The sequence below is a fragment of the Anas platyrhynchos genome, chromosome 2, assembly GCF_047663525.1.
Source record: "Anas platyrhynchos isolate ZD024472 breed Pekin duck chromosome 2, IASCAAS_PekinDuck_T2T, whole genome shotgun sequence".
NCBI lineage: Eukaryota > Metazoa > Chordata > Aves > Anseriformes > Anatidae > Anas > Anas platyrhynchos.
Genome location: NC_092588.1, coordinates 145,621,621 through 145,678,544, shown reverse-complemented (window position 1 = coordinate 145,678,544; position 56,924 = coordinate 145,621,621). Strand labels below are relative to the sequence as shown.

Below are 56,924 nucleotides of genomic sequence, written 5' to 3'. Positions count from 1 at the left end.
TATAGGTTTAATGTTAATAATGTGACCCATTAAATTTTGTTCTTGAAGTCTTCCTGGTACGTCATCAAAAAATGTAGAAGATGTAGGTCACTGTTTTGCTTAGAAAAGGTTTTTACCTATTTGAGGTACAAAGAAGTGATAAATATTTTTTAACCCCAAAGTACTTTCTGCTTGCAAACATAATGATATAGGAAACACAGGTTAAAAAAATAAAATGAAGTCCTTTAAAATAAAGGTTTGGTGACAACTAGATGTTCTGACTCTAGGTTGTCTTCCAGATTCACTCTGAGAAATTTGTGTCATACAATACCTTCCCCACACTGCCACCTAATGTTTAATAGGAGTCCTACTAACAATTTAGGCATTAAAGTCAGGCATTATTATCAGGATGCTATATTGCCAAATTTATCTCAGGGTTGATTGTTGTATGGGATTTTTTTTAGAAGAAAGCTTTAAATGAACATTCCTATGTACAAATGTGAAAAGTGATTTGGCTGGTCGACTGAATCATACCCTAACCTCTGTTTACAATCATGCCTAAATTTATTTTGACTAGAATATTGACTAGCACAGCAGTGATGAACAGCTGAGGGATGTTAATTATCAACCCTCTGATTTTTTTTATTATTATTTGTTACTTATGTTGCAATCCCCAATTCAGTGGCAGCAAAAGACTTTCTTCCTCAAGGCAAGTTCTTCCCACTTGATTCTGACCCAACCAGGAAGGCGAAGTCTTCGCATTCCTCTAGAGGATGCGTTCACCCATCACGGCTCAGACTTCACTTAGATGTGTGGGTTCAGGTGGACTACTCCTGGGGCACATTCCCTCTTTGTTTAGGGTGTTGAGTCTTCTAGGATTAAAGCAGTCTTCTCTTTCTTGAAGGAAATTTTCCAGTGCTTGCCAAAAAATGTCCTTTCAGTCATGTCACAAGCTATCTGGAGCCCCTCCTATGCCTACCCCAACCATGATGCTGTCATCAGAGGCACCTGGAGGTTTCTGTGGTACCTGGCAGAGTGATCCTGCAGTGACCAGTCACAGGTCTTAACAAGACTTAACAAGAATTGTGTAAGTTATGGAGTTCCTGCTCAGTGTTACCTAACTGAAAACATTTCAAATGGATTTTTGTCAACTGAAGGCAGCCCTTTGGTGAACGGCACTCTTGTATCTTAGTGAGTAAGCAGCTTTTCTGACTCTGAGAGCAGCACATGGAGTAAACCACGATTTCTTTTGAAAGCAAAGGGCAAAATTCAGGCTATCTACTATATGTATTTAACTGCTGTGCATGAATTAGGATGTTAATCTCCTGCCAGCTACTGAAGAGGTAATATTCTAGGCAGTAAATTAGGGCACAAAGTCACAGTCCTGCTCTGAAGTGTGTGACAACTGGAGAATCCTAGGATAATATATAATAGCCAGATAATATATTATCTGGAGTATTATTGCCAGTTCTCTCACCAAACTGAAATTACTGCAGAAATAGAGAGTATCCCTCAATTAGGGAAAGGCTGATCATTGTTTTGGGTGAAACATTTCATACTGGAATATTTATATATACACTTAACCATTCACACTTTATTTTTTTTTTATCTCTCCAGGGATGGAACAAGTTAAGATCTATGCCTGGAGGCAGTCAGAAGCCCAGGCATTGTGCACGAGGGAAGATCACCCGCACAGCACAGAGCTGCAGTTTGGCAGAGGAGGAAAGCGGGAACAAAGCAAACTGTACCAGGGAAGCTTTTGTGGGGGAAGGCACAGGCAATTGGATTTAACCATCTGGGTGGAATTTGACTGGATTAGCTTTGGCACAGTTTCACATAGTCTTAATTCATCAGTGAATGGAGTAACTATATTGGAAAACTACTGGGGAAAAACAACATTGCCCCTGATGCTACTGTCATAAGCAGATACAGCACAATCCCATACAATGTCTCTCTCTGTTTTTCTCTCTTCATTGTCTCTCTAGCTAGTTGTTTGGGTTTTTTTGTTTTTTTGTTTTTTTTTTTTTCTTGTGCCAGTGTGTGTCTTCCCATATCAGGATTGGCTGCCTTTTCTTGGTCTGAGATCTTGGCATGTAAAGAGCTATAATTACCCAATAGTATGGCATGATGACTACTAGCAAGGGTGGGACTGCCTCCTCTTGAACAATAAAACCCCTTGTATAGCAAAGCCTAACTAAACAAAACAAAATAATGTGTAAAAACAGACAGTGCTGCCACAAAGGGCTTTGCCAACTGGAGAGTCTATATGGAGTATGAATAAGAAGCTACTGTGTTTTAGTCCTTTCTGCTTGTGAAAGATCCTGCTCTGTAAAGAGGTATCTGTTAATGCGTTCTGATTTCATACAGGTCTAGACAAGGGTAACTCCTTCAGTTTCAATGAAGCTGCTTGCAATTTATGCAAGGAATGAGAACCGAACTAGGAACAGAAACTTAGGTTAGCATCTTAAAAATATGTATTTTTGAAAGAATAAACTTTCACCCAACTCTCAACACACAGCACTTTTGAGTATCAGTCATGGCAGCTTGTAGTTGCAAACAGTTGCGTGTAACATGAGCTAATATGTTAATATGCAAGGAATTTAAGTATTTAGAAGTATAACTCACTGTACACAGATATGCTCAGGCTGAGCCCTTTATATGAAGGAAAGCGTTAGGGAAGCATCTTACTTTAGCTATCAGTTCCCTAGAAGACCAGCCTTTTTAACTAGAATAGTGCAAAGCTGTGTTTGAAGAACTGATTCAAAGAAAAATTAAAGGTTTCAGAGACAGGGAACCAAGCTGAATGCTGTGAACTGTACCGACTCATCTTAAGAATTGCCCCCATGAAACACATTCTCAAACTGATTAAATTTCTAGCATCATCCTATATAGAGGTGAAAATAGACTTTCCTCAGTTAATTTTCAGATTACGAGGTGAAACAAAAAAGTGAGGAAATTCTCAGTATGAAAATTAAAGCTCTTAAAGTGTTCAAGCTTTCAGCAGAGAAGTGTCCAGGCATAAGCCTTATTGATCTTTAGCAGAGTACTACAATTGTGAATACCTGTAGAAACACACTTGGAATTGTAGAATTGTAACATTACTCTCCTCAAGACAAATCCCCTGTTTCTGTGCATATGCCTGGAAAATACAGAAAATGGAAACAGAGGTAAAACAAACAAACAACAAAAAACACACACACAAAAATGAATTAATGCACTTAACAAAATAGCAGATATGTCAGCTTGAGTGTGTATTTCATAAATATTTTATTCAACCTTCTCAGATCCTGTGGAGATTAAGCAATACCCCATCCTTTGAAAAATAATGTAAAATTTAAAACTGTTCACCTAAATGGGGGATAAGCTTTCCTTTATTTTTCTATTTGAACAGTGAATTCTGTCCGCTATCAATGCACATTGGTCCCAGTGCCCTTTGAAAGAAAAGGCTGGACTACGGAAGTAATGCTAACCTCAGTGTATGATTTTCAAAGTCCTCTCCCTCTCAATGAAAAAAGTACCAAGCACATAATCAATCCTTCAGGGTTAAAATTAAGGCTCCCATATCATAGAATCATGGAATGGTTTGGGTTGGAAGAGACCTTAAAGATCACCCAGTTCCAACCCCCCTGCCATGGGCAGGGACACCTCCCACCAGCCCAGGTTTCCCAAAGCCCCATCCAGCCTGGCCTTGAGCACCTCCAGGGATGGGGCATTCACAGCTTCTCTGGGCAGCCTGTGCCAGGGCCTCACCACCCTCTGAGCAAATAATTTCCTCCTAACCTCTATTATAAATCTCCCCTTTTTTAATTTAAAACCATTCCCCTTTGTCCTGTCACTATCTGACTGATGAAAAAGTTGTTCTCCACCTTTTTTATAAGCCCCCTTTAAATATTGAAAAGCTTCAGTGATGTCTCCCTGGAGTCTTCTCTTCTTCAGGCTGAACAGCCCTAGCTCAGACTTTCTTCATAGCAGAGGTGCTCCAGCCCTCTGATCATCCTCGTGGCCCTCCTCAGGACCCGCTCTAACAGCCCCACACCCTTCTTGTGCTGGGGGCCCCAGACCTGGATGCCAGACTCTAAGTGGGGCCTCACAAGGGCAGAGCAGAGGGGCACAATCACCTCTGTCCCCTGCTGCCCACCTCTCTGTTGATGCAGCCCAGGGTGCAATTGGTTTTCTGGGCTGTAAGAGCACACTGTTGGTTCATGCCAAGCTTTTCATCCACCAGAACCCCCAAGTCCTTCTCTGCAGGGCTTCTCTCAATGAGTTCTTCTCCCAGTCTGCCCTCATGACTGGGATTGCCCTGACCCAGGTGCAGCACCTTGCACTTGGACTTGTGAACCTCAGCAGGTTCACATGAGCCCACTTCTCAAGCTCATCCAGGTCTCTTTGGGTGGTATCCCTCCCTTCTGTTATAACTGCACCACTCAGCTTGGTGTCATCTGCAAACTTGCTGAGGGTGCACTTGATCCCACTGTCTATGCTGTGGATAAAGCTATTATATTAAACAGCACTGGTCCCCTGAGGGACACCACTTGGGCCTGAGAGCCTCAACCTGGACGTAGAGCCATTGACCACCACTCCCTTGGTGTGGCCTTCAAGCCAACTCCTTATCCACCAAATGCTCTGCCCTTCAAATCCATCTCTCTCCAGTGTGGAGATCAGGATGTCATGTGGGACCGCATCGAAGGCCTTGCAGAAGTCCAGGTAGGTGACATGAGTCAGCCTTCCCTTGTCAGCTGATGCAGTCACTTCATCACAGAAGACCAGCAGACTGGTCAGGCTGGTGGCAGAGCTCTGCTGGCACTCTTGGATCACCTCCTTGTCCTGCATGTGCCTTGACATTGCTTCCAGGATCTTCCCAGGCACAGAGGTGAGGTTCACCAGTTCCCCCGAGTCCTCCTTTCTGCCTCTTTGGAAAATGGGAGTGATATCAATGTTCAAGATTTTTCCTCCCAAAAAGGAAGAGCCAGCATGATTTTAAAATCTCTTTCCATTTCTGTGAAGGAAAAAAAAAAAAAAAAAAAAAAGGCTGCCTCCTTTAGCCAGGTGAAGTTTATTTCCATTTCAGTTGCTATTAGCAAGCTGTCAGCCAGACACATCATGAGTGATCTGAAATACAGCTTAAGCTGTATTTTGCCACAAAACTTTCTGCTTATTTATTTTCTATATTTTAAACTATGTCACCACAGGGATAGTAGCACTGCCTGCTTTATTTTTGAGAATAACAACCCATTGATTTGCATGCAGTCAAGGAACCCAAATTCACTTTTCTGCTCCTCTGTAAACTGTGTGCAAGACATTCAAAAACCCTTCATCCATTTCTTAGATCCCTTTCACTGCATCAGGAGTAATATCTCACTATCTCAGACGATATTTGTAAGTCTAAAATCCTGAAAACAGCAAGTTGTTCATGTGTCATAGAAAAGGGGACCAAGTAAATAAAATGGCAGAATCCTGTTATCATAGATATTCTACCTTATCATGGTGCTTGAGGTGCACAGTAATGATGCCTGATGCAGACAGTGCCCGTACCTGTCATTCAACATGAAACAAGCTCTGGTATGTTGTAACACATTTTGCCACTTGCGTAGCATATTAACTTTGCTGTCATCATCACTCAACAAGCAGATACATCAGCTGACTGCAGAAATGCCAACATGAGAGTGTAAGTTCATAGGTTAAAAAAAAAAAAAAGGTCATCTTTTCTCTATAAATAGAGTCAGTCTAAATCACCAGAGTCTGCAATATGGGCCTGGGAAAATTAGTCACTGACCTACAAACACTTCCCACTGGATGTCTGTGAATCCATTTCACACAGTTAAAAGTGACAAGAGCCAGAGCAGATAAAGAAACAGAACCATATGGTAAAATAAAGAATAGACTGTCCTAGCAAACGTGTAAATAAAACCGAGAAGTAACAAAACCACATTAATACCATTGTGTATTTGTTCTAAATAGTCAAAAGGCAAAATGGCTTGTTTAAAGATACTTTTTAATAAAAATAAAAACCAGGGAATACTTTTCAAACTGTTTAAGAGGAGGTGATTATATATTTTCACCACTCTGCAGTCCTTGAAGCAGCTCTGGAATTGTAGCAGCTGGCAAGCCAGAAGGCTTTAAGATCTGCTGCTGCATCTAGGAATCTATGGTTGAACAGGGGACTCAGCACAGCAACTTCTGTAGAAAACTGCTGACTAATATTGGCAAGAACCTAGTCTGAATTATACTTTAAGTAACTGAGAATACAATTACTGAAGACAGTTTTATCTCAGATAAGGATCTACCTTGCTGTTTTTCCTTCTAAGTTAATGCTGCCCTTTTCTGCTGGAACTCTTCATTTAACAGTTTCCCAAAATGTCCCCTTTGATATACCTCTATCAGTCATAAAACACCTTCAGGGGGATGTGCTACAGGACATAAAGTGCATGCATTAGAAAGGCATTTTTTCTCTGGCCCAGTTCACTGCATCACCGGGTTTATTGCAGCATAATTTTGTTGCAGTTACAAAAGCGACGCTGTTAAAGATAACTTACCAATTCAGTGATGAGTCTGTCCCTTTATTTTAAAGCTACTTAACTGAAAAGGATTTAGAGGCACCATTTTTTACATTTCAGGAACTTGGAACTGTCTCACATTTTGACAATGTATTAAGTTCTAATGATGAAAATGAAAGCACATTACAACATATGACTGTGAATTATAGCTCTGCTAGATATACTTGGCTGAAAAAGCAGATGACAGACCTCACTTTTGTTTTCTAAAAACAGAAAAACATCTTGTATAATTCAGGGCAGAACATCTGTATACAAGCATATGCACAATTTCTTTACATTTTATTATAGAACTTCTAAAACAGCAGCAAGATCTCTTCAGTAAGTAGCAAAAGCACAATTAAAGAAGGCTGCTTTTGTTTCTGCAATGGGTGAATTGTGTGATTTGCAGAATTTGGTGCAAGATTACAATGCAAAATTCTTTGGAAGGCTTTGGCAGTTCAGATCAGGTTTCACAGTTACCCCTTGGAGCTTTAAAGCTGAAGAAATGCAGTCTTTGGACTTGATATATTCAAATTATACAAGTTTACATATACAAATTATACAATTCAAGCCCCTAACCTCAACCTTTGTTATCTTTGACCATAGGAGCATTACTAAAGGTCCATCTCACTGGCTAAACGTGGTGGTTTATCCATAATGGCACAGTATTTTCTTTAGCTGGTTTAATAATTTTCCCAGTTGTTTAGACTGAGACACGTTAAGAATTTGCGACTTGTATGGGATTCTCTACGTTGCTAAAGGACACCTATTTGTTGGTGGCTACTTTTTCTCATCAAATATGTGCTGGCATAGCGTTTTGGATAAATCATGCTGCTGGCCACAGTGTAGCCAACAAAAGAACATCTTATACATGACAGTAATGCAAAATACATCTTCTATCATTCATGTGGAGTGCTAGGGCTCACAGACTCTGAGTTTGATCTATACCACTCAGCACACGCACTCCCATTGACAACAGTGTATAAAATGAAATAAAATAAAATAAAATAAAAATAGAAAAAAATAAAAAGCCTTGCAGAACTAGGCTCCCCAGGAGCAACCACAGGATGAAAGAGAAGTACAAGCACTGAGTTAACTGTCTGCCTGCAAGTGCTCAATATCCTGCCTTTACACATGCTTGAATGCCACGTACAAATCTGCAGACACCAAGCAGTAAATGTATGCATTTATTCCTGTGGAATAACGAATGCATCGCTAAAAACTGAATCATAAGGTCAGTCAGTGAGGAGAATCCAAATAACTCTAAGGGCTTTGACCAGATGTAGCATGGGCAGAATTATGTTGAGCTATTCACTCCTTGCTCCTCACTCCACCAACCACTGCTCAGTTTTAGCATGTCTGTATTTCTTGAGAATATTCCTATGGTGGATTTTTGGTTAATTTTTTTCTCCTTTTTCAAGGATAACAAATGGATGGCAGGGGTAGAACACAAGCTATCAGACCATGGTGGTACAAAACCTGATCTGGCTGTAGAACAAGCGGGTTCAAACACTTGGTCTAAATAAACTCAAACCCCATCTCTCACTCAACCATAGTAAGGCCTGAAACAGAGAAGGACTGCACAACTTGAATCAACTTTTCACGTGGTATCCCTATAAAAGACACAAGGCTAACAGTACAACACTGTTCTCAGCCAAAGCTTCTGCACATAAAGATGTGCTGTCCTCACTGGCCATCGAACTCAGCACAACTTCCATGTGACTTACAGAATTATCTTGGTAAGGCAATCATCCCCAAAACATTACACAGGAAGTTTAGGCAGGATACAGACTTATCAGGACTTCACTGCTGGCACAGCATGTACAGGTTATTCACGTCCCATCCAAGAACTTGTTAGGTAGAGTAAGAAGAGGAATTAGGTTGAAGGATCATAGATGTAAGATTCTGAAATCAAGATGTAAGATTCTGAAATCACAGCAGTACATCACAATGGGAGGCATGGATGCCCTTAACTAAGCATTATCGAACATACCTTTACACAAACTCTTGCATCTTTTTTATTTTTTAAAGAAAAAGCATTAGTCTATTACAAACCAATTATTTTTAGCCAGTCACAGCAGGAGGCAGCTGCCTTTGTCACTAACCAGTTCCCCTTATAGAACAGCAAAAAGCACTGTGGAAGAAAGCATCGAGGTGCCGAAGGGTTGCAAGTAGAGATTAATTCTGTCTGTGGGATTTTCTGAGGGAGAAGGACTGTATGTACCTGTCTCTTTTGGGCAGCTAAGGAGCTCAGTTTCTTAACTTCTTATGTTACTGTTACTTCCACCAGTATCTCTGTGAGTATCCTGGAGCCCTATGTTTAATGCATATGTATTTTGGAACCCTATTAATGCCTGTAATTTAACTATATGGACCAAATATAAAACCAGTTTTCATGGAAAATTTCCACAGCAGTTTATTTCACTGAGCTAATTTGTGTTTCTGCACCCCTATGTACTGGGCATCACCAGTTAAATACTTTGATTTGCATTAGTAGGAACAACAGCAATTTAAATCCAATCTGCCAGATCATAAAAGTGAGGAGAATGACGAGATGCAGAGGGTAATGCCCAGAAAATGCAAGAGCACAAAACCACTGGACTCCAGACAGGGTTGCATGGGTCATAAGCACACGGAATGGCAGAAGCAGCACCTGTAACACAACTTTGTAAGTAAAAAATGGTGTGTTACTGGAAAGACTGCATGCATATGCCTAAATGCAGGATAACAAGAAGATTTCTGTCTGCACTGAGAAGTAATCACACGTGTCCTAAAGCTGGCAGCATCAGTGGCAAGTGGTGCTGCAAATGAAGACAAAAAAAAAACTTTGAACACTTTCAGATCTGTACTGATTATTAATTTATGTTATTCACGTGAAAAACACAACTTTTGAAGTTGTCATCTGGAACCCTAATAAACTAACAAACTATTTGGGTTAGACTTGAGATATAGGTTGGGAAACCTCATTGCAATTGCAATGTATGATTTGTACATTGTGCAATATTCAGTTTTAAACCTTCCTCCTTAAAAAAATAAAAATAAAGAAATCTGGTGAGGATTTAGAGCTTTTACTGTGAGACCTTTTCACAGGCAACAGCAAATTCAGTTACATACCATTGCTGACAGTGAATTTATTGACAAAAATCCAACATTTTAGCAAAATATTAACACCACCTTGGAATCTTATCATGAGATTGAATTCCAAATCAACATTTGACTCCTTCCCAAGAGTTGCAGAATCACATTAGATTAAACCCTGTCTATATTGTTATGCAATTGTCCCCAAATGGCTTTCTTCCTTTCTGTAAATATCCATAAAATATTTCTAGAATATATTCAAGAGGTTAAGAACTACTCAGATATACCTACATTTTTACTAAACCCATAACTGGGTTATGCTAAGAAAGGTAAAACATGCTAGTTGATAAGAAGGTGTAAAGAAAATTAAAATAAAATAATCATTATCTAGTATTTAATGGCCATGGATACCTTAGTACTTTAGTCTTGTGTATTTCTATGCAGGTTCACCAAAGTAGAAAAATGAATGAGAACACGGTCAGATATTTGACAAAACATAGTGCAACAAGGCCAGATCTAAAGAAAGGCTTCATGACATAAAATGGGATATGAATGAACTTGGATAACCTCACTTCTTAAAATTAAGAGCACCTGACATGACTACAGTTCTGCTCTTGTTAACAGCTACCATTTTTTCCAGTCCTCACAGGGCTGGTGAGGCTGTGTGACCAGCTCAGAGCCCAGACCACCGGCCTGATACCACCAGGGGTCTCAGTTAACCACAGAGTTGCAAAACCTGCCTTGAGCTTTCTGATCAAACTTGCCATGAAGCCCTTTAAAACGACATAATCCATGGCATGGTTATAGAGCATCTATGGCAGAATCAGGATTACCCTCCTGACATGTGGGACCTGCCTTTAGTTCCTCCTTTGTCCAAAAATATTTGACCTTACCTCTCCTAGGAAGTCTTTAACGACCACGCTACTCGGGGTCCATTATCTGTACAGCATTGCTCTCACACCCTGGGGGTGTTCAAGGAAAGGTTGATGTGGTGCTTAGGGACATGGTGGAGCGGGTAACATTGGTGGTAGGGGGATGGTTGGACCAGATGATTTTGGAGGGCTTCTCCAACCTTCATGATTCTGTGATTCCATGAAAAACTGATCTGTCTTGAGAAAGCTCAAGGTAACTCTGTTGTGGGATGCATCTCAACTAACTTTACCTATTGGAAGGCCTGTCCTCTTCTAGCTCCTCTCTGAACTGCTTGTACATTCAGTGGAAGGAAATGGACTCCGCCAAGGGTAAATAATTCCATCCTCAGAAAGCTACAGCCTGCAGTGCAGAAATGCTGCCTGTTATTGCACTGAGGGAATTAAAACTACATAAGAATACCTAGATTTTAGATAAGTATTTTCTAGATGAAACAAATAGGACTTCAAGCAATTACCAAACTCACCCAGGAATGTGTACAAAGCAGTCTTGGTCTTCCCATGCCTGCTCCTATGAATGTTTGTGGATTAATGTGAGTACTCACACACCGTGCTGGGAGCCTGAACACACTGAGATCCAGCCACCACATTCAGCACCAAATAGCTAGAATTTAAACGTGAAACAATTTACTGTTTGATCTGTCTGGGCATTAAGGTAATGCTGTCTCCAGCAGTGGGTCCAGAAATGTTGCTGTAGTTCTCTGCAACGCAGGCTGCACTTTAAGGTCTCTGTCAGTTTGGCTCCATCTAGTGCATCCACTAACCACTGAGTCTGAAGTAAACATGAAGTTCAAGTCCCAGCAGTGAAGCACGGTGTTCTTCAGTCAGTTCTGCTTCTCATACGATGACATTCAGCCTCAGGAACTGAATGAGAACCAGGCATAGCGCTCCCAACTCCCCATGGCATTTCATACCACTCCTACTGAATACTGGGCTAAGACAGCAGGTTTTACTTTTTTTCCCCCATCACATTTCTTGCAGTAAACTCCATCACTACTTACTTTGCTTTTGTTGTTCTTTTGCTGTTCTTTTGTTTGTGTTTTGGCTTAGGTAAGCAGCTTCAAATAAAAGAATTTAGAATAGCTTCTGTTGGTTCACACGGAAAACATACTGTCAGGTCCAACCATGCTTTCTGCTACATTACCAACTGAAATGAACAAAAAATCTGCTGATTCAAGCTAAAATCAAGTATTACCCGATCAGGTATTAGCTCTGCTCTCTTTATTTTAAAATACCCTTTATTTTGCATTATATTGCTAAAGATTCAGAGCCATTGTGCTTATGAAGAGATTTTATTAACGCGATGGGTTTATCACCCAATCAAGCGTGCATTTGAAAAGCAAGCTGCTGTTTTTACAACATTCCTCGGTATTGAAATAGGGTTAATTTTATATCAACAATTCCATTAATTGTTTTTCACTTCATTGGGCATCTGTCCAAGCTCCCAGAGAAATAACATCTAAAAAGTGACCTAGATACTTAACTGCTGTGCCAGTTTGCAAGGAGCACCCATTGACTGACATTTTCTGTTTTCATCTATACACAATTTTTCTTGTGCAGTTGCATAAATCATTATAAAGTAGTCAAGCATTTTTTTTTTTTGGTATGAAGATTTTTTCCAAGAGCCAGGTAAAAGTAGACCCATATCATACCCAAAAATAAAGTCTATATAGGTACTTTTAATCACGTTTTCCTCTGTCCTAAATATATTTAAGTCTACATGCAGTGCGTAGTAAATGCATATAACCCCTTGTTTTTATATTTCTTATAATTTCAGCAGAGGTAGGCATTTGAATGAGTATTTTTACATCATCTGTTGTAAACTGATTCTGTCAGACTCTAGATTGTGTAGCTGAAATCTCCTATTTTCAAAACCTTTGCAGGGGGTAGAGAGGTAGGGAAGGAAATGGTTTGGCCTGATTTAAAGTCTTCTATAAAACTTCAGAGCACAGCTTTGATATTTTTGTTATTGCCCTTCTTGTTGTGAGGAAGCTTTTCCTACCTTCTGATTTAATCATACACCTTTATTTTACACCAGTATGTTTGGAAAATCTCTTTGATGCCTCTGTAGCCCTTTCTCTGGCAGTGAAGCATGTATGATAAAGCATAACAAATTCCATTGCCAAAGGTAGATGTGAACCACCTTTCTCGAGAAAAACTTGCATGTGAACATTATTACCTAGAGCCAGCGAGGTCATTAAACTCTGCAACAACAGCCATCACCCCAAGAGAAGACTTTGAAAAATAAACTAAAAGAAATCGATAAAAATGATACCTGCAGAAATGAGAATAACTTGTACAAGTTTCCATGTATTTGGCTTTGGGTTAATATCCAGCAGGGGTTCTGCTGTCATCCATTTATTAAGGAGAACTGGTACAACTGTACCAGTAGTAGGGCTCTGACCTGAGGCCTGCAGATATTGCTGCCGTACATATTTGCACGAGCTGTTTCTCCTCTTCTGCAAAACATTTTCAAATAGGATGGTGAGACCTCTGCTGTAAAAGAAGAGGTCAGTTGTGTTGTAAGGGAAAATCCATTTCCAATCCTTAGGGCACTCATGGCAAACACAGCAGACCAAGCAGAAGGCTTGAGTGTATCTAGAGCTAAAATGTTTGCTGAAGAAACGGAGCATTATTTCTTTCAGCCAGGAGAGGGAGGGCTCTGGGAACAGAATGGCTTTCTGTGAAATGAACTGATCTACCCAAACAGCAAGAGCTAATGGCAAAAGTTGTTTGAGAACAGTGTTTCTACCCTCAAAAATGATTCAATCCAGGGAAAAGGCACACATCCAGATCTAGTGTTGGCTAAATTTGCTATGGTGAAAACAGCTGCAACAGCAAATTGACCGTATAAACTTTGCAGTCATACACTGCAGGGGGATGGAGAACTTTTAGAGAGGGTTCAGCACAGAGCCACGGAGATGAGGACTGGGGCATCTGTCCTATGAGGTAAGACCAAGGGAGCTGGCCCTGGATAGCCCAGAGGAGGAGATTGAGAGGGGATCTTACCAACCTCTACAAATACCTGAGGGACAACATAAAGAGGATGGAGCCAAACTCTTCTCAGTGGTGGCCAGTGACAGGAGAAGGGGAAGAACTTTGCTGTGAGGGTCACAGAGTACTGGCACAGGCTGCCCAGAGAGGCTCTGGAGTCTCCTTCTCTGGAGATATTCAAAACCTGCCTGATGTGATCCTGTGTAACGCGCTTGTGGTGACCCTGCTTGAGCAGGGGGGTTGGACTAGAGGATCTCTCTCTGGAGGGCCCTTCCAACCTCAACCATTCTGTGATACTGCAGTGAACGTGGATACCAACCCTCTTTAGATTGTCTCAACCACAACATAAACTTTAAAAACAGCTTTAAAGTACGAGTTAACATTACATTTATGATTGGTAATTACACAGTGTAACTGCTTTGTTAATTATTTAAATTTATCTCAATCAGTAACAACTGTTCTGAAACCGTGCATCAGTTTTTGGTTTCTCATAGTACATGCCCATTAACTTACCGTACCATTCAAAAATTCACTTGCTGAACCTGAGATCACAACTCATGTATTTGGCTAATTCTCTTTAATGAAGAAGAAGAATAAAAAATCTATTGAGGAGCTCAGTTCAGGCCTTATAAGAGCTTTGGGAAAACCACTATACAGCAGTTCTGTATAATCTGTACATACAGAGAGCTGTTCGCATACGTGACCATCGAATGGAATACTCTGTATTCACAGTAATGCATAGGTGAGAGGCTTATTGGAAAAGAGGAGCCTATCCAGCCTGAAGAATGGACTTTCTCCATAACTGCCTTTATCTTTTCCTGTTTTCTATATTCTGTCCTTCAATCCCTGGCCTCCTTTCCTATTGCCAATGATCTTTCATGTATTGAGCTGCATTAACATTGGATTAAAATTATTTCCTTTTACTGTCACACAATTCTGTTTCTAAATATGCTTATTTATTGTATTGCATTTTCATGACCCAGAACTAGCAAGTGCTGTGCTTAAACAGCAGTATTTGTAACATTTTTTTTATGTATTTAGGTAACATTCCGTGATTATTAGAATTAATATAATCAAGATTAAAGAATTGTCATTGTATCTTTCAATAAATGAAATTATCAGACTCTAGAAATTGAAATTTTGTCAATTCAGTATTCTTTCCTGTTAAAAGGCTATCAAACCTTAAATTACTTTTATTACTATGTGTTGACACAGGAACAGCACGAAAATTGAGTTTGTGTTCTCGACCACAGAACACCTTTTACTATAGTAAACATCTCCCCCCCGACTTGGATACAAGAAATTGTAAATTATTGCATCTGGATACAAAAAACTGCTCCTTCTGTAATACCTTTTGACTGCTTGGTAAGTCTTTGGAAATGAAGTGCAGACATTTATACTCCACAAGGTGTCACTCTAAAACAGCTGGAAAATTTGTGTCTTGTATTTCAAGCTCTGACCCAAGAGGTCAGAAATGACTGGCATTTGTAACCTCGCGGAGTGAACTACCAGACTTCCTCTACTTAAAGCTACGTTAATGCAACACTGTAAGGGCAATAGGTATTTTTTTCTTGTAAATAACACATTTCAAAGCCAGTATATATATATTTATTTATTTAACATTTGTGCCCAGCTGAAGCCTACAAAATTGTCAGTAACTGTTTAAATCCAGGACGGCATCCAGCAATATTTAATCAGGGTACATTCATTCCTTGCCTCTTAGCCAACTCCTGCTGGCTTATCAAAGATGCAGAGTACAGCTTCAGACTCAAATGCTTTGCAGACATAAACTGTAAATTTTTTAATAAAAATAAATATTTTGTCTATAAACACATTTTCCTTTTAAAGACATATGGTGTGTTCCACAGAATTCTGAATGTCTCTCCAAAATACAAATAGTTGTCAGCAATGAGACTATGAAACCTCCTTTTCTACAGTTCACCTGCAATCAGTGAATTAAGTCTCTGGAGTCTAACAGGCAGAAAGATTCCAATTAGATTTTATTGTATCTAACAAAGATTACGTTATAGCTTTTCCTTTATTGCCTCAGTGAACAGCATGGCCTTCTTTGGCATCGCCTATTTTCATGAAACTTTTGAGAGATTCTTAAGACATCTATTTAATTGAAATTGACCATCAGGTTCAAAACATACTAGAAGAAATCAGACACAAACATCAGCACCTGTCACTTTGTAGGAAACAAGATTAATCAAGAAAATAAAAAGGATTATCAAGAAAATGAAAAGCATTTTTGAGAAAGGACACAGAACACATGGAATAGATCTATTAGCATGAGAGAGCTATAGTTGACAAGCTACACGGTACTAGAGCAAAAACTGGAAGCAATTTTCAAATGTTAATGCTTTTCATCCTATGCTCAGTACAACAGAGCTCTAATGCTGGCATAGAGCATTTGGATTCGTATATAAAAACAGTGCAGAGCTAAGCAAAGGTCCAACATACAAAATTGACAATACCTGTCTGCTTGTGTTATTCTAACACTACAGCTTTCAACGACTTTTCAGTCATCCTTTTTTTCCCCCTCTTTCTTTCTGGCCATATTTCATGTCAAGGCAAATTCTGGTAAATGCATTTCAAAAAAAAAAAAAAAAAAAAAGTTAATTAGGTCAAGGCTCGGATTAGGAAAACAGGAGAGAATATCTACTTCAAAAAGTTCTCAACAAATTTTGGTTGTGTACTTGCATCAAGAGGGCTGCAGTTCCAAGCCCATGCCCTGATCTTCGAAGCAACTGACAGCCTCACTAGTGAAGAGGCACACATGTAAGAACCGAGTATTTTCTTCTTTGCATGGCAGCTGAGAAAATTCAGGAAGTTTTTATTACATACAGCTAGGATCTCTCAGAATCTAGTTCTTCAGAACCAAACCATGTCAGCGTGCATTGACCTCAGAAAGTGTTTGCACTTCTCTCACTCCTGTAAGACTTCAGGAAAGTTAGAAACTTCATAAATACCTTGCTGAGACAATAATAATTTAAAAAAATCTTACAAGAATTACTTTAGTAGAAGCAGCCCCCTGTACATTATAGAATAATGTGTCTTAGTTTTCTATTACTTTTATTAGACCCTGCCTTGCTCCATATGAGATTTACGCCATCATAGACTCAGATGAAGCAGAGGCTTCTTCCTACCTCTCATGTTCGTTTCCAGACTAATCTTGTTAAATGGCTCTGGTGCAGCTTACCATGTGGTATAAGCACAATCACATTCAGGGAAAAAAATCATGAAAACAAGACCAACAAAAGCTTCATTCAAGACCATTTGGAAGTTATAAATTTGAAACCACAAAATAAAAACAATAACTTGGCTAGGTAGCAAGACTTCTGAGCTGGGACATTTTTATAGTTATTCTATTCACAAGACGTATTAATCACACCTGACTCCACTGATATGGCTATTAAAGGAGAGGAAAAACCTCAGCACTTATCATAACAAAGACATTTCCTCTGCTGTTTTTCCATTCAAGTCACACATAACACAATGAAGTTATTTTTCCCCTCAGTCTACACACAGCATCCAACTCTTGCATTACCCTCTCTGAGGCTTTGTGTACATACACACCTTCTGCTTCGTAACGTGGCAAACAAACACACTGCAATAAGGAAGCTGCATCTCAGAAGTGGGGAAAAAGCAGAAACCTGAGAAAATAAACTAGAAAAGATTCATTACAGATGGAATAAAATGATTTTTGCTGCTAGCCATTGTCAGTCTGCATGAGATACTATCAAAATCAGCCTGAAATTCACTAACTCACTTTCCTAAGCTTTTAAATCAAGCAAATACTCAAACTAGTGCAACGTTGGCTGGAATAAAGAAAACATTGGTATCTCTCATCCAGAAGAGCTTGATAGTGCCATAAAAATCTTCAACCAAATGAAACCCACTGCCCCCATAAGACCACATTTTATACAGGAATGCTAGCAACCAAGAATCAGCAGCTTAACAGCTCAGCATCAGCATTCAACACATTCTTGTCACATACAGACCCAAGCACAAAATCTGAAGTGAGATAAAACAGAAAAGAACTGTGGGCAAAACGAGGCAATCCAAAACAGTTAAGGAATCAACAGCAGTTGAGCTGCTGTTCTATTTGAAGGGACACTTCATTCAGAAAAAGTTCACACTGGATTTAGCTATTACTCTGATATCTGTAGATAACTGGACAGATCAGGAATTATGTTTGAAAATGGAAGGAAAGCCCTGGAGAACCAAGTGAGAGGTGATAGAGCCCACAGTCCTTAGGTCTGCATCTGTGCAGGCCAAAAAACTGCAGTTATTCTTGCAAACAGATCTTGTAAAATCCATAGGAACTAACGATCTCCCCCAAAAATAAATAAACCAACCAACCACCCAACCAAGTCACCAAGCCCACACCTACTCACACAATACACTGTTTTTAATCCCAATTTTCCCAGCTCACATCAGCTGAGGTTTAGACATTCAAGATCTAACAGCTTAGAGATTTTCTCTTTTTAACTCTGCTCCCCCCCTTCTGTTTAGATGGGGAAGAAAACAGCTGTGACTCAAAGCTGTACCTTAAGAGGAAGCTGACTATTACATTCCTCATCACCCACAACTCTGGGAGGCTGAAGGCATTCTTGAAGAGACCATTTCCCCTGAGCTACATGAAGTTAATGTTTGAAAATAAAAAAACATCCATGCAGTCTTGTGTGCATACTCCTGTAAAGTAAAAGCAGATCATCCAGCTATCTCAAAGAAATTTGCAAACAGTTGCGTGGATTCAGCAAAGGAAAGTAGTTTTGTGCAATAGGGATATGATTTTCTTGCCAAAAGAGAAATCACAATTATTTCAGCTTTTCTAACTGGTACAGGAGAAAAAAATCCTGGCTCTGATAAATCACAGGTTGGCCAATGCTCAAGTTCTCCTCTAATAAACATAGGTTCACTTAATGTTTCTATACTAAGAACAACACTGTGTCCAAAAGGCCCTTCTGTACCACACCAAGCACTTGAGTTCACAAATCTGAATTAGAATCAGATTCCTATGGGAATTATATTGGTATCTAGAGCTCAGAGCTAGGTTTTCACTGTGGAAGTAGGTTCTTCCCAAACTTGTCAATGCGATGGTGACACAGCCATTAAATAAGATAATTAAGACTAAACACATCTCCAGTTGTTATTTGTACATTCTCAGTAACCTCTTTTTCTGAAAGTAATAACAGCATCAAGATGTGGGAAAAGGCTTTAAAACCAATTATACACATGCTAGAAGACAGAATGTGGGTTTTGATATTGTGGTCAACAAGTTGTTTGAAAAGTCTCCTTTATTAACAGTCATCAAACCTCTGTGGTTATGGATTCTGAGATAAAGAGGGAACTAAATCATCTTCAGTACAGAGGAGGACAGTAGACGCTTCTAATACAGTTTGGTAGAGCTTCACAGTTACCTACCATGCTTTTCACAATACCAAAATGGACTGTCACACTCAAAAAAAAAAAAAGATTAAATTATGAATTAATCCCATAAATTTGGTGTGGAAAGGATAGTATACAATGAACGACTATTGGGTTATCATACAAACATGATCAATTCACTTAAGACCTAGAGCACAGGAAATCTGAAATATTAATTCCATGCAGCTCAACACATGAGTAGTTCCCTCTTCAACAACTGGATTAGGACAAATTTTTGTGAGAGTCTTCATAGAAAAGCTTCATAATTAAAAGGCCAAGCATTAACCATGCAGAAGGAACCAAGGCAGGCATCAAGGGTCCTGTATGCCTTCTCAGAAAAGTTTTTTTGTTTTGTTAAAAAATAAATAAATAAGCAAGGATTAACAAGCAACCTACCTTCTTTTCAGCCCTTTCACTTTGTACTGTATGTGATACTGTGCTTTAAACATTTAAATCCCAAATATTTGAAAAATTCAAATTGTGAATAATTCTACAGTCACCAACAATGCGTACAAAAATATTATAAGGTATAATGAAAGCTCCACATTTCAATGCTATTGCAGAGTCCAAAATTAAATTTCAGGGGAAGATTAAACCTAAAATTTTGACTTTGCTTTTCCTAAATAGACTTCTCTGTACAAAACTTACCTGGCAACTGTTGCCCTGACTGTAAGGTTAAGGATAAAACATAGACAATGAAAGCCACCTGAAGCCACACTCAGTCCAGCCCATTGAGAAAAGTGCTTCAGAATAAACTATCATTCTTTTGCAGTTGTTGTTTTTGGAGACATCCTATGTGATCCAGACAAACATCAATAACATAATTCACGATGTACAAAAATGAAAATGTTCCAAGCCCACTGGACTTGTGCGTGCTTCCCCACGTGCAAAGACAAAGCTCTAGACAGATGTAATCTTCCTTCTGTTTTCTTTCTTCCCCTCAGCTAAAGGCTGGTTCAAGAGAACTGAAGATCTAAAACTGGGAGAGAGAGCAAGTCCTGGTACTCACATGAACCTCAACAGCAAAGGATATCTGAACTAATTCACATATCCTAGGATATATCTTATCATTTCAATGGTTCCAGCAGTCCCATTTCACGTAAGAATTATGGTGTTACTTCTCTGACTTACGTCAGTGGTACTTTGATTTTTCCTTCAAATCTTCATTTAACCTCAGGGAACTCTGAAAAAGTTTTCAATGCACCTTCTCAAATCAACTCAAAACAGGATTAATAAGTACTCTATTTTTCGATTGTCAATTTGACATCAGATCCTTGGCATTTCTGCAGGCCTTCATTTACTTATTTGCAAATAAGTCATTTCCTTCACCACAAGATGCTCCTTGGATCTAATTTACCAACCATACATCTTGAACGTTCTTGTTCACCAACATTCATTCGCATTTTAAAATCCGTAAATGTTTTGTTGACAGAATTTCTGTCAACATCAACGCTATATGAAGCCAAATAAATGAGAATGAAAGAAGCATGTGTCATGAATATATTTTTTCCCAGAGTTGGTCCAAATGAGACAGGTTTTGTGCAGTGGACTTTTTGAAAGCAGAATACTTTTCCCTAGAGCAGACAAATTTATGAAATGGACTGTTCCAGAATGACCAAAACACACACCCAAGAATATTTTGGTTTAGCTCTGTTACTAACAGACACTTCCCCACCCTTCCCCAGAGTAATTGTTTACATAAATATACACATTTATCAAATGTTTTAAGAGCATTAGCAAAGACTGTAGACTACTTAGATGTGAGGCAGACAAGGATTCCTCCTGCCATTTCTATTTAGAGGTAGTACCAGACACTACTGGAAAGATAAAGGTAAGAGAAGTTTGTACAGGAGAGGCATCCACCACGTGCTCAAGTTTCTTTTCAATTAGTTTACAAATCCCTTGAGAGAGTCAGGAGCAATGCCTACCTGTAACAGAACACAGATTCTAGTGATAGAGCCACAACAAACAACTTGCAGGACACTTTTGTTGCAGTCTAGAGGCTGCAATGTGGACCTGCAAGAGCCTGTGCTCATCCTGTCCATCTTCAAAGAACCACCGACCCCCTGACTTTAGCACTTCGGATGCATTTTCACAGCGAAACAGGTTATTTTAAATTTTACTTCATTTTGGTTCCACACCTGAAGCAGAGCCTTTGGGTCCAAAAGCTGGTCTGTTTCCTTCTTAAATCAATCGATGTAGCTGCAGGAAAAAGAGAGACTACCTCTTCTTAGAAATGGTCTCACTTAGGTACCTAGTGGGATTTTCAAAAGGATTTGAGAAATATATCCTGTTTACTTCAAGTAAATTCAGAAAGTGTCAGAAAAAACAGATTAAAAAATACACTCCCCACCCCAGCAGTATCAGAAGGAAGGAATGTGGGATTGGGTTAAAGGTGAATTCAGTTTAAATTAAGCAAAGAAATCTCAGTGATTTTAGTAATGGCAGAATTCCACCCCCCTGCTCCAACACACACATGCAAAGCTCCCAAATACCCAGCTCATAGACTGTACAGGCCACCAATCAGATAATTCCTGAGTTAAACAAAAGCCTGGAAGAGATTTTGCATAAGCTCCATTTTCTTTCGAAGTACTATGGTAAGTTGACACACTGCACTTACCAGAACTCTCATCTGGTTTACACATGGGTTTGTTTTTAAAAATCTTTAGTTCTCACCTATATTCTGGAACCCTGTGAATCAGCAAATTGCTACTTGTCATTGGGAAGCTTCCTTCTGTAAGCCACGTTTACTTCCTCCTGGTACTTTGCAGAAAGTATGAAAAGAACTACACCATCAGCCTTCACTATAGGTAACTGTGTACAACTGTCCAGAATCTAAAATAAAGTATTCAGGATGCAAAATTGAATTTTGATACACTGAACTCTAATAAACCACGTATTTCACAAACTACAGACAATGTAAGTGAATAGCAGTCATATATCAGAGAGCTGTTTTCAGATATTCACAACATATTTCACATCATGTCAAAGAGCTTATGTGTGCCTTTCTGCCTTTCTCCTTCCTTCCCTTCTAGACTCTCACAGGTTTAAAAGCCTCCCACCCCTTCCACCCCCACAAAAAAAAAGCCCAGATGTTTAAAGGAAATCAGACACTACACAGGTTAAACAACATGGTTCTATTAAAAACTATCTTTAACCATGGCACTCAGTGACAGCAATACAATACTTCTTTTTCCCCACAAAGCAACTAATATAAAAATATGCCATAAAATCATTTGTAGACTAGTATGCTAGTACATACATGTAATCATAACATTCTTTTATAAACTCTTTCCTGAGATACCTTGGGTTGTTTGATTTTCTTGTATTACTGGATGCATTACCTTTGTGATTCATTTAAAACAACTGTAAAATATTTTGTATGTGCAGGCCACTAGCAGTAACATGTAAAAAGTAGTATGTAAATATATGGCAAAGAAACAGCTCTTAGAAATTATGCACTTTTTCACTTTTTTTTTTTTTTTTTTTAACAGCATTTGGCTCCTTGGGAGGTGGAAAGGAGGAGCGTGGAAAACCTGAAATTGGAGCTATGAATTGACAGAAAGCAGGAAAGCATTTTGGGAATGTTAGAAGTTGGAATATAATATAAATGACACAAAGAGAAAACCATAATTCATGTTGGCTATGTATTGCCTTATAAAGCAACCGGAAATATTTTAGTCAGTTCACAGTATAATAAATATTTCTACTAATCTGTTTTGGAAGAGCAAATGTCTTTAAGGGTTTCAAGCTCCTCTATAAGTTTCTTGTTCTGAACTTCTAGCACTGCAACACGACTCTCCAGACATTTTATGTATTCTTTCTTCCGACGTCGACATTCTTTAGCAGCTTCCCTGCAAAAAGCAGAAGTAAAAAGTGCAAACAAAAAAGCCATTTGCATGCTATTAGAAAGCTCAGCAGAGTAGGGAGACTACAACTGAATTCCAAATTTTGGAATATCTCCCAAATCAGTCTGAAAACACTAAGCAAAACTGGGTTCCACAAGGGCCTCAAGTGTCTCTTTCTCAAGTTCATATGGCAATCTGTAGAATTGCTTCCTCTCATGCCTTGATTAAAGTTCATAATAAACAAGGTCCAAATGAAAGACAGTTATTCTGCTTTATGACAATAAAGATCTTTGAGGGCCTTGAGTTCCTCAATGAGAGTCTTGTTTTGGTTTTCAAGCACAGCCACACGATTTTCAAGACATTTGACATATTCTTTCTTCTTTCTGCGACATTCTCTGGCAGCTTCCCTGGAACCAATACAAGGCAAATGACTACAGGAACAGCCACAATACGGCAAAGACTGGATAAATGAAATTACCTGCAATCCCTGAGGTTCAACAACCACCACCACCACCACTAACAACAACAACTCTTGGATTGCACAAACAGAACAGCAGATAACAGCCATATGCAATAACATGGTTAAAATGCAATTCAAAACAACTAAACCAACTTGAAACAAATTCAGCACCAACAAATACAATGAGAGAATACACAGAGGAACTGAGAAAAGCACAGTAAACGATGACCAAGGGACACATTAAGACTGAAAGCAGCATTTCTTCTTCCAGTCATACTCCATTTTTATGTGTTTATCTGGAGTATGATCTCTGCATTCAAAATCTTGAATTCAAACCCAAAGAACTTACTTTCAGAAAATACAAACGTAACACTACTCTCTTCAGATAAAAAAAAATAGATGCCATGCTTAAAACCTGCTGTAGTTTTTTGTTTTTAACCAAGAAGTTAAGTCCAAACAGTTTTTCAGCCTTTCAGAACTGTCCACATGGGCATATTTCAGTGATTTTTTTTGTCGTGTTGGCAAGTGACAGCCCAGAGCCATTGCCACAGCTCTGCTCAGAATTCTGTTATACCAAAGCTACACACTTTAGATAGCACTTTCAGAAGCACATCTCAACAAGCATTCAATTCTAAAAGAAGTTCTATAAGTACTGGGATTCCACTCTGCTAACTTTTTGGAACTTTAAAAAGAGTCAGCTTGTGAGAACAGAACTTTGCAGCAAGTTATATGCGAGACAGCATAGAGACTAGTTTTAAAAATGAAGAGAGGAGAAACAAAGGGAAGCACTACAATGCAGCAATCCTGGTGAGGAATTTAAAGTAAGGACAGGCATGAGAGCAAAGCAATACCATGAATTCAACCATAATTGGCTATTCAATGTATTAGAGATCTGCATAGCAGACTATTTCTTCCTGAAGGCATTAATCTAATTTCTATTGATAAGGATTTAAAAAAGGAAGTCCCCTAAAAATAGCAAGAAAAATGTGCAGAGAAAGACAGGTATCTACAGCATACGGTCAATTCCATGTCAACTAATTAAAAAAAATATACAGCCAGCCATTTCACACAGTGTGCTAAATGACAAGGGCATCGTACAATAACTTATCACAGTAGCGAGGTAGTTAGGAAATTCTGTAATTATCATTCAATCCTAAAATGAATCTTCTTCACAGCATCATAAATGGACAGCTGCTAATGAGATTCTCAGATATTATTCTGACCAATTCTTTCCAGGGAAGTTTCAAGATGAGCACGCCCATACTGGTCATTGTACTGGCAGTGGAAAAAAAATAAAATCGTTCAACAGTAAGTATACTTCTGGATTATCACAAAAATGACCAGTAACAGACAACACCAATACTGATTTTTGATTTACCATAAAATTTTAGAACTAAAAATCCATTGAGATAAGGCCAGCTCTAATGGCCAATGGTTTTAATGGCCAATATTCATCAAATCTCTAAGTACATGGGATGACTGACAAAGAATTTCTTTCCTTCCCTTTGTCAATCACAGGCAGTGCTCATGACCTTAAGAAGAAAACTTTATTAGAGTGATTTCTTTCTTTATTTACTTAGCAACAGCAGCTGTTGTTATGCAGCCTTACCTATTTTTCATAAGTCGCAGCTCTCTCTTGCGTGTTGCCTCCTCTGCCAACTGCTGAGGGCTATGCAGAGTCCCTGGCGAGGCTGCCATTACCACTCCCTGAGGTAAGGTAGTAGTGGGAGTTCGAAGCTGGTAAGCTGGCATGTCTCCAGTGGCAGCTGTATTAAAGAATCATATTTAAATCTTTACAGTAAAAAAAAAAAAAAAAAAAAAAAAAAAAAGAACTCTGCAAAAAGTCTCTCTGGAAATAACGGGTTTTGATTGATGAGTTATCAGGATCCCTACTACACACAGTATTTCACAGGCCTGTAATGTCACAACTAGATTTTATTTTTTTTTATCTGACTAGCTTTCATTTCTCTATTGTAAAGCAAGCCATCTAAATTGGTCTAGCATGTGCTCCCACCAGCCGGCCAGAATGAAGCCTGTGAAAGCTTCCACATGGCTCCTTTCAAACAGCATCGGGAAAGCTGTTTGAGAAATGCTGTCAGATCGTGCCCTCTCATTTCCTGTTTGTACAATCCCACGAAAAGACGGTCCTGCTGAGGGTTATATACTGCCACTATCCTCTAACAGATGCTTCAGGGCTTTAGGAGTCAACTCGCTCCTCTTCCCTGTGCCAGCAACAGTACCAGCCCTTCTGCCGCCCCGTCCTCTAGGGCAGCAGCTTGGCAACCCTTGGAAAACTGGGGAGAGCTGCTGCTGCCAACACGAAATGGAACAGCCAAAAGCTCACAGCAAGCAGGAGCGCGTCCCTGGTGCAGGAGGAGCACAAATAGGATGCTGCAGCATCAGCAGGCACGAGGAAGCAGCGGCTGCAGCACAGGAAGAGGCGTAGCTGCACAGTAAGTGGGGTGCAAAAGTTCATCTCCCGAGCCTGCCGGCTCTGAGCTCTCCCACACTAAATGCAGATATGAAATCTCATCTTGGAGCCAATGCCCTTCTGATACACTCACCTCATTGCCATTTTTCTAAAATACTTTGTTCCTACATTATGGCATTGCGTATTTCAACTTTCAAGTATGGTGAGAGTCCTAAGTGCCTGTCTCATCTGACAGAAAAATCAAACAAAAATCACATCCTTACACTTTTAAGCAAGGATTTGCCTATTCAGCTCCATAAACATTTCCTATCATCCCAGAACAGAACTTCAATTTTTGTCATTAAAGCAACTGAATATTAAAGATGAAATTTCATGGGCTGTGTTAAACTATGCTTAATTTATACTTACAGCAATATTAAAGTGACAGAAGAACTTAAATTGGAAAAATAAAATGTAGACAAAGCAGTTTGGGGGAGGATAGGTGGAGCAGTGCAGAGACATCAATCAACAACAGACTGGCAGAACCAAAACCAAATCCTCAACTTCACAAAAAAAATCACCATTAATCTGATGCAGTTTGTGCAGGTGGCTCACCAACTAAATAGAAAAAAAATTGGCTCAAGCTGTGTTTAGACTACAATCCCACAGCCTTGTCCCTAAATCCCTACCAGCTTCAGCAGCAGCAGGGCGTGCAGCACGGCTGGGGGAGCGCAGCGGGGCTCTGATTAATCTGCGGGGCCAGGGCTGGGCAGGCAGCAAACGCCACCGAGGCCGGCCTTGGAGCAATGCCCAGCAGCTGCCTCGGCCTTGGGCTGCTCGCGTTGCTATCACAGAATGACTTAACCCTTGATTTGCATTCTCCGCTTCTGTTAGGAGCCCCGGGTATGTCAAAGGGATGATACTTCAGCTTATCAAAATGGAAATGTAAAGACTCTCCAGGCTCACCTTCACGCTGGCCACATTACATTTCTTTTTCTAAAGGCTACTGCAAGAACTACCTTTGTCTATCTCTCTTCACTAGGAGAAAAAGAGATGATATCTTACATTGCATTAGCTACAGTGAATTAGAAGACAAAGTGAAGCCCTTTACACATCAAGTCACAGGGAAAAGCCCATAACCCAGGTCACCTCAGCCTGACAGCACCAACAACTCTGTTGTCTTTGCTTGGCTTACACTCAGACCTTACCTACCAGGACTTATTGTTGCTGCTGTTAAAGAGACTCTGCGATATGCACCTGCAACACGGCTCAGCAACAGCGAGCCCCTATCTCAGCTGGGATCAAGAAGCACCACGTAAGCAAGCAACAACGTCTGTGCGAATGGGCTGACCACGTTCCAGAGTGTCTGTCCCTGCCTAAAGCTTGGCTCAGCTATGAACTGCCAAGTGTGCTCACAGATAATTCACTGGTTGTTGGTACAGACCTAGCAAATCCAGGCACTGCAGATAAAAAAAGGAAAAAGCATACCTCAGTAATGTTTGCTTTACAATGAAGTGAATGACTTGATCACAAATTGATTATTTCTAACTCTGCTAATTTTTGTGTAATATCTCTAAATGTTATAAGAAAGTACTGTTTCCCCTGGAAAAGAGATTGGGAAAGATGAAACAGTCTTTAAACAGGAAGGCTAAAATAACCCTTGGAAAAAATTATGGTGTTTAACTCATACACATGATGTACACCATAATCATGGTGTTTAACACAGAAGGGTACCTTCCATGTCAGCACCTGAGACACAAATCCCCAACACCTCAATCCAGACTGCCAGACCTTTAAAAGCAGTGTTCATTTCTAATGAAACCCTATGGAGCTTTAAAATCATTCCCATGTATCAGACATAGAGCTGAGAATGTTAACAGAGCAACAACCCTGTAGGTGGTATATTTTCCTAGCACGTTGGCCTAGATCATTTTTTTTTCTCTCCTTAAAATTGTAAGGGAGAAAAAAAGTCACCAAAAACCTAAAGCTTTGAGTTGAGACTTAGACAAAGGAAATTATTAACAGGAAATCAAACACAACATTACATTCAGAAGAGCACAACTGCCCTTTCAAATTAATTTCTGGAAAAAAACAACAACATAAGTTATCAAAAAAAAAATCAAGCACTTTGTATCAGCAAGCTCCTGGGGGAAAAAAATAGCTTGAACACTAGAGAGCATCCCTGCATTTGAATTCTTTCAGCAACTACACAGGAGGAAAAAAAAAACGATACATGCTATGTATTGGTGTATCTATTCTCCCTTCCTGTGAGTCATAATGATGAGACTAAATTATCAAAGGGTTTTAAACTTCACCACTGAACTGGCTAAACAAGCCATGAATCATTATTCCTTTGTGTATAAAAACACAAAGCACGGACTCGGGGAAGATAAATATCTTTGGATTAATGAAAAAAGACGTACCAGCAACAAGCAGCACGTCGGTACCGGCTGCAAACTGGTTAACATTACCGAGCTGCCGGAGGCAATTGACGAAGCAGAGAGGAACTGACTAAATCACAGCATGACTTGGGGCTGACGTCAATGTGTATCTTGTTTGGAGTTTAACTTTTCCAGTTCCCTACTGCAACACGATTCCAGGAAATCTAGTGACGTCAGCCTTTTGAACTCAATTAGCTGAGGAACAGACCATTTTAACAGCGGAGGAGAAAACAAGCAGGCACTGCGATACTTAAAATTTCTGCTCTCAAATCTGCTTCTATTCACTATTTGCTTTAATAAGAGAAGCAAAAGGGTTTATTTATACCACTGAAACAACTTACACCTTTATCTTACAGCTAAGCTTAAGCCTGTTTTAGCTACCAGATCTGTTAGCTGTTATTGCTAAACAAAAAAAGGCAGTGTCATTTTTACAAAATAAATAAAAAAGATTACAAGCATAGCTATATATATATGACTATATCCATAGTAAATGATTTAAAAGTGGTGGATTTTTTCAGCAAAATCCTCCATCAAATATTAGTTACCTGAATCAATCTGTAAAAGAACTTACAAACTAACCCTAAATTTCCCCCCCTCAATGAAACTGTAAAAATTACTCTGAAATCCTACAGTGACTATAAGCACAGCCTTTGTACCAGTTCTGAAAGATTAAGTTACAGCAACAAGTTCAAAAGAAAATGTCACAAATACCAAGCATTGCTTAAACATCCCCAATATAATGTAAATAACGTAAAAGACTAATATAATTTTTACCTGTTTCATCTCCTGTTACAGCCATGACCAGCTTCTGCACACAGGCTTCTCCTGTCCCTCTACCAGAGCTCAGCATGAACTGTTCCAAACTAGCAAGCATGTGCAGGATTACAAGCAAGAGCACTGACATCACAGTGACCTCACTTGCCTACCGCTGTCATTAATATGCTCTGTCACTGGAACAGCTCACTGAAACTGCAGCCCAAAGAACTGCTTTTCCAGTAAAGCTTTTTTTTTTTCTTCCTTCCGTATTTCTGTAAACCCAGCTTAGTTCTCTTCCCCTGAATTATACATAAAGCTACAGAAAGCACTCACCACAGAGCTGGCTGTAAAATGAGACAAAAGATTCAGAGCACTGACTGACAGAAATTAAGAAAATGACTGCAGAATTCATGAATGATTTAGGATAAAATCTCGATTGGGCAGAAAATAGTGACATTTTAAAAGGACTTGTGCAATTGTTTTGGTTTGAGCAGTTCCACTAGAAGGCAGAAATCTGACAGACAGCCGTGTGAGGCAGCAGAGCTTAACAGGCTGTAACAAGTAAATGAAAGGCTACAGCTCCTTGTGGGGCAGGAGGGGAAGACGGGGTGGAAGGCAGGGGGAGATCTTCAACCCACTCATTTCATTTCAATTGAAAGCTTCAGAAAAGACTGAAGAAAGCTCCAACAAAGTTAAGTCAACCTAATGAGAATGATTTCAGATGGTCTAACAGGCAGAACAGTAACTCTGAAGAAGGGCAACCCCTCCAGCCATTCCCTCCTTTTTCAAAAATAAGTCCAAGAGATCTGGCTGACTTATTAAAACATAAATAAAAGACAAAAAATCTTGACTTTTAAGTATTTACTCCTTTACACCAGCTTGAATGAAACTAGATTCAAACCAGCAGTCCAGGCACTGTTCTGTACACAGGACACAGCAAACTCCTAAAGCCTGTGCCTGTAACAAATTTACACTGGCAATTCATAGCTGTGGAACTATGTCAAGGACAGCAGTAATGGGAGCATCAGTGAAAGGGAGGATCCCCCTGTAATCCTAGGACCACTTCAAGGTCATGTGAATAAAAGATCAGAACTGAAGCACTGAAGAAATACCAGCCACGGATCTCTGAAATATCACTGACCATACTAAGAAAACACACCTAGAGCCAAACAGAATATTTTTGATATGATTTTCCTAAACTCATTTTCACTAGAAATTAAACACTTCCTTTTCTTCAGCTAGCAAAAAGCCCTTAACCTGTATTAGGAAACCATCAGGACAATCAGAGCTCCATTTACTGGCAAAATGAGGCAAATTAGTAGCTAACAAAATACCACATAGATCAACATCTTTGGCCCTTTTATATTAGTCCTTTTTTCCATCACAGGTTATCAGAAAACATCAAGCACAGTGTTTGTGTGTTGCCAACCATTATCACAAGAGATTCATCAACAAATCCTTTAGGAAAAAATCTAAATACCCTATCTCAAAGGTTCTGAAACAGATACTTTACAGTCCAGGACTGATGTTTGTGGGGTTTGTCCCACCTCTTTTCTATAATTATTAGAAGTCAAAATTAAATGCTGTCTACCCAAAATCGTTATAAAAATATAGACATGCAGGTTGAAAGTTTACTAAGCAGAATGTTGCTTTCCTCTTATAATCTGCACTATCACGATATCACGTATTGATAGCCAGTCAACTAGGAAGTGTACATAAATGACACTTGGTCATCACCTATATACGTAAGGACTTTCAGCCACATCAAACAGCATGACCTGCAGCAAGGACTTACTACTCCATTGTCCCACTCCATCCTCAGTAACTCAGGTTCTCAGGTTTGTTGCTGACACGCAATTAGCAGAACAAGATCCCTCTTACCTTATACATTCTCAGGGGCTTTCGTACTTCTATTTTTCACCTAAAGGACTTGTTTGGAACAACAGTGTATAATAATTTGAAACCTCTTCTGATCACCTGAGTTCATGCTCACTTACTATTCCCTTTGTATTTTTTCCTCTGTATTTTATGTAGCATTTTTCTTCAGTGTCAACCACCATGAATATCACTAAAGCACCAGTCTTTGTTGGGCCAAAGAAACAGAGAATTCCAGGAAAATTCAACTTTGCTAAGCATGGACAGAAAACAAATCAATTCAGTGAAAAGTATCTAGAAACTTCCAGAAACAGGACGTAGCAGGTATCCAGTAATTGTCTCTGAATCCGTTTCAAAGGTTTTCATCAGAGGTGAGATACAGATGCACCATCACCAGAATGGGAAATTTGGAGGTGTGGGATGGGTGGGGGACACAACACCATAACAAATTTGGGTCTTAAGGCTTCACTAAGAACATATACCTAGTAACACTTCAGGTAGTTACAATAGTGCTCTCTGCATGATGAAGGCCATTTTAAGTTTTTTCACATTATAGTCTTAAAGTTTCATTGAAATGTTTCTAAGTCCTAGAAAGACATGATATGTCAGCAAGGAATTAACCAGAGGCAATGGAAGAATTCAAGTTTGGTGTCACTATTTAGTACTGTCCCAAAAAGCTAAATATTTACAAGCTAATAGCGTTATTTACATCCTGAGCTTCCTTTACAGCAAAGGGAGAGATACAGCCACTTAAAGACGGAACTTATCCCAAACATCCCTATCAGGGTGAAAAAAATCCTTGACCTGGACTTTACCAACTATTTCAGACCAAACTAGGGTAAGTTTAGATTCGAAGATATAAGGAAGAAATTCTTCACTCAGAGGGTGGTGAGGCACTGGAACCAGAGCAGCTGTGGATGCCCCATCCCTGGAGGTGCTCAACGCCAGGCTGGATGGGACTTTAGGCATATTGATCTAGGGGGGATGTCCGTGCCCATGGCAGGGGGGTTGGAACTGGGTGATCTTTAAGGTCGCTCCAAACCCAAACTATTTCATGATTCTTTATCTGTGTCTGCATTTAGTTGATGACACTCATCCATTCTGTGAATACACGTTTAAAGTCTTCCTACCCTTCTCATGGTTTATTTCAGTTAGCTGTTCTGGCTTAAGGAAGCATTCGCCCATGTTTCCTACTTTACTCCTCTGTACTGACACAAAGACAAAAAGGAAAATGGAAAATAAATTCCCTATATCCTCCCTAGCATTAATTTAGTGTCTCTGTATAGAAATCTTGTACACATTTCCAAAAGGTTTCCTCAATATAATCCAAATCTCAATCCCACTGGTATTGATAAGAATCCAACGTATCTTTGGTTCTCCACTTCCCTCAGCATTTCTGAATGGCTGGGAACAGGGGAAGAATAGGAAATCCTGTATAAACTACAGTAGGGTTTAAGAATTCACTATTCACAGTTCAATTCAAATGTATACATTTCACAGGACCTGTAAGTTGTTCTTCTGTGAGAAAATCAGCTTCATGAAAGGCTCTCCTTTCCAATAATGGCAAGACACAAACTGCAAGGAAATTCTGCCCTAAACATAGCCTTATAACCTTCCAAGTAACTTCAGAACCCGTGTTGTATGAATGCTGTTGAAAAAACAAGTTAGTTTCATATACTAAATGAGATGCAGACTCTGCATCTCAGTTCAAACTGCAACACCATCTTTACTTCAGTTAAACACGTCTCAGAATATGGACAAAAGCATTCAAAGCAGGTGATTTTATCCTGTTATTTCCTCCTCATAACTTTTTTAATCTAAAGAAGTAACTGCTTTACTGAACAAAGGAACTCAGTCTCCTTGTAAGACCATCTTTCATATTATACAGAAATGTTATTTAAATAGTGCTACAATGTAAGCACAAAATAAAAGCTTTTTAGGAAGAAATGTTTAATATGAAAAAAGTAAAATGTAGTAGACTAATAAACAATACCTTGAACAACAACTTGGTTTCCAGGAACAAAAAACTGTTGTGTGCCATCAGGAGAGTGTGCTGCGTATTGCACAATGGTAGCACCAGGCTGAGGAGCTCCTGAATTTGTCATCGTTAACGCCTGCAGTCCCTGGACTCCATCAGAGGGTGGATTAGAAATCTGGATTGTACCACCTTGAGTTATAGCAACTAAACATAAAAAGAAAATGACAGGTTAGGCAACAGAAAGAGACATACAACATGCTAAAGCACATCTCCCTTTTTAAAACAAACACTGTCTGATAGGACTCCACGTCCTCTTCTTGTTGAATGAGCAATTGTATGAAAGAAACCCAAAACACATTACCATTAATATTGATTTTCACAAATAGGAAGCCTGTTGTGTAGTACATGCCATGTGTCTACCAGGGGAAGAAATAAAACTGCTGCACATATTTTTCTCTGTAAATTTCTCTGTAAAGTCCTGAAATAGTTTTAACACAAGAAGGGAAAAAGACTGGTAGCTTTTAGCTTTAGAGAATTGCAGTTTTCTACACTAATGTAAAAAGATAATTTTAAAAATCTATCAAATCCCATGACATAAAACCCAGGACATCTAGACAGAAGAGTAACAATTCTTCTAACAGTCACTCTTCCTCCTTTTCTTAGTTCGACTGAAAGCCTAGGACAAAAACATTTTCCCAAGTTTTATACAGCTGTAAAGAGTCTGGCTTATGTGAAAAGAAACAGAACGGAGTCTTCTTCCTGTGTGGTCAACAATACGAAAAATATACTTTCCCCACAAAAAAAAAAAAAAAAAAAATGCTGTGTAATCTGCAGCTTGCTCATCATAATTAAATACTTAGACAAAAATGAAATTCCCTACGGAGTTCATTAATTGTCTATGCCTTTTCAAATTAGCATTGCCCTCATCAAGAACAGGAATATGTTAATTAAAAACGTTTAGAAGAGAATCCAGTCCTCAGGCTTATGTCTCCCTGAGAAGATATTTAAACGACGATCACTGGCATTGTATTTGAAGTGGTCTGAGATGGTACAAATGTGATATGTAAGTACAGGTTCAGGACTGTCAACTCCTCAGATTTCATGGCCAGGTTCACAATATTTGAGGACATTTTTAAATGTTCAGCTCCAATCATCTGATACATTATTTGTTAGATACCCACATGAATTTTGGAGGTAGACAGTTGATTTCAGATGTTTTGTCTTGACAACAATATGCTAACTTGAAAGTACAACATAAGATAGTAACGCTCCACAGAGCACTGAAACACTACCAGGCGATTACTTACTAATCACTAACTGCTATTAGTAGATTGCTACTATTCCATAAAACTTCAGATAATTTATTTCAAAATACAAGAACCACCTAACAAAGTGGACAAATCCAATTAGCTAATTTAGTTTCTATTTGGGGTAAAACAGGGAATTCCTCTCAGGATGAGCTTTATCTGCAGCAAGGCTCAGCATGCCCTCCGGTCCCACCCTTAGGATGGGGAACATCACACAACCAGATGCACGCTACAGGCAGGCTCCGTAAGGCATTGCAGGAAGAAAAAAAAGAAAGAAAAGAGCAATATGCTGGTTTTGTCTGGCCTCCAAAGCAGGAAGCGCCCCATTTGGGGGCAGCTTAGAGGAAAGAGAAGTAAGAATAAATCATTGTCTCCTCTGTTGTTCATTAGGTCCAGGACAATAGCAGGTTCTCAGTAGCATGCGAGCTTCCCAGCAGAATGTCAGTACCTCCCAGGGAAGTGAAATTTACTCAAACACTGAACTCACACAGATTTAGCACCAAAAAAAAAAAAAAAAAAAAGGTGCTATACCATTATAAAGAATGTCCATACCATTAGAGTACCATGCTACATAAAGTCAGTTCAACTGTTCAGTTAGATCACAATTCAGTTCTTTTTAAATAACAGAGAATGTACTCCACTCTCTCTTCTATGAGATTGAATCTTACCCTAGTATGAACATGACACTCCTCCCACCCTATTCACTGCCCTAATCCCAACCACTGCACAGATACTTCTTGTGTTGGAGCTTTACTTGAAACTGTGCCTTCATAGAGTACTGGATTTTCCCAGACAACCCCTAGTTTTGTACATCATGCACGTGGATGCAGCTTCTCTTAGCTAGGACTGAAGGTGAAACTGCCACCACTCTCTGGGTATGATCAACACCTCTCATTCAAAAAGATCAGATCTTTCCCTCCCTCCCAAGACAGGGAAAAGCTGGTCTTCCCCAGCATATTTCCTAATCCTGTAATTGATAAAAATTGTTAAAAACCTTTCCTAAGACAGCAAGTAACCAAAACAGATGGCAAAAGAACGAGTTATTTTCATTTTCCCTGCACTATTCCAGAAAGAACATCATGATACACTTGTGCAAGAAGGAAAGAAGGAAGTTGATTCACAATCTCCATCTAAGCAAACAACTCGTGTGTTTAGACCACCATCACAGGTGAGGCAAACCAATTTTTTCAGTATTCAATAACCACTGTGACAGACCTACAGCCAGCAGAGTAGTTCTGTAGCAAATCCAGCTACATGGCTCATACAGAAAGACACCACCCTAGGAAAAAGTGTATATTCTTACAGAAAAATCACAAGGTGATGGATGTAAACCTACATTTCATCTAGCTGGTCATGCCTGTCAGTCCATCTGCTTCCACAGGCCAAAGCCAAGAACTCTAAGGAAAGGAAAATGGTATTTGGAAACCATGGCAACATATCATTTTGGCTGGTAAAAAGTAAGCAGAGAGCAGCCATCAGTGCTGATAACAGAACCAAGTAAATTTATCTTAAAACCAAGTATGTTATCAAGATCTTCCATAAATAATTATCATGTACCTACCGACACCAACATATAGCCTTAAACTATCTTTTCAGCTACTCTTAAGCTGCCTCTCCCATTCAGGAATAGAGAGAGAAATACAGAAAACCAAGGATTCAGCAAATTTCGTGACATATGGTATATTTTAAACCAGCCCACAGGAAAGATAGCTGGAGTGACACTACAAGGCCAGCGCTTCATTGCCATGGACACTACAAAAACCTTATAAACAAACTGCTGGCTGCCTACACAGGAGAACCCAGGCCACCAACACTGCTCAAGGAAAGAGAGGTACTCAGATACAGTGATAATAAGCAGATACAGAGAAATAAAGATAAAATAGATCTATGTAGTGACCTTCTGCACTACACCCAGCCAGAAGTCAGCACGGGAGATGTTCCAATCCCACACAGCCTTCCTGGGTTTAGGGGACCCCAGGCAGGCAGCAGCACAGCTGCTCAGAAATTCTGCACATTTGTCCTTTTTGGGCCTGCTGTCAGAACTAGAAGCAAACAGCCAAGCTCTCTTTGCTAAATTCCGAATTAAGACTCCATCTACTACAAGGAGATGACCATCCTTGCTACCACTTGGATTCAACCTCAGATGTAACTCTTCGGGCCAGCAGTAATTTTAAGGACAAAGGCTGTATTTTTTCCTAACGAGAAGTGGAGAGAACAGACTTCACTGCAGCAAAAGATATATGACATTTTAACTTGGAAATGTAAACTTAAAAACAAAAACATCTAATTAATAAATTGAGTAAGAAAGCAATTTCCAGGAAGACAAGGCTCTCAAAATGTATTTTTAAGCTTCAATCAGTAGGGTCTATGAAGACTGACATTGTGACATCCTGAAGCCAGGTCTCATTATGTCTGAAACTTATTAAATAAATATTTGTAGATTTAGTTATCTTAAATATACTGAAAAAAAAGCTACCAATAGAACTCACTGAAAGAAAAAGCAGCATGAAGCAGAATTCTTCTATGCTTGACCCATGCTAAAGCTAGGCTTAAATTTAGATAAATGAGATTTAATTAAATTTCTATAGACTCTGCTAATTCAAGCACATTGTTAGTGACGCTCTCTGCTCTTTGATTTTTCAAAAGTAAATGTTTGTTTGAACAAGAGACTGAGATTTTCATTATTCTTTTACACGCTTCCGTGCCATTATTATTTATGCAAACATTCAAACTAAAATATCCTTCCATTAAGACGTGAGAATGGTCTCCTGTAACCACAAGTCTGGTTTCACAGAAGAATTTATCACGAGTTGGGATTTCTTACTCATTTCTTAGAAATCCTTAAGGTTTGAAGGCTCATTACAGCATAGTATGGACACTACAGCACTTTCTTTTTTAGTCTTTAAACTGCGAATACTCTTCTGAAGCTAACACCACCACCACCACCCCAAGAAAAAATAATAATAATAATAATACAGATTCTGGACTACATAACTGTCATTTAGCATGACCAGAAGTCCATGGAAAAGAGCATTTCAAATGATGGACATCACAAAGCAGATTTTTATGTCTGCACCTTACAAGACGGTTAAGAAAAGCAGCTTAGGAACTCCAAGCAAAATTACTTTCTATGCAGAAGCACAGATTTTATATGCTCATTCTGCTTTCTCAGACTTGATAACAACTCAGTTGTACAAACTAAAAATAAATGAAGAATTCCAAGGGTGACTAGAACACTGCATGCACAAAGACATTTTATCTTCTTTTATATTCTACTGTTCGTGTTTTAATAAACTTCTTCTGTTCTCAAAGCAAAGTTTCAGAAAACAACATTCCTTTTGTGATTCTGCTGTCATTATATCCAATGGAAAATACCTGCATTTCAGCAGGTCTATGCATACAAAGACATTAAAAAATACCTGCAGGAATGAAACTTTATCAAATACATAATTAGAAAAAAAAAGTTATTAGAAAGGTATCCCTTAGATGAGATACGATTAAGCACAGAGAAGATATAGAGAGCAAGTTATGCAATGTTTTCAACACAAACACAGGAATTAAAAAAAAACTATGGAGAGTAGAACTGTGAAACTAACTTTTAGCCTGTGTTTGGATAAAGTACCAAATGTTGAAGACTACAATTTAATTTAATTCTGCAGTTAAGAGTGTTAATCATTGGCAATTTGAGAGATAATTTGTTTTAAAAATGAAAATTCAAAATTAATAAAGAATTTCATGCTCCACCCCTACATTTAAAAAAGGAACTCCTCACCAGTTGTCATTTTTCATGTAGCGTATAATACTAATACACATCAAATCACAGCAACATGAAACTGCAATGGTTTATAACACTGTACATGCACACAACACATAACCCAGTGCCAACATTTGTCATTTCATCTGAGCCTCACCTCCACATTTTTAATGCGTAGGAATTCTAGAAGAACTAAGCTTAGCAATCAACAAGCATTAAGAGAAGCAGACTAAAATGTCTGTTGTGCCCACGTTAGGAGAAATTAAATATAAAAATTTAGATTATTTAGAAATATAGAAGCTCTCATTCTTCTTCACCAAAACATCTCTACTTCATTACGGAACTTTTAGAAGAAAAAAAATGTTCCTATTTGTGTTCTGCAACGAAACACAGATCTTTGCAAACATACTGTATTGCCCTGAGCTAGTCTGATACAGGCTGGTTGGCATGGACATTGGAGAAATTCCAGGAGGCGCTCCTTCTTCCTCCGACTTTTCTTCTTCAATCTTCGGGACTGCAGGAGTATCTGAAGAGAGTTCATTCAAAATTTTTCTAAAGGAGAACAAAGATAGTTTCATATATTTGAAATTCCATATCCATGAGAAATTAAGTCACTGGCTTTTATCAGTCAGCTTTGCTGTTACATATAACCTGCCTTTAAAACCAGCAAAAACAAAACCAAAAGTCCTTACCGGTATGAAGGCCTTCTTGAAAGTATTTCCCTACGTTTTTGAGAATCAATTATCTCTTCTGATTCTGCAGACTCATCTGCAATCGATGCTACCTGTAATAGCAAAGTTTCTGAAATTTATAACTTCATTAAAAAAAAAGTAAAAAGATTATTCTTAAAAATTCCTTCCACGTTTGCATACAGGAAGTTTATGCACTTCTTAAAAAAATTACAAATCATGTGATCTTGGACTTCTCTTTCCACAACACATCACAAACTATGACGTTAGCAACGCACAGGCACTTAGCAGACATCTTCCATTTCGAAAAAATATAAATAGTAAATATAAATATAAAAAAATAAATAGTAAATATAAATATAAAAGTATCGAATATAGATTTCTTTAAATGTAAAAATATTGTACAATTAGCTTTTAAATTAAAATTAAACATTTAAAATGCAGAATACTGCATGGATGCACCTTAGATAACTGTATACAAGACAAAAACTTCTTCAAAACCACACCAAATCTATTTAGAAAATAAGTTTATTTAAATATACATTTATTAAATTACACTTATCATCACGTTCATAAATACAAATACACTGCTTAGCAATTTCATGAAACTTTTAGAAACTTTTCTGAAGTCCACAGTATCTATTTTATTTTCTCAGGACTTTATTAGCATTATTTTCACAGTTTCTTTTCTCTTAGAATTACCAAATACATGAAGACCTGGAGCTGAATCACACTCTTCACCAGCAAATATTACATTACACAGAACAGAATCCAATTACTGAACAAGAAAAACATGCAGATTTCTTGATTCTTGCAACTACTCAGAACTATTGGTGTATAAGATTTCCAAAACTGAAGCAGTATGGAAATGGTGGTGTGGAAAATGACCTTTTACATAAAGCCCATAACACAGTTGCAGACTAAATACTGTTCTAAACTAATGCTGAACAGGCACTCATGTCATTAAACAAGAGTGAAGTGACTAGAAGGCTCAAGTGTTCCACCTGGGTGGAGACTTCTCTACAGCTCAGGAAAGACCAGACAAACCTCGAGAAGTAATGTGGCTGCCAGGCCTCAGCGTTTGGTGCCTGAAAACAAAATCTGCATGACCAACAGAAAATGATTGCTTGGAAGGCTCAGGAAGTTCATGGACCTGTGTCACTCCATCTCAAACCTGTACAGCTGCACCTTGAAAGAACCACATGTTACTGCACAACGAGGGTTTCTCTCTACTTGTTAATTTTATTGCATTCCAATTTTGTAAAATAAAAATAAAATGTAGCCTCAATTTTGCTGGGTAGTAGATAGGAATGTTATTAAAACATTATGCATATCTAATTAAAACAGACCTGGAAATAATGAGAGGCACTTCTGCATGTCGACAAGCAGACAGCTCCAAACCAGGCTTCAGAGCTGACTGGGGAAACATGAGAGCTTCAAGATGTTTGTATTCGTTCTTTTGCAGGATGAACCAATGCTGACCAAAGAGATCTGAAAGGCATTTCCAGTGCCCTACGTGGATCGGCTCATGGATCAATCTTCAAGCCTTTAAAGGCACCATTATACAGCCAAGAGCCTGGGCAGCATAACTCAAAGAGAGCTTTCACTCCACGGGATAAAAATAAAAAAAAAATGGTTTGAGGGCAAACAGCAGGAAAACAAGAGTTTGGGGTCTTTACACATTCTCATTGCACTTACATGTAGAGTTACTAATGGCCACCCCTTCCTGATTGTGAAGACAACCAAGAAGTCAGGAACAGCAGCACTTTGATAAGATGGTAAGAAAATAACAAGGAAATGTAAGCGTTTTTATGTGGAAGAGGAAGTTTTCTACAAGAAGTGTCAGAAGTTCATCAGGATAGGAGAGAAAAACGTAATGTTTGTTTCTTCTAATAGCAAGCAGCCATGTCCACGAGGCTCACAGAAGGGAACCAGTGCCATTTCTCCTGGCCATCAGTCAGACTGCTCCAGCCTTAACACACTGTTCTGCATTTGAACAAATATAGCTCACAACAGCCATGAGCTCATGTTCCTCTGTCAATACCTGATGCATTACAGGGGAGAAGCAAGTAGCAAAGTCAAATAATCTGAATTGCAAGCCTTCCTACAAGTAAAACAACAATAACAGAACACAGAACACAATGCAGGTAAGTATTTTTTCATCCAGAAAGCAATACTGTTACAAGAAAAAAACATTAAATGCCTTCCAGCTTAAAGCTGCAGGTGTCTGAGGGAGAGGTCACACAGGCTTTAACGTCAGCCTTCAAGATATTTTTATTTATGTATTTTATTTATTTATTTAAGCAGACTGATACCATTTTCCAAGTCTCCCACTATCTGGCAGAAGCAGGACACTAAGTTAAAGCCAAGCAATCTGGAGGAAGTGCCAGGTGGCAGGATAAAGTGCTTAAGAAGATCACAGAAGAGCCTAGGCAACCTCTGTAATGCTGTACTGGAGTCCTTCACAGGGCTTTTTTCAAGCATCAAATCCTTCTGGGAGGGTCACATTATTCGCCATTAACATGCTCAAGTGAAAGCAAAGCAAAAGCCTGGAACTAACAAGTTAGTATTAACCAGGACACAGCTTTCCCATCTCTGTTCCTTCGGTAAAGAGAGCACAGGGTTGACTCAATACAACACAGTCGATCTCCACCCCCTAAGACGACACAGCAGCAGCTGTCAAGAGATTCTGGATAAATTCCTCCCCCTGAGCTCTGAAGCAAGGACTGTTTCTGTATGTATGCCCCAAGGACACCAGCTTAAAGAAGAGCAGTGACAGAATCTGGGAATGACTATAACATAATTATTTGATAAAGCTCACCCTTGCAAATTATAGTTAGAAAGAATTCCAAAAAAAAAAAAAAAAAAAAAAAAAAGAGTATTCATTTTTTTAATACCCCGATTTGCCTTCAAGTCTGACCAAACCCAAGCCTTTTGCCATCCACTGCACCTTCTCAAGAGCGACCTAGGATTTCCAAACTTTACCATGGCCCATCATCTACACCTACAAATAAACTACTGAGTACCTGGCTAAGGTTTTATTCTTGTTTTCTAGTCTCCAAGATAAATATACTTACATATGCCTTTTTATCTATTATACTTGAAAGCTACTAAAAAGTTTAAAAGCGGCTTCTCAAGAAGCCTGACAATACACTTGTCTTTTCCTTCCTATATTGCAAGGACTGCAGGTAAACAGTTCACATGTAGCTGTTATCTAGCCTTTCTTAGAGATTATCAGTTCTACTTGCAAGAACCAATTCAGCCTTCATTTTGCAATCAGTTTTTAAGAAATGCAGATCAAAGACACTCCTGCCTACAAGAAGAACACTAATGGGAGGCTTGCCTAGTCATTTGCAAAAGAGTGCAAAGTCATTCTCTCCAGTCTGTTTCACTACTTAAAAGCTCTGAAAACTCTCTAAGTATTTTGTACTGGTCCCTGTTTTCTAACATCAGCAGGTTTAAACGTGAAGACTTGCCAAATAAATATTTAGAGGCTGCCCTTATTTTTGCTCTTTACATTTACACACCCACAGAAAGCAATACCAGATGCTCTGACTGAGCCTGCTACACCAACAAGGAATCATTTGAAGCTATGTTTACTTCCACCACATCCAGATGCTCTCAGAAATACAGTACAAGAGACACTTGCAAATTTCCACTCGAATCAGGACGATCGCAGAGTTGAACGAAACGGAAGAACTGCAAGGTACGCTAAAACAAGGTCATGTTATTACACAAACTTGCTGTTGCAAAAGTTCAGGGTTCCAAGACACAATTTCTTAAGAAATAAACAGGAAGCATTAAGGAATCGCTACACAATGCTTGCAGAGCTGCTACTAGCTGGCTGCTTGCCACCGCCCTCCCCACCCCCACCTTCCTACAACTGCACGAGTAGATCTCCCAGCGCTGGCAGGAATGAAGAGAAGCTGAAGATGAGGGCAGGGGCACGAGTAATGAAGCACCAAATATTCATGAAAACAGAAGAATAAAAGAGCTAACCTGAACAGCTTGCATTTGTGGTGACTGAATGACTGAGGGCTGTGTGGCTTGAATGACACCCTGGACATGAACAGTTTGACCAGAAGGCAACTGCACAAGAGATACTGCTGGAGATCCTCTTCCAGCACTTGATGCAGCTACAGAAACCTGCAAAAGTTACAACCATCATGTTTAAGAAACACACCGCAAGATTTCAGTAAAGGCTTTTAGAAGCAATACTAAAACAACCTGGTTCTGATGCCGTACCCTGAACAGCTGAAGCAGGCGTGCTTATCTCACGTGCAAGTACACAAGTCTTCATAGGAAAAATGTGGTATATCTCCAAAAGGTGTGGAAAACCAAGCCCTACCAAACTCCAAGTCTTCATCTTTTTCCCCTTCCCCCCAGAGACTTCACATTTTCTTTTCAATCAAAAACAACCCCAAGCTATCACGGAGTAAATCTGCTGCCGCTAGCATGAAGGCTAGGAAGAAGCTCAAGAAACGTAACCAAATATACCAATATTCATTCAAGTGGTATGCTGCAGCAACAAGATACAGAGCAGAATGTTCTCAGTCCAAAAAATATCCACAATTGTTTTGTTTTTGCTTTGTTAAGCTGGAAGCTTAGCTTCAACTTTTGGTTTTCAGACAGATGTCTCAAGGGATGCGATAATAGGAAGGAAAAAAGTGTTCAACAAAGCAATGCATGGATTTGTAAATTGTTTTAGTTTAATAAATTCACTTTACGTATTTCACAGTATCAGGACAGAGTTGAAGTACTTTGATACAACTAAAATAAAGTACAGAAAAATCTTTAAACTTAGCAGAGCTGAAGAAAATGGTAGCCCCATTCTGTATAGGAAGACACCTGAGCCCTTTTTCTGATGACATTTCAGAGCACAAGCAGCTTTGCCCAGCCCCTGGCTCTCAATCACCTGTATTGATGCTGAACGTGCTAAGAGATAGTTAAGCATCCACAGACTAAGAAATAACTCAAGTTTTATTCTCTTACTGCTAAAATTGTCATCAGAAACAAATACTGAAGCAAAAGGGAAAACACTAAGACTGATCTCAAGCTCTTTGTGATGAAACATCCTGAAATTCAGAGTGAAAAGGAAAAAAACTACAACTTCATAAAATCATACGATAAAAATAGATGAGTCTTTTTGAAAGTAAACTGCATTGAAAAACTTAATTTCTAACTTCCGCGTGTGCAAGAATAAGCCCTGAGTCATATCTAAGATGCTGGTATCTTCCCTTTCCTATAGCTTGGTTCTCAGCCCAAGAAGGTAGCTGGTACGAGCAGTGGAGGTAAAAGCAGATGAGAGTGAGAAGAAATAACATGATTAATGTCAAATTTGAAAAAAAAAAAAAGAAAAGCATTTTGTATTTTTCTATATTCACACTGAAGATGTTTTTTGGGGGTTTTGTTGTTTTTAAATTCCTAATATTAAATGACATTTTATTTATGATCAGTAAGCCATTGCTCATCTGGGAATCATTCCTTAAGGCAAGAGAAAATGTTTATCTCCTATTAAGACATACTGCTATCAAGTAGAACAGATGTTGGCTCATATTATCTCAAAGAAGCAACGTTTCTAGCAAACAGACAGGAGCTTGTCCACATTCACTATGCAATTGCTCGATTGTTGTAGTAAACTGAAGAGATTTTCAGGAAATAAAACAATTGAGGACATTTTTAATCCCTAAATGCAAGCAGTCATTCCTTAAATGGCATTAAATGGCAACACGTAAATAGGATACACAAGCTCTCTTCCCTGCCTATAAACCAAATACAAACGCTATTATCAGAATACATATTTGAGATCTAGAACATTTTGAACGTCCTGATGATCATGGTCTATTTTCTGCCAGGCAAAGCTGACATCATCCCAAACCCCAGCTTCAAGGAAGGAGCATGGAGCAGTCTAAACATTTACAAAGCATGCTAACTTTTCAAAACATTACAAAGGCAATTTCACCAAACCTCTCAGTTTGCAGCGCTCACAGATAGCAGTAATCTGCTACAATTCTCTAGGGTATCAGGAAGAACATGCTGAGCACAAACACCACACTGCACTACATGCACAGTTGATTAGTTCCTGTGTTTGGTACACAATGGGTCAGGCACATATAAGCAGGAAGTAAGCCAGTATTCAGAATTAAGAAACACTGTAGTCATTTAGAAGCTACTTATTCATTCAGTCTAACCACACAAGGAGGGAAAAAATAATAGAAAAAAATCACTCAGTTAATACCCTTAGTCTAAAGTTGACAGTATCGCAGGATGAATTGTTTTGTTCCCGTTAATTCAGATAGGAGATTAAGTGGAGGTGGAGGGTGCAGGGGGAGGAGAGACAATAGTGTCTTTAAAGCTGGTTCAAAAACCAAAAGTGATTTGCTTGCTCATTTATATCTACTTTAAACATCTCAATTTGATGTGATCACGGCTGAGTTCCCACCAATTTCTGAAAGTTAGGCGGTGTTCACGTTCATGTTATTGCAGTCCCTACGAACTATACTTCGTAGTATAGTATTCTGTGACTATTTTGTCTTAGATTTGTTTTCCAGAACTATGACTTCATTTCTAACTTCATGTTTTGCATGTCTTCTACAAAGTTTTTAAACTGTAAGAATTATTTTGATTCACATTTCGCTTTGAATTGTTTCAAATTGAACAGTCCTGTGTTTGCCAAGATACTTTGGCCATTTGAAGCTATCACGCACACACACTGACTGACACAGCCCTGGCAAAAAAAAACATTACTTTCAGCCATCAGCAATGAGCAACGCTCCTTCTAACCCCATCACTCTGAGGGCTTTCTAACACAACGACCAAAACCAACCCCTGAGCAATTCAGCAACACCAAGAGGGAGCAGAAGATTAACACCCCAAGTACCTGATTAAACAGTGCAAGGGTTATGCCCCAGCGATTGCTAAGAGACTTTGGATGTTGCAATATCCTTTGATGATCGAGCCTCTTACGTGTGCAACAGTCGAGCCCAATAGCTTCAACAAATACCGACCACGTAATCTGTCATGGCAGCATGGGCCCGTACTCTGTATGTTTGGAAATCGAAGAGCTCCCTCTTGCAAAAAGAGGGAAACAAAAGAAGAGGCGCCCTCCCACTCCACCCCTCAAAAAAATAAACATGAATTATCTTCACACCGAGGTACGTGTTCATTCAGGAGTTCAGCTGCTTATCAGTTCTCTGACTTCAGGACCCACGGCTCACTGAACAGCTGTCCTGCGTACACACGCACTGTCACTGAAGCTCAGGTAACTTTCCCCTACAGAGTACTGCAGAGTTCACACTGACACTCAACCTTTCGTGCCTCAAACATGGCTAGTAGGATGTACACCTCGCACAGTTGAGCTTGATTTGTGTCTCAGCTGTAGAATTTAAAAGCTGCAAGGACTCCAGAAGTAATGAGAGGAGCGCTTCTGGAAAAGAACAAACCCTTTGTGGGTTCACCTACCAGAAGAGCACAGGACTTGTCACGCTCAGGCACCGCCTAGCCTTTACGAGGCAAAGCTGAAGACAGGGAACTTTTGGCCAATTGCACGGCCAACACCAAAAAGGCAAAAAGGAAACTCCTAGCTTTAAGGAAGTCAAGGTTTGACTGATCTCAGCCACTTGGCAACAGGATACCCTTGAAGAAGCACAAAACAGTGACAAAGCTGCAGGTTTGTAATGCTCTAACATCAATTTTCCTTAATGCCCTGGACTTGCACTTGGCAGGCTGGTTTTAAAGCCATATTCACACTGCGGAGAACTTCTATAGTGCTCAGTCTCCTGGGAGCAAGATTTAATGCAACATTTCATGCTGCGAGCCCAAAAGGCAAATGTCCTTGATGTGCTAAACCTGAGCAGTCCCGGCTCCCAACAGCTCTACACTGCCTGCATCAGAAAGGTCCCTCCTAATCCCTCTGACAGCAGTTTTCACATTGTAAATCCTGACCCATGCCTCGTTCAGGGCCAGCACTGTGAGGTCAACAGAAAACATTTCAGATCAAGGCAGTAAACACAGTCCTAATAATAGATGGAATATAACAAATGCAAAAACTGATTCAAAGAACTTATCCAGGATGCAGGATTAAAGAAAAAAAAAAAGTACTTTGTCAAAATTGAAAAAATGTTCTAAGTATATTGCTCTTATTTATTTATAGTTACACATAGTATATTTATGTAGCTGAGCACAGTACACCACAGAATGCTATACAGCCTCTAAAAATGCTGCAAAATGAACATTAATTTAAATAACAATGCACATGTAATTGTTCCAAATGTTATCATCAATATTACGAGAATATTTTAGTCCAAAATAACTTATTTTTCTAAGAGCAGCCCTATATGTACTAGCAGATCACCTGTGCATATGAGACAAAACCCACGGAGACATTTTCCACCTCACACCTCTGCTCTTCACTGAGGAAAAGGCATCGAGCTTCTCGTATGGGTGTTCTACACAGTTCAAACAGCTTCTAAAGACAACCAAAAGTTTTATAAATATTTTCTTACATAATTCTCTTGGTGGCTGGGACTTAGCATCTGTGGCTGAATTCCCTGCATACCTATCTTGATCTATATTAATTAATTTTATTATAAAAATATTCCTTTAAAGGCAGAAATTGTCAGTTTTACCTCAATGGATGAAAAATTTATCTCATTTTGCTATTTTCTGATTTGCTAATTTTTGCTTTTGCAGAAAAAAAACAGTTTTACTTTCATCACCAAAAATTGCAAGAGCATATAACAATATCTAGTACATAACATAAAAAAAAAAAAGCTCTTCTCTGTTGTCTCTGCTAATAAATTATGAGAGGTCCCCGTAGCACTGGAGATTATCGCACCACATCACAGTTCTCCAGCCAAACAGGATCACTGGCTTCAGAGGGAAGACACAAAAACAGTGCCTGCTCTTTTCATACGATCACCACACTGAATTCCATGGTCGGCCTTTATCATACTAGGTGCCAGGTGTTTCTCTAAAAAGCCTGAACTCCAGAGGAGGAAAATATACTCCTACACGGTTATATTCTTCAGCATTTTGCTCACCATTCCCTGGACAAAGTATTAATTCAACAAAAGGCCAAGGAAATTAATAACCATAAAATTGCACCTGAACACAATAAAACATTTTTTTTCCCCTCTTTGACAGAAGTCAAATACTGGTACAGGCCAACCAGAGAAGTTGTGGACTACCCATCCTTGGAGATATTCAAAACCCACCTTCACACAGTCCTGGGCAACCTGCTCTGGCTGACCCTGCTTGAGCAGGGCTATTGGTCTAGAGGTCCCTGCTTGCCTCAACCATCCTGGCATTCTTTGATAACATAGAGAGAACCACAAACTGAGTATTAAAAGATCATTTATCAAAATGATTTACTTCTGACTGAACAAAAACAAGGTTGAACAAATATCTGGTTGGAAAAAAAAAAAAAAAAAACGTCACACAGATGTCTGAAAAGCAACCCTCAAATTCAACAAGCAGACATTTTACCTCTTGGTAAGCACTAACTCATCCTACTTCCCTCACATTCCTGCACAACTTCAAGAAAATTACTAGGAAAGATAACTGGAAGTTGGAGCAAGCTATGTGTCAGTCACATTCAGTGGCTGCCTTCTCTTAACTACACTCCTTCAGAGGTAAAAGAGGGAGAAGGAGCTATCTGTGCCCTTCTGTCCCAAATTCACAGGTGCCAGAGCAGCAGCACAGCGATGAATCCCTCAGAAGCGCCCCATATTTTCCATCCCGCACCCAGCAGAAGCAGGTGGGGATGTTCCTCATCCCACAAAGTCCCTGCTTCCCCTCTCACCACGGCTCCCTAACCTTCACTGGGACAACCTCTCACCTGCAGAACATGCCAGGTGGGAATGTAAATTATGAGCGTCCTCCTCATCTTCGGCCAAACAAAGCTCCCTGCAAAACCAGGCCTTTCCCCCTTCTCGGCAATAAGCTCTCCTCCAGGGTCAGGCAGACCCACCGAAACACGGCGGCAACTGAGCCTCAGGGTGCCAAGGGGGTGGGCACAGCTTTCTAGCAGCTCAAGGCCAGCAGTGGGTGTCCCACAGGCCGAGGGGTGGCAGGAGGAGCACGATGGCCTGGCCTGGGCTGGCAGGACCCCCTCTGGTCAGTGGCCACCACCGGGGGCTCCAGGGGCTGCCTGCTGGAGGCCTCCCGGCTCCGCCATTTTCCTCAGCGGCGCCACGCTGCTGAAGCCGCTTTTCTGGAAGGCCCACACAGGGACATGGACTCCAGCTGGGAGCACCTCTGAGCTCTGCCCTGGCTCCTCCTTTTGGTCAGAAGGTCTAAGGAACACAGAGATGTACACTCCAGGCTATTCTCCTCATCAGTACTTCAAGAGTTACTGCTTTTAACTGAAAGACCTAGGGGCCCTGCCCAGTACGGCTGAACCTCATCAGTTACCACCACCCAGTACTGAAGTACCGGGACACCAGAAGACTATTGTATGAGCTAATGGTTTACATGTAAAATCTGTTAAGTTAAATGAATTTGAACCATCAAAGAAATGAATTTGAACCATCAAATTTGAACCACTGAATTTGAACCATCAAAGAAAGATGAAATGAAGGGGTGAAATCAGCATTAAAAAAAAAATAAAAAAAATGGTTTCATACTCCATTCAAGGAAAACAAAAAAACAAACAAACAAAAAAACAAAAACACAGGATTCCCAGGGATGTAGATATCAAAACTACAACCCAATACCATAGGTTAGAAAAGACAAACAAGGGTTCCACTTGGTGTCTGAAGACCCAGAAAAACCCAGTTGCATTCACTCTTGAAAATAAACCTATAATGTAAATCGAGTATCTAACATGCCACACACATGGCATGAAATAATGGAGCATCCCTCCCTTATAGTTCAGACAGAAATCTTACTAGCTTCTAACTTTTGATGTTGAAGAATTTCTCTAAAGTTGTTGTTTTTTTTTGTTTGTTTGTTTTTCTTTTTTAACTCAGTTCCTCTATTTCACAAAGCTGTTTTGAAGATTCTTCAAAGGGGTCTACACAACATCCTGAAGCTATAAATCTTAGCACTGGCAAGAACATTCTCTCAAGTGCTGAACCTTTCAGTGCTTATTTTCATGTTTGAGAATTGTTATTATGTCATTTTTATCCATTAACTGCCAAAGAAGTATCCAGGTACGATTACTATGTAGAACATGTACATTTTAGAAACCCAGATACTGTCATCACATGCACAGAGATTAAACAGAGCAAGCACAATTGTACTTGCAAGACTAAACAGAAGCTATAAAAAAAATGGAAGTAGGAAAGAGCAATGACTATTTTTATTCATTTTCACTTTTGTTTTGCAACACATCTTCAAGGCACACATTTCCGCTATTTGATCTTGCAGCCACCTCAATTCGTTAGGACTCTATCCTCATCTGCATAACAAATACATACGATCATCTGTGAAAAGTGTAAAGGATCCCTAATGATCATTCTGAAAAGACCAATTTCCTAGAAGTGTCACCTTTTAACAGACCTGACTGGCCTTTTGTTAAATGCAGCAGGTATGGTTTGTAGTATACGCTTGGTATTTTTCCTATTTAATCACAAGACTTACAGCATATGACAACACCATACAAGTTGGTAATTTCATCATCAACAATAAAAGAATCATAACATTTCTGAATGTCACTTTATTGATTCTTCTCATCTTTCCACATTTCAACTTACCTGAGGTACTGAGGAAATACGACTTTCGCCTGGCTGACTCTGATCATGAACAGCATCTCTGTCTGGCAGAGAATCCACTGTATTTTCATCTTGTTGCGATTCAACCATTTCCATGGTCATCTGTCTAAAAGTAAGTACACACATATATAAATTTTGCCGTATTAAGGTTTATCAGGCATCTAGGGAGAAGAGCCCTATGAGATTCTTCTATATTTGGAGCAGTAAGCTAACAACTAACAGTAAACACACAGATCTTTCTCAAACTTATCAGATTAATTGAAGTCCTTTCTTCCCACTGACTTATATTAAATGTTCATTCACATAGCCAGAAGCTACAAGACGTGTGCTTTGGAAAGCTGTGAGGAGGGGCAGTTCTAGAAATGGTTCTCAGGGGAGGAATGAGCAGAGCCCTGGGGTCCTGAGCAGAGCTGGCCATGGGTTGGCAAGCACTATGCTCCTTCAGAGCCCACCAGCACTGCTTGCAGCAGGTCCCTCGTGTCTCCCAGCAGCCACGTGCTGGCACAGCCCTCTAAAGGCTCTGCTGAGACTGACCCCAGTCTGGGATCTGTACTCCAACTATCTGTAAACTGCTTGGGGCTTAAGACCCTCAGCCATTCTTCTCATTCTGCAGGTTTTAAAATTAGGGCAAGTTTCAGAGAAGAATAAACAACTCCCTGACCCTCAACTTAAACTACAAGTTTAAACTGGATAGAGAAAGCTTCTAAATGTTATCTGCTGTATAGAAATGCAGTTACCTTACGGTTGCTTTTCCATATCTCTTGGCACTCTTAGTCATAACGGAAGATGTGTGTGTGTTAAAACAAGGTTCTCTTCGGCTCCCTCTCTCCTACCACTCTCTGCACTGAAGGTGTAACATGGAACAAGTGACAAGTCACAAGCATTGCCATGGCAACCGTGCAAGTCCCAACAGAACACAGGCGGGGTGCGGGGATACGGGACCTACAGAGCCCAGCGCGCCCCACAGACGCGCTCCCAACCGCGCGGTGCTGGGGAAGGAATTCAGCCCGCAGGAGGCAGTGACACCGCTAGGGGCTGTCAGAGGCAGAAAATTGAGTTCCTGCAGGCTCAGAGCAGCCGGGTTCAGGCACTGGAAGCAGGGCTCGGCGAGCCAGGCCGAGCGCCACCTCCAGCTGTCCCAGCTGGCTGCAAGCTAAGGGCGCTGCGTCCCACTCAGCTCCTTCTGGGGCAACACGGAATAGAGGCATGAAAACACTGCTTTACCTGTGTGCCAACCTGAGACCGTGCGGGTAGAGAGGGACCCAGTGAAATGACACAGAGCAGCAGATTTCACACCTGCATTCCTCTAATGGGGTCCTACTGGCCAGATTTAACAGCCTGCCTTGCCAGCAGGACCCCACAAGTTAAGCACTTATACCTGTCAGAGTATTCCTGCAAACAGAAGTTTTACGCTCTGTGCCAGCACCAATTCAGATCAAATTCATAATTGCTTTGAACATTCCTGCCTTCTCATAGTTATAGCTCATCAACTCTTTCACTAGGTACAAGCTAATTGAAAGGCCACTGAAATGCACCAAACCGGACAACCCTGGGGAAACTTTTCACCAAGGTTTCCACCATAATTTTTCAAAATCTTTATCTTATTACAGCATTTCATTTGTATATATGTATTCAATATAACAATAAAAAAGTAGAAAATGTATTTGTTCCTTAGTAAACTGGGAACATCCACAGAGCTTTCACGTTTGAATCTGTATCTGGTTCATCTACAAATACCTCCATAAGCTTCAGGAAAGCTCACCCACCAGGGCAGGTTAAATGATGACTATGTACGGGCACCACAGTCATTGCAACCTCTTCCTATACGACTACAGTCAGAATTAATTCACTTCATACAGGCCTTGAAGTATTTTGTTACCCAAAGCCGTATGTCACAGATAACCGACTGCTGAAAACACAAACAAAAAAGCAAACCTAAAAACCAACACGCACGTATTTTCATCCCACTGAAAACATTTCACAGAAAAGTTACCTGGCAAGAGCCAGACTTCATTTCATGAACAAACGGGTTTTATGTTCTAAATTGTAGCTTAATCCTTTACTGATTGCAGAACACTATCAAAAATGTTTTATTTTACTGCTTTTATTATCAGCGTCTCTTTCCCAAAGCTTTTCCAGCTGCTGCAGTCCAGCAACTGTTAGCTAATAGCTATGAAAACAGCATCAGCACAGCAGAAATTCCAATAAAAAGTTATTCCTAGTATTTTATAAAGTACAGTACAGTACAGGGAAAGGCCTGTTTTTAGATGATCTACATTAAATCAGAAGAACAACAGCAAGCATTATATACGTCAGTGAAATGCTGAACATAATTAAGACATGGCATACATGAAAACTCAAGAATTGAAATATATTTTCCACCTATGACTGCGTATATTCTGAGTCAACAAAGACGATTACTTATTTTAAATCTTTAGCAAAGAAGAATAAAAACTGGAGATTTTTATGCTGCTTTTCTTTCTTATTTTTTTTGACAGCCACTGAATTCAAGTTTACCCTAGAAAGACACTACTTCTAGGTAAACTAAAACCCACTGCTTTTTGAAAATATGGCTGCATGTTGGAAAACTGGGTCTTGAGTAACTATGCTGCAGAAATTCCCCATCCCAATTACAAAGGTCTAACTGCAGTCTACAAAACCAAAACAACCACAACAAATACATAGCTACTTTTAAAATATTTAGGTTGGCATGAAACTTCTATGTGAAGGCTAACTGAAGATACAGTGTAGCCTATCAATATCATAATTCATACACGTTACAAGATTAAGAACCTTCCGTAAACATAACCATAGGAATTATTAAACTCACAGGCAAAGGTCACTTGCAGCCACTGGCACCCACGGTGCCATGGTACAGCCACATCACCTTACGTGCGCTCGCACACAGCTCAAGACTGTGCATGCTGCGAAACTTCTGAATTTCACAGTCTGGTCCAGGTATCACTGTCTTTAGAGCATTTTCATCAACTCTCAGATTTATACAGCCTGAGCCATACAGGCTGTTTATTTCCTGTATTATCTCATATATCACTTCAGCATGAACACTGAAGTAATTCAATAAATATGAAGAATAAAATGGAGTAGGTCAAAACAATGTTTTTCTAAAACATCAGTTGTAAGAAAGTTGAGATAATTTCTCTCACATCTCATAATTACTCCACACTAAAATAAAATTCTGAAAGATTGTTTTCCTTTTAAGATTCAAAGAAAAAAAAAATGTTGTCAACCACTTAAAATCCTTTGTATAGGTGTATCAGTATTAGTACACATTACACTACAACTTTAATTAAAGTCTGTCCTATCTATAATATTGTAACCTTCCTCCTGTTTCAAATTAAAATCAATCAAACAATTAGCTTTAAGGGATATAGTCCTAACCTCCATCTAAAATGACATGTTTTTCTTCATTGTATGATTAATGACATACAAGCTTTAGTCCTATATTCACTATTAAGACAATCATTTCCTACATATTCTACCTTGGTTGTTTACAATGACTGGACAGTAATTTTAAATATTGGTCTGGATTTTTAATTTAATAAACAAGATATACCCCTCCCACTAAAAAAAAAAAAAAAAAAAAAGGTTGGGGGGTTGGGGGGGGGGGGGGGACGGCTTTCCCTAACGTAAGCAAAGACAGCTCGTTTTCCCTACAAGCAAATCTTCAGGATCTGGCAGGAAGCTTAACTGTTACCTAGTTAATAACATCTTAATACCTATTAATGTATGTATCTACCATAGTTACTGAGACCTAGGTACAGTAGCTCAGGAGCAGGTAAACACTGATTAAGATGATGAAGATGCACATAAAACATACCAAAAGCTTCTTCAGCTGCTAACAGCAGCATCACCAATGGGACAAAACTGACAGCGTGAGCTCAAGGGAACAGCAGACAACTGGAGGTCATTGACATCTGTAGGTAATGCCTTCAGTACCTATAGGTGGCATTTTCTAGTATATTTTGTCCACAGGTAAAAGGACAAGGGTAATATCTTTAATGATATAATTTTCTGTGATAAAGATCACAAAAAAAAATCATTTTCCTAGCAGTAGTGCTATTTGTTTTAGAAGCACACCAGTGAATATCAATATGAAGATTTGTTGATGAAATGCCCCTGCACCAGCAGATCGGCGTATGCTTGCAGGCATGACTTTCTCATTAAACACCCAGAGACGTTTTCAAGGTAACTTCTTTATTTCCACAACACTTCGTACACGGGCGGCTGTTCACAGAGCTGCCTCACGACAAAGGAAGAGGCTCAGAAATATGTTTCAACCCCAGCTCCACGCATCCCTTTGAAGGCTTTTACTCCCGGGGTTAGTTACTAGAAAGCGCGTGCACTCACACAGGCCTATCTCACGCTTACTGGCGGCTAATTTGGGATGAAAAGCTCGTTTTTTTGGCAGGAGGGCGCTGCCCTGCGCCCCGCTGTGCTGCCGTGAGCAGCGCAGCACCCAGGCCGCGCTCAGTGCTGCTCCCCCACCGCCTCGCTTCCTTATAGCTTTACCCTTCCCCACCCTCCTCTTCCTCACCAGGCCCCTCTCAGGAGCCACCGCACCCCCAACGACCCCACTACAGCGCTGAGCCCCCCTGAGGGCCGTGCCAGCACCGGGGGCCGTTTAACCGCTGCGAACCCCGGGGGAAGCGGCCACAACCCCCCCGCTCATCCCCTTCTCCTCAGGGACAGCACCGCTGCCCCCCCCCCTCCCCCCCCCAAAACCCCATCCCCTCACCCCCCCCCCGCCCGGCCCAGCCACAGCGCTCGGGCGCGGCCCTCGGAGCGCGCTCCCGACGAGAACGCGCCGCCCCCGCCCCCCCCCGCGGCGCGCGCTCCCGACAGCGCAGCGCCCCTCTCTGCCCTCCCCCGCCCGCCGCGCGCGCCGCCGCCGCTGCCCCGCGCGCGCGCGCGGCCCCGCTGCGGGGGGAGGGAGGGAGGGCGCGTGGGGGGTGGCGGGCTGCGCGCACCCGTGTCCCCGCCCCCTCCCGCACTCACCCGGCGCCCTGTGCGCGCTGCCCCCGTCACAGGGGGGTGGGGGTGGAGGGGGATTGGGCCGGGCGGAGCCGCGCGTCGGCCTCACGTCAGCGCTGATGCAGCCGCGCCGCCGCGGGGGCGCTGAGGAAATGGCGTCCGCGGCGACTCCCAGCGCCGCCGGCCGCCGAAGGGGGCGGGGCCCGGCTGCGGGCGGCGCCGCCGAGTGGCCGAAGGGCTCCCCAACGGCAGGCGGCGTGGCCAATCGGCGCCGCGGGGCCGCGGGAGGCGCCGCTGATTGGCCGAGGGGCGGGACGAGGCTCCGGGGGGCGGGGCTTGTTGGGGGTTGGGGGGGGGCGGGTTGTAACGCCCGGGCGGGCCCGGCTCGGGGAGCGGGGCTGAGGCGGGGGGCGCGGGGCAGCCCCGGCTCGTTAAAATCACCTCGGCCGCTGTGGGGTGTGCCCCCTCCTGCCGGTTGTTTCTCTGTGAGAAGCCGCGCGGGGGAGAGTAGAGCTGGCGTTGTTTGTCCGTGGCTCGCTGTGGTGGGGGAACGGGAGTTTGTCCCCTTCATGGTGTGAGGAGGACTGAGGGCTGATTTCACTGCCTTGTCAGAAATAAAGAGCCTCAATCTGTGACTCCGTGAGGGGGGCAGCGCGTTTATCTACACGGGCTTTGCCTCTCAACGCTCGCTTTGTTCACGCGTCCCACAGAGGCTGTTTCACACCCAGCGCCAGCAGCACACGATCGATAACCCGTTAGGAACAAACTTCTGGTGCCCATCCCTCAGACACCTGCTTTACTAGATCCCCCTGAAAATATTTTACAGAATAATAACATGATCAAATGAGCAGGCAAGCATTAAAATACTGAGAGTAACCGCGATGGTGCCTTTGGAAGTAATCCTGTCCCTGTCTGGTATATTCCAGCAGTCAGAATCAGCCGCTGTGATGCTAGTAACACCTCCAAAGTACTCTTAAAGGTGGAAATCTGATGACAAGCAGGACGAAATGTTGGGAGAATGTGTGAAAGAGTGGAAACCAAGGGAGTGAGCTGTTTATAAACAAACTGCACATTTCCACAGAACTCTGGTGGTGTGAATTTGGAAAAGCAGTTGTTTTCTATTGATTTTCAAGTAGGTCTTTAGCAGCTTTTAAATGCTTACCTAATAACTTATTGCTATTTGTTTTATTAAAAGCACTTATTGCTTTTTTATCTAGTTTAGTGAAGTATATTAATCTGTGTGCTAGGTTAAAGGTTGGACTTGATGACCTCAGAAGTTTCTTCTGAGCTAAGTGATTCTGTGATATTATCTAAATGAGAAATCGAAAATTTAACTTCCAGCCTGAGAAACATCTGGTCAGAGGAATGAGAGAACTGCCAAAGGGATTTAGTCTTTAGGGATGTAAAGATGATTAACCAGCTGCAGCTCTTGAATACTTGACATGGCTTACTGAGGCCAGTAAAGTTCTGCCTGGGTTTAGTCTGGCCACAGGGTCAGAGGGCTGGAAGTGGAAGGTAAAAAACAGGAAACATTGCGTTTTTACTGTGGCAAGGCTGGGGCAGTGTATTTGTCAGCTGAGGCAAGAACAGTCTTTGCTACAAAAGTGCATCACTGCAGCTAGAATCATCCTAAAATTGTTCTAAGTGGGATCAGTCCCTGACATGCACCAATTTAATTTTGAAGGCTAAAACCAAAAGCAATAAATAAGAAGACTACACAGGACAGGATTATTTATGGTTGTCATAATTTACAC

At 40.3% G+C, this 56,924-nt stretch overlaps 1 protein-coding gene across 17 annotated transcripts; it reads right to left on the bottom strand.

Moving 5' to 3' along the window:
* Positions 1-22,068: 22,068 nt before the first annotated feature.
* CREM (cAMP responsive element modulator) lies at positions 22,069-55,382 on the bottom strand. Of its 17 annotated transcripts, none has more exons than XM_027450483.3 (10): positions 55,195-55,382; positions 50,916-51,022; positions 50,161-50,284; positions 46,818-46,931; positions 42,464-42,610; positions 38,468-38,559; positions 38,185-38,327; positions 32,730-32,918; positions 24,864-25,020; positions 22,069-22,800 (listed from the first exon to the last, which is right to left on the bottom strand). In XM_027450483.3, exons 2-10 carry the CDS (start codon positions 50,954-50,956, stop codon positions 22,656-22,658), a joined length of 1,152 nt encoding a protein of 383 aa, XP_027306284.1. In that variant the 5' UTR covers positions 50,957-51,022; positions 55,195-55,382; the 3' UTR covers positions 22,069-22,655. The 17 variants fall into 17 exon arrangements, with proteins under 17 accessions (XP_027306284.1, XP_027306297.1, XP_021122438.1 ...); XM_072033808.1 differs by having other exon boundaries at positions 22,580-23,201; positions 46,818-46,928; positions 55,195-55,378; XM_027450482.3 differs by having other exon boundaries at positions 22,580-23,201; positions 55,195-55,377.
* Between the last annotated feature and the right edge of the window lie 1,542 nt (positions 55,383-56,924).

What these genes read in the sequence shown, in the direction of transcription:
- CREM (XM_027450483.3), bottom strand. Translation starts at nt 50,956, where the DNA reads ATGACTAAGAGTGCCAAGAGATATGGAAAAGCAACCGTAAG. An exon ending in GTATTTCCTCAGTACCTCAG is followed by an intron (nt 46,932 to 50,160) that starts GTAAGTTGAAAT and finishes GGTTGTCTTTAG; the next exon opens with AAGCTGTTTGAACTGTGTAG. An exon ending in TCAAGAAGGCCTTCATACCG is followed by an intron (nt 38,328 to 38,467) that starts GTAAGGACTTTT and finishes GTTCTCCTTTAG; the next exon opens with AAAAATTTTGAATGAACTCT.